The sequence below is a fragment of the Aquarana catesbeiana genome, linkage group LG04 (assembly GCF_042186555.1).
Source record: "Aquarana catesbeiana isolate 2022-GZ linkage group LG04, ASM4218655v1, whole genome shotgun sequence".
Lineage (NCBI taxonomy): Eukaryota > Metazoa > Chordata > Amphibia > Anura > Ranidae > Aquarana > Aquarana catesbeiana.
In genome coordinates, this window is record NC_133327.1 from 1,770,887 (window position 1) to 1,842,975 (window position 72,089).

At 47.7% G+C, this 72,089-nt stretch overlaps 3 protein-coding genes across 6 annotated transcripts in view; 2 read left to right on the forward strand and 1 right to left on the reverse strand.

Annotated features, from left to right (window-relative positions):
* The first annotated feature begins 3,016 nt into the window (after positions 1-3,016).
* On the forward strand, positions 3,017-26,845 carry PPM1G (protein phosphatase, Mg2+/Mn2+ dependent 1G). Its single transcript, XM_073624729.1, has 10 exons — positions 3,017-3,223; positions 8,818-8,887; positions 9,048-9,133; positions 11,289-11,421; positions 11,522-11,946; positions 13,632-13,793; positions 23,324-23,558; positions 23,798-23,927; positions 24,009-24,111; positions 26,236-26,845. Exons 1-10 carry the CDS (start codon positions 3,113-3,115, stop codon positions 26,407-26,409), a joined length of 1,629 nt encoding a protein of 542 aa, XP_073480830.1. The 5' UTR covers positions 3,017-3,112; the 3' UTR covers positions 26,410-26,845.
* Positions 26,846-35,012: 8,167 nt separating this feature from the next.
* Positions 35,013-49,739, forward strand: ZNF513 (zinc finger protein 513). Its single transcript, XM_073624730.1, has 4 exons — positions 35,013-35,239; positions 41,045-41,176; positions 46,916-47,527; positions 48,829-49,739. The coding sequence occupies exons 1-4, from the start codon at positions 35,200-35,202 to the stop codon at positions 49,542-49,544; spliced, it is 1,500 nt and encodes a 499-aa protein (XP_073480831.1). The 5' UTR covers positions 35,013-35,199; the 3' UTR covers positions 49,545-49,739.
* Positions 49,740-65,713: 15,974 nt separating this feature from the next.
* The window catches only part of SNX17 (sorting nexin 17), a 42,402-nt gene continuing 36,026 nt past the window's right edge, over positions 65,714-72,089 (reverse strand). For all 4 annotated transcript variants that reach the window (XM_073624731.1, XM_073624734.1, XM_073624733.1 and 1 more), the window contains one exon: positions 65,714-70,021. In XM_073624731.1, coding sequence (XP_073480832.1) covers positions 69,902-70,021 — 120 coding nt within the window. In that variant the 3' untranslated portion in view covers positions 65,714-69,901. The remainder of the gene's footprint in view (positions 70,022-72,089) is intronic.

A 72,089-nucleotide genomic window follows, 5' to 3' on the forward strand; every position in this document is an offset into this window, starting at 1 on the left:
GTGTTGGTCTATCACATAAAATCCCAATAAAATACATTTAGGTTTTTGGTTGTAACATGACAAAATGTGGAAAATTTCAAGGGGTATGAATACTTTTTCAAGGCACTGTATAGGTCACGGGAGTATAATCTGTTGGGTATTATGTATATTGGGGTAGGTTGGCAGACAGGGGTTATATGTTGGGGTACAGGGGGTATATTGTATATAGGAATATGCAAAGGCGGTATGTTATATATTGGGGTACACTATATATAGGTCACGGGAGTATATAATGTTAGGGTACAGTATGTCATGTATATTGGGGTACATTGGCATACAGGGGGTATAATATGTTGGGGTACAGGGTATATTGAGGTATGTTGTAGTACAGGGGGTATATTGTATATAGGGTATAAACAGGCGTTATATTGTATATTGGGGTACACTATATATAGGTCACAAGAGTATAATATGTTATTATGTATATTGGAGTACAGGGGTTATAATATGTTGGGGTACAGGGTATATTGGGGTACACTTAATATAGGTCAGAGGAGTATAATATTTTAGGGTACATATGTATATTGGGGTACGTTGGAATACAGGGGGTATATTGTATGCACAGGCCAGATGTATATTGGGGTACTATATATATAAAGAGGTAAAGAGGTATAGAGGTATATTATGTATATTGGGGTACGTAGGGTATAATGGCCTACTGGGGTATATATTATATATGACTAAGGCTCACACTGAAAGGAGTCAGCTGCTTTTTAATGCTCATATGTAGCCAATAAAATTTTGCATCAAGGACTTTGGAGTTGCCGGTTCTTCTCTCTTATATATTGTATATTATATATATATATATATATATATATATATATATATTTTTTTTTTAGGTATAAAATAGGGTACAGGGGGTGTATATTATATTTATTGGGGTGTAAAATGTCTGGGTACAGGGTGTATATGAGATATATTTATGGGGGTATAAAATAGGGTACAGGGGTGAATATTATATATATCGGGGTGTAATATGTTCGTTTTTAGGGTGTATATTTTATATATATATATATATATATATTATTGGGGTATAAAATAGGGTACATGGGGTGTATATTATATATATTGGGGTGTAAAATGTTGGGGTACAGGGTGTATATTATATATATGGGGGTATAATATGTTGGGGTACAGGGGGTGAATATTATATATATTGGGATATAATATGTTGGGGTACAGGGTGTATATTATATATATGGGGGTATAATATGTTGGGGTACAGGGGGTGAATATTATATATATTGGGGTATAATATGTTGGGGTACAGGGGGTGAATATTATATATATGGGGGTATAATATGTTGGGGTACAGGGGGTGTATATTATATATATATATATGGGGGTATAATATGTTGGGGTAGAGGGGGTGTATATTATATATATTGGGGTATAATATGTTAGTGTACAGGGGGTGTATATTATATATATATTGGGGTATAATATGTTGGGGTACAGGGGGTGTATAGTATATATATATATATGGGGGTATAATATGTTGGGGTACAGGGTGTATATTATATATATATTGGGGTATAATATGTTGGGGTACAGGGGGTGTATATTATATATATATTGGGGTATAATATGTTGGGGTACAGGGGGTGTATAGTATATATATATTGGGGTATAATATGTTGGGGTACAGGGGGTGAATATTATATATGGGGGTATAATATGTTGGGGTACAGGGGGTGAATATTATATATATTGGGGGTATAATATGTTGGGGTACAGGGGGTGAATATTATATATATTGGGGTATAATATGTTGGGGTACAGGGGGTGAATATTATATATATTGGAGTATAATATGTTGGGGTACAGGGGGTGAATATTATATATATTGGGGTATAATATGTTGGGGTACAGGGTGTATATTATATATATTGGGGTATAATATGTTGGGGTACAGGGTGTATATTATATATATTGGGGTATAATATGTTGGTGTACAGGGGGTGTATATTATATATATATTGGGGTATAATATGTTGGGGTACAGGGGGTGAATATTATATATGGGGGTATAATATGTTGGGGTACAGGGGGTGAATATTATATATATTGGGGTATAATATGTTGGGGTACAGGGTGTATATTATATATATTGGGGTATAATATGTTGGTGTACAGGGGGTGTATATTATATATATATTGGGGTATAATATGTTGGGGTACAGGGGGTGAATATTATATATGGGGGTATAATATGTTGGTGTACAGGGGGTGTATATTATATATATATTGGGGTATAATATGTTGGGGTACAGGGGGTGAATATTATATATGGGGGTATAATATGGTGGGGTACAGGGGGTGAATATTATATATATTGGGGTATAATATGTTGGTGTACAGGGGGTGTATATTATATATATATTGGGGTATAATATGTTGGTGTACAGGGGGTGTATATTATATATATATTGGGGTATAATATGTTGGGGTACAGGGGGTGTATATTATATATATATGGGGGTATAATATGTTGGGGTACAGGGTGAATATTATATATATTGGGGTATAATATGTTGGGGTACAGGGGGTGTATAGTATATATATATGGGGGTATAATATGTTGGGGTACAGGGTGAATATTATATATATTGGGGTATAATATGTTGGGGTACAGGGGGTGTATAGTATATATATATTGGGGTATAATATGTTGGGGTACAGGGGGTGTATATTATATATATTGGGGTATAATATGTTGGGGTACAGGGTACAGAGTATGATAACTAAAAAAGAACAGAGCTCTGGTCGCTATGGGAACGCAGTCCGCCGGGGATGAGCCACCACAGAGAGGTAAGACCTGTCTAAGGTAAAGGCGGGGTTGTCAGTGAGCTGTACGGAGGGGGGTGACCGCAGGGACTTCATTCCGCCATGTTTGTAGAGGGCAATGTCGTATGTGACAAACGGTTCTCCCCTGCCCACATCAGGCACGGCGGCTGCGCCCCGCCTCCCTCGGTCACGTGTCCCTCCGGCTTTTCTTTCCTCCCGCCACTTCCGCTTCCGGTCCGCTGTATTAGAGAGCCGGGAGCCGCACACAGCCCGCACGTGTCCAGAGATGGGAGCCTACCTGTCCCAACCCAACACCGCCAAGAGCTCCGGGGAGGGGGGCAGCGGGGGCGTCAGCTACGGCTACTCCGCCATGCAGGGCTGGAGGGTGTCCATGGAGGTGAGTGACCACCCATCCCCCCCATCTTCCCTCCCTCCCGCCTACCTACCTATATGTACCACCCGCCTACCTGTCTATACCATCCCCCTCCCCGCCTACCTGTCTATACCATCCCCCTCCCCGCCTACCTGTATATTCCACCCACCTACCTGTCTGTACCATCCCCCTCCCCGCCTACCTGTATATTCCACCCACCTACCTGTCTGTACCATCCCCCTCCCCGCCTACCTGTATATTCCACCCACCTACCTGTCTGCACCATCCCCCTCCCCGCCTACCTGTATATTCCACCCACCTACCTGTATATTCCACCCGCCTACCTGTCTGTACCATCCCCCTCCCCGCCTACCTGTCTGTGCCATCCCCCTCCCCGCCTACCTGTATATTCCACCCACCTACCTGTCTGTACCATCCCCCTCCCCGCCTACCTGTATATTCCACCCACCTACCTCTCTGTACCATCCCCTTCCCCGCCTACCTGTATATTCCACCCACCTACCTGTCTGTACCATCCCCCTCCCCGCCTACCTGTATATTCCACCCACCTACCTGTCTATACCATCCCCTTCCCCGCCTACCTGTATATTCCACCCACCTACCTGTCTGTACCATCCCCCTCCCCGCCTACCTGTATATTCCACCCACCTACCTCTCTGTACCATCCCCTTCCCCGCCTACCTGTATATTCCACCCACCTACCTGTCTGTACCATCCCCCTCCCCGCCTACCTGTATATTCCACCCACCTACCTGTCTATACCATCCCCTTCCCCGCCTACCTGTATATTCCACCCACCTACCTGTCTGTACCATCCCCCTCCCCGCCTACCTGTATATTCCACCCACCTACCTGTCTATACCATCCCCCTCCCCGCCTACCTGTATATTCCACCCACCTACCTGTCTATACCATCCCCTTCCCCGCCTACCTGTATATTCCACCCACCTACCTGTCTATACCATCCCCTTCCCCGCCTACCTGTATATTCCACCCACCTACCTGTCTGTACCATCCCCCTCCCCGCCTACCTGTATATTCCACCCACCTACCTGTCTGTACCATCCCCCTCCCCGCCTACCTGTATATTCCACCCACCTACCTGTCTATACCATCCCCCTCCCCGCCTACCTGTCTGTACCATCCCCCTCCCCGCCTACCTGTATATTCCACCCACCTACCTGTCTATACCATCCCCTTCCCCGCCTACCTGTATATTCCACCCACCTACCTGTCTGTACCATCCCCCTCCCCGCCTACCTGTATATTCCACCCACCTACCTGTCTGTACCATCCCCCTCCCCGCCTACCTGTATATTCCACCCACCTACCTGTCTGTACCATCCCCCTCCCCGCCTACCTGTATATTCCACCCACCTACCTGTCTGTACCATCCCCCTCCCCGCCTACCTGTATATTCCACCCACCTACCTGTCTGTACCATCCCCCTCCCCGCCTACCTGTATATTCCACCCACCTACCTGTCTGTACCATCCCCCTCCCCGCCTACCTGTATATTCCACCCACCTACCTGTCTGTACCATCCCCTTCCCCGCCTACCTGTATATTCCACCCACCTACCTGTCTGTACCATCCCCCTCCCCGCCTACCTGTATATTCCACCCACCTACCTGTATATTCCACCCACCTACCTGTCTGTACCATCCCCCTCCCCGCCTACCTGTATATTCCACCCACCTACCTGTCTGTACCATCCCCCTCCCCGCCTACCTGTATATTCCACCCACCTACCTGTCTGTACCATCCCCCTCCCCGCCTACCTGTATATTCCACCCACCTACCTGTCTGTACCATCCCCCTCCCCGCCTACCTGTATATTCCACCCACCTACCTGTCTGTTCCATCCCCCTCCCCGCCTACCTGTATATTCCACCCACCTACCTGTCTGTACCATCCCCCCCCATCTACCTACCTGTATGAACAACAACCCCCCACCCCATCTACGTGTGTGTATATACCACCTACCTGTCTACCATCCTCCTACCTGTATATTCCACCTACCTGTCTATACCATCCACATCCCATCTACCTACCTGTATAATCAACCACTCACCCCTCCCCCACCTATTTGTTTATACCATCCCCCCCCCATCTACTTCTGTATATACCACTTACCTGTCTATACCATCCCTCTCCCTGCCCGCATACCTACCCATATATTCCACTGACCTACCTACCTGTGTATACCACCCTCTCCCCCATCTACCTACCTGTCCATACCATCCCCCCCCCCAGCTACCTACCTGTATATACCACATATATCCCCCACTCACCCACCCTTATATACATGCATGCCACCTACCTGTGTGTATATACCACCCATTATCTACATACCTACTATATATATATATATATTCTCTATCACCACCCACCCCCTACCTGTGTGTGTGTGTGTGTGTGTGTGTGTGTGTGTGTGTGTGTGTATGTATGTATATATATACACACACACACACACTCACCCGCCACTTTATTAGGTCCCCCTTGCTAGTCCCGGGTTGGACCCCCTATTTTTCCTTCATTCTTGGTGGAATAGACACAACAAGTTGCTGGAAACGTTCCTCAGAGATTTTGCTCCATAGTGACATCACATCACGCAGTTGCTGCAGATTTGTCCTCTGCACATCCATGATGTGAATCTCCCGTTCCACCACATCCCAGAGGTGCTCTATTGGATGTGATGTGGTGAGTGTGGAGGACATTGGAGTACAGGGACCTCATTGTCCAGTGGTGAGATGATTGGAGCTTTGTGACATGGTGCATTATTCTGCTGGAAGGAGCCATCAGAAGATGGGGACACTGTAGTCATAAAGGGATGGACATGGTCAGCAACAATACTCAGGGAGGTCATGGTGTTTATACGATGATCAATTAGTACTAAGAGGCCCAAAGTGTGCCAAGAAAATATCCCCCCCACCATTACACCACCACCAGCCTGAACCATTGATACAAGGCAGGATGGATCCATGCTTTCATGCTGTTTACACCAAATTCTGACCCCACCATCTGAATGTTGCAGCTGAAATCAAGACTCATCAGACCAGGAAACATTTTTCCTTCTATTGTCCAATTTCAGTGATTCTGTGTGAATTGTAGCCTCAGTTTCCTGTTCTTAGCTGACAGGAGTGGTACCCGGTGTGGTCTTCCGCTGTAGCCCATCTGCTTCAAGTTTCAATGTGTGTGTTCCTCCTCGAACAAAGGAGCAGATACTGGCCCTACTGATGGGTTAAAGACCTTCACCGGCCCTGTCCAGATCTCAAGTAACTGCCTGTCTCCTGGAATCTCCTCTTAGCTCTTGAGACTGTGCTGGGAGACACAGCAAACCTTCTGCCAATGCCAAGTATTGATGATCCATCCTGGAGGAGTTGGACTGCCTGTACAACCTCTATAGGGTCCAGGTATCGCCTCATACTACCAGTAGTGACACTGACCCTAGCCTAATGCAAAACTAGTGAAAAACAGTCAGAAAAGATGAGTAGGGAAAAAAAATGTCACCTGTAAAACCATTCCTGTTTTGGAGGTTGTCTCGTTGCCCATCTACTGCACCTGTTAATCAGTTTCAGCTGCTTTAGAGCCCTTGCACACTGGGGCGGGGGGGCGGCGTCGGCGGTAAAACGCCGCTATTATTAGCGGCGTTTTACCGTCGGTATGCGGCCGCTAGCAGGGCGGTTTTACCCCCCGCTAGCGGCCGAGAAAGGGTTAAATACGACCGTAAAGCGCTTCTGCAGAGGCGCTTTGCCGGCGGTATAGCCGCGCCGTCCCATTGATTTCAATGGGCAGGAGCGGTAAAGGAGCGGTATACACACCGCTCCTTCACCACTCCGAAGATGCTGCTGGCAGGACTTTTTTTACCGTCCTGCCAGCGCATCGCTCCAGTGTGAAAGCCCTCGGGGCATTCACACTGGAATGAAAGCAGCAGCACTTTCGGGTCGGTTTGCAGGCGCTATTATTAGCGCAATAGCACCTGCAAACCGCCCCAGTGTGCAAGGGCTCTCAATGAATTTAACAACCCCTTCTGCTACTTAACTGACCAGATCAATATCCGAAGAGATTAATTGAATTGATTGATTAAAAAGTGTTCCTTTTAACCACTTCCCACCCGGCCCATAGCAGATGATGGCCGGGCGGTAGTTCAGTTATCCTGACTGGGCGTCATATGACGTCCAGCAGGATAACATGCCGCCGCAGGGGCGCGCATCGCGGCGATCAGTGGATCGGTGTGTCAGTCTGACACACCGATCTTGGTAAAGAGCCTCCGGCGGAGGCTCTTTACCACGTGATCAGCCGTGTCCAATCACGGCTCATCACGATGTCAATAGGAAGAGCCGTTGATCGGCTCTTCCTCACTCGTGTCTGACAGACGCAAGTAGAGGAGAGCCGATCGGCGGCTCTCCTGACAGGGGGGGGTCTGCGCTGATTGTTTATCAGCGCAGCCCCCCCCTCAGATCACCACACTGGACCACCAGGGATCGCCACTAGGACCACCAGGGAAGGGGCAACATGTGGATGGCCAGGTATGTACCCCATGGCCATCCACATGTGCGCAATCTGTGCCCACAAATGGGCACTGATTGGCACCATTATGTTGCAGTGATGCCCAGCAATGCCACCCTTAGGGGCATCAGTGCAAACAGCAGTGCCCATCGGTGCCGCATACCAGTGCCACCTATCAGTGCCGCCTATGAGTGCCCATCGGTGCCGCTTACCAGTGCCGCCTATGAGTGCCTGTCAGTGCCGCCATATCAGTGCCCGTCATTGAAGAAGAAAACGTACTTATTTACAAAAAATTTTAACAGAAACAAAGAAAGACTTGTTGTTTTTCAAAATTTTCGGTCTTTTTTTATTTGTTGCGCAAAAAATAACCGCAGAGGTGATCAAATACCACCAAAAGAAAGCTCTATTTGTGGGAACAAAATGATAAAAAAACTTGTTTGGGTACAGTGTGGCATGACTGCGCAATTGTCATTCAAATTGCGACAGCGCTGAAAGCTGAAAATTGGCCTGGGCAGGAAGGTGTATAAGTGCCCGGTATTGAAGTGGTTAATTTGTGTGTTTTTTTTTTTTTTGCGGTGTATATCACCCACCTATATCCCATCTCCCCCCCCCCCCCATCACCCACCTATATGCACTTAGCTCTTTCTCCTACTTGGTATACCCCCTTTCATTATTTATAGCCCCCTCACTTACTCCATCAAAGGGGACTGGGGGAGGGGTGGAACAGCGCACACTACTTGCCTACATCACTACTAAACCTCACCCCTCCCCCCTTTCCCCCACCAGGGTATGGACCCCGTATCTCCCCCTCCCCACATTCATACTCTCTTACTACTTTTGTCATGCAGAGATGAATGTTGGGGGGTACCCCTCCCTATAACCCCTCATTCACATTGTATACCCTCACCTGGACCCCCGTCACCAATACCCCACCGGCCTCGCAGGCTATGAACCCTTTACACAAATAAACACCCCAACCCCCCCCCCCCCCCCCCCGGCAGTACGTTATTTGTACCCCTCAATGGTACCCTCTTTATTCTGATTACAGGAAGGAATTGTTCAGCTTCTCTCTCTTCTCTCTGCAGGACGCCCACAACTGCATCCCAGAGCTGGACGGGGAGACGGCCATGTTTTCCGTTTATGATGGACACGGAGGTCAGTATTCTATTCTCCAAGGGTTAGTAATGGCAAACCTACCCTTCCTCTTCTGGTATGGGGTCAGCAGTCTGTTGTTCCCCCCCCCCCCCCCAACCAATGCTGACCCTTCTATGCTTCTGGCATGTATGTGCTGTATTCTCTGTTCTCTCTATTCCAGGGGAGGAGGTGGCTCTATACTGTGCCAAGTACCTACCTGACATCATCAAGGATCAGAAAGCCTACAAGGAGGGAAAATTACAGAAGGTCGGTCTCCACATTGGGAGGGGACATGTCCCTCAGATGTGTCAGGAGGGAGAGATGTCAAGACTGGCTGGTGTCCCATAGATGTCAGGGGGCAAAGGGGCCATGTCCCATAGATTTTGAGGGGGGAGAGAATGTCCTGTAGATGTTTGGGGAGGGGGGGCAGGGCCCCCTCAGTGGGAAAAGAGGGGCCCTGGAGATGTGGGGAAGGGGGACCAGTTGGGTTGTATCCTGGAGATGTTGTTTAGGAAAAGGGCCGCGTGCCAGAGATATGGGGGGGTTGTCATTGACGGGCCATATCTTAGAGTTTGAGGGAAGGCGAGAAGGGCTGTGTGTTGAGGTGGATCTCAGATATGTTGGATTGGAGGGGGGTTGAGGAGCGGTATTCTAGAGATATTGGGGGTTAGGGGGTATATCTCGGATATTATTCAGGATTTATATAGCCCCAACAGTTTGTGCAGCACTGTACAACATGAGGGCAGACAGTACACTTACAATACAAATCAATACAGGAGGGAGCTCTGCTCGTTAGAGAGGAGGGTAGTGTGTTGGAGTGTATCCCAAAGATGTTGGGTGGGGGGTCTAAGGGGCTGCATTCTAGAGATATTGGAGGCTGGTTGGTAGTGAAGGGCCATAGCATAGAGATGGGGGGGAGAGGGGCCATGTGTTTGGGTGTATCCCAGAGATGTGGGGGGTTTGAGGTGCCATATTCTGGAGATATTGGGAGAGGGTGAGTGAGGGACCATATCAAGGTGCTATTTAGGATGAGTAAGGGGCCGTAACCTGGAAATGGGTCTGGGAGAGAAGGGCTGCGTATTGGATTGTCTCAGATGTTGGGTGGAAGGTTTGAGGCAACTGCACCATAGAGATGTGGGTGGGGGTCGTGAATAATGGGGCATAACTTGAAGATGGGGGTTTGAATAGGGGGCGTAGAGAAGGGGTGTATCCCAGAGATGTTGGGGGAGCTGGGATTTTGCGGGGCAACATTCTAGAGTTATTGGAGAGTGGTTGGGAGTGAGGAGCTGTATCCTGGCGATGTTTGGGATGGTGGGGTAGTTGGGAGTGAGGGACTATATCATGGAAATGGGCGTGGGAGAAAAGGGCTATGTTGTGTTGTCTCAAAGATGTTGGTTTTGGGGGGGAAGGAATGAATAAATTCCAAGGGGCCATATTCTGGAGATATTAAGGGTTTGGAAATGAGGAATCATATCTTGGAAAGGGGGGCATGAAGGAGATGAGAAGGTCTGTGAAGCGATGTACTGGATAAAGGTTGGGGGTGAGGGCCCTTTCTTGGATATGACGGGAAGGTGAGAACTGCCCTGCGTTGGGGTATATCCCAGATATGTTGGGTGGGAGGTTTGAAGGGATGTATTCTGGAAATATTACAATGGGGTTGGGAGTAATGGACTGTATCCTCAAGGTGGGGGCATGGAGATGAGGGGAGAAGGATCCTGTGTTGGAGTGTATCCCTGAGATGTTGGGAGGGCTACATTCCAGAGATATTGGAGAGGCATTCGGGGCAAGAAGCCCTATTCTGGATTGGCAGAATTGCTGTAATGTTGTTTGAAGGACTGTATTCTGGATATGATGGGGAGGAGAGAGAGGCTGAGTGTTGGTGAGTCCTAGAGATGGTGGGTGGGGGGGGTAAGGGGGTTGAGATGTTGGAGGGCTGTGTATTAGGATGGTTCCCAGAGATGTTGGGTGAGGGGGTTTTGAGGAACCACATACTAGAGATAATGGGGGGGGGGGGGGTGCAAGTAATGGACCATATTTTCAAGACGGGGGCATGGAGATTGGGGGGCTGGGGAGGAGAAAAGGGCCATGTGTTGGGGTGTATCTCAGATGTTGGGTGGGGGTTTGAGGGTCCATATTCTGGAGATATTGGAAAAGGTTTATCCACAGAGATATATTAGGGAGGCTTTGGGGGTGAGGAGGCTGTATCCTGGACATGAGGACTGGGAGGAGGGAAAAGGACCATTTAGAGTAGTGTATCCCAGAGAGGGGTTTGAGGTCTGCACTCTGGAGATACTGGGAAGCATAAGGGGGTTGCCAGAAGTGAGAGGCCATATCCTGGATATATTGTGGTGGATCGGGGGGTACTTGCAAGTGATACCACATAGCCCTAAGCCTGGGGTAACACTTGTCGTCCTTTTGCTAGGCTCTAGAAGACGCCTTCCTCGCCATCGATGAGAAGCTGACGCAGGATGACGTGATCAAGGAACTGGCCCAGATGGCCGGACGGCCCATCCATGACCATGATGATAAGAATAAGGTGGCAGATGAGGATGACGGTAAGTGTCTGGATAGACTTAATGTGATTGGAAGCATTGGTGGGATTCTATTTAGGAGGCCTCTTTGTAACTCCCGTCTATCGTCGCTCTTCTATTTCAGTGGACAATGAGGAGGCAGTTCTGTTACACGAGGAAGCCACCATGACTATAGAGGAGCTGCTTACCCGTTATGGGCAGAATTGTGGGAAGGGGACTCGTAATAATAAGTGCGCCGATAAGAAAGATCCTGAGGAGCCGGCAAAGGAGGCCAGCATGAACGGAGAGCTGGACTCTGAGGAGCAGTGCAAGAACGGCAAGAAGGACACCTCCTCTGGGATCTCCTCATCCTCGGATGGAGCTGTAGGGGGCAGCAGTGCAGCCTCGGGGAGCTCCTCTAAGAAGGGAGAGGAGGCCGTGTCCTCCTCCACCGGAGAGGCTGGCCCATCCTGCTCCTCCGCCTCTGCCCAGCCCCAGAGCACCGACAAGTCCAAGTTCTTCGAGGACAGTGAAGAGTCTGGGGCAGAAGAGGACGAGGAGGAGAGTGAGGTAAGTGATGGCTGCCTGCTGTACTTCTCCATGGCACATGTTGGTAGACTTGTTTTGTACCTTTGGCATAACTGTGTACAGGTTCATTGAACTGCCTGCAGACATTGGCAAATATTTACACTGGCAAGCCTGTGAAGGTTCCTCCCTCCACCTAAAAATATTGAATAAAATAAAACCCTTTTTGTTTTTCATTACATACCTTTTATTTTAGACCCAGTGATGTCATCGTTGTTTCTCTGTGCTTCTCTATGCAATGCAGGCAGATCATGGCTGATGGGAGGGGCCAGCAGGGAGTTGTACATGGCTTTCTGAAACCATCTCAGTACTCCTTCAAAGAGCTCTCTCCTCTGATGCAAGCAGTGGGCGGGCTCTTGGGAGGAGTTATGCAAATGTCAGAATGCTTTGATGGGTGCCACCTAGTTCCTACAAAGGCTGTATGTGCATGTGGGTCCCTTTTGGCAGCCCACCACTGGTGGTGGGGCTCAGTTTGGCGGCTTGTCACTGGTTGGGGTCCCTTTTATGGCGGCTTGTCACTGGTTGGGGTCCCTTTTATGGTGGCTTGTCACTGGTTGGGGTCCTTTTTTGGGGGGCTTGTCACTGGCTGGGGGCGAGGTCTCTTTTGGTGGCTTGTCACTGGTTGTGGGGGTCCCTTTTTGGGGCCATGGCACTGGTTGTGGGGGTCCCTTTTTGGGGGCATGGCACTGGTTGTGGGGGTCCCTTTTTGGGGGCATGGCACTGGTTGTGGGGGTCCCTTTTTGGGGGCATGGCACTGGTTGTGGGGGTCCCTTTTTGGGGGCATGGCACTGGTTGTGGGGGTCCCTTTTTGGGGGCATGGCACTGGTTGTGGGGGTCCCTTTTTGGGGGCATGGCGCTGGTTGTGGGGGTCCCTTTTTGGGGGCATGGCGCTGGTTGTGGGGGTCCCTTTTTGGGGGCATGGCACTGGTTGTGGGGGTCCCTTTTTGGGGGCATGGCACTGGTTGTGGGGGTCCCTTTTTTAGGGGGCATGTCACTGGTTGTGGGGGTCCCTTTTTTAGGGGGCATGTCACTGGTTGTGGGGGTCCCTTTTTTAGGGGGCATGTCACTGGTTTGGGGTCCCTTTTTTAGGGGGCTTGTCACTGGTTGGGGACTTGGAGAGATCTGAAGCTCAGAATGTCATCTGGCAGAATTGACAACCCCAGTGCTATGGCATTAATCACCAAGCCTTGGTGGGGGGGGGGGTGGGGTGTTAAATTTAAGGATGTGTCCAAGCAAACACCATACAACCCCCCCCCCCACCACCACTTCCTGTCCTGATGACAACGTTGTCCCAAATGGGGAGGTAAAAAAAAAAAATTCTGGCGAAAAAAGCGCAGCTTTTGATTGGCACAAACGTTTAACTTCAGCATGGTGTTAGTGTTACAGGGGACTGCTTGCCTGTGTATGATTGGCTGCCTCCCCTCCCATAATGCAGGAGGTGACTGGCCCTCTTCACATATCAGGAGTCTGAATATTTACTGAAGTTGACCTTTACGTTTTCCATGTTCTCCGGTCCATGGCCAGCTGTATTGGCCTCCTGCAGACGTGGTCACCCTTTTTGTGTCATGGTGGGACTCTCTACCACGGGACGAGGGGACGTGTGAGGGGTGGGGGTTCGGTACCATCTGCTCATGTATGATATACAATACACTTGATGTCTTCTCTTCCAGGAGGGCAGCGAGGAGGATTACAGCAGTGAGGAGGCAGAGAACGAGGAAGAAGAGGATAGCGAGGAGGTGGAGGATGAAGATGAGGAGGAGGAGGAGGAGGAAGAAGAAGAGGAAGAGGAGGAGGAAGAGGGGATGCTCCCAGGAATGGATGGGAAGGAAGAGGTAGGTGCATGTTAAAGGGCGGAGGTTTGGTCAGTTTGAAGGTCCAGAGGCTTTTGGTAGCCGGTGTGATGGAGTTTTCGCCTTCTGCTGCAGTTTGTAGCACTCAAACAAGGGGGCTGGAGTTGAGATTGAGTGCTGAAGAGCAAATTTTCAACAAATGCAACACAGCTTGAACGCTCACCACAAGGCCTCAGGGTGTGGGCTGCACCTTCTGGTCACGTGACTCTCGCTGAACCGTACCACCACCATGGATGAGAAGACCTGGCTGGTATATTCGCCTGAATGGTGTTCCTTGGTAATAAAGATGTAAGGGGGCTCTGTATGGGCTGGTTATACTTCACTTTCAGCTTTCCTCCTTTTTACTCCACTCGTGAATACCCAAATGACAGCTGGCTGGTGTGTTCTGCTCCTGATTCTGCCAACAGCTGGACAGCAGGGATTGAAGGTGGGGGTGGCGGTATTATCACATTTACGTGGGCGCCCAAATTGGGTCATAGTTGGACATCCATAGTCCGCCTTGGTTTGGGTAATCGTTTTGGACATCTTTTAAAGGTCACCTCCAGGTAAGTATTGCGATCTGCACTAGTCATTGGGGGGGGGACAGGTGACATCGGGGGTCTTTTGGACCCATGAGGGTTGACTTACTAAACAATCAAACACCCTTGCGTGCAACCTACAGCGAATCGATGCTCTCTATCACCTGATATCAGCAGCAGGCACTTCTCACACTCCCATACTCTGTGCAAAGTAATTACAATATTGCAATTACAAATTGCAGTGGCAAATGGCCATTAACTTTTTAGTGTAAAATTTTTATTTTTTTTTTACCAAAATTTTGGATGTTCTAGAGCTTAGACCTTTGCACAAATATTCATGCATCATAAAAAATTGGGAACTACCACCGTTTTATTCTTTAGGGTAGTAATAGCAAACCTTTTTGAGCCCGAGTGCCCAAACTGCAGCACAAACCAAATTATTTCAAAGTATCAACATGCAGCCCATGGCCATCACACTGTAAACTTCTAGTACGTATTCTGTATCAGCCTACAGCTCACACCTCTGTTGTCCAACCACATCACATCAGTGAGCTATACATCACACATCGTCATGTAACTCATAGCACACCACCTCACTATGCATCACACCCTTCCATGGAGCTCATGCCACACTTTCCTCTCCATCATACCACCCACTCCCCCCGTCATGCTCCCTCTACCCACACACCCCTCTCCTTCTATCAACATAGCACAGAACAGAGTCACGTGGCACGGCTCATCACCAGCAGCTCTGACTTCTCTCTGGGCTCCCCCCCCTCCCCGGGCAAACAAAGGCCCACTTCTCCTCCCGCGCCATTCGATTGGCTGTTCATTCCCCGGCCGAGGGAGGTAATTGGCTGCCCTACCTGCCGATCTGAGTCGGCACACTGTGCGCTTTGTCCACCTAATGAAGAGGTGCTCAAAATAGTTCACATGCCCACAGAGAGAGGGTTTTGCTTGCCAGCTGTGGCATGCGTGCCATGGGTTCACCATCGCTGCTCTAGAGTGTCTGCTTTCAAAAAATGATATATTTGGGGGTTTTATGTAATCTTCAGGGCTAAAGTGATTATTTTATTTTTTTAAACATGTGCGAGAAATGCAAAAACAGCTCTGGCAGAGAAAAGGTCAATGCCTGGTATCGGGTTGGTGGTTTCATGCAGTGCCTGGTATTGGGTTGTTGCCTTGATAGTATGATTATCTTAGCATTCAGTGGCACATCCTTTATTATCTGTTATCTGGTCTAAGGCTCGGTTCACATTGCTGTGACATGGGATCCAGCTTGTGAGACCCCAAGTTGTATTGCATGTCAAATTCAGTGTTTCCCATGAGAGCCACCTTTTAACTAACACTTCACAAGTTGCTCCGACTTCAGAAATGGTTCCACCAGGGCTGTAGGATAGGAGTCTTTCCATATCTTGGCATAATTGGGGTGTCATTTTAACAGTACTGTTTTTATTTCCCGGTCTAGTAGAATGGGAGACTCTGGAAGTGTTCCTCTTAGTATCTGGACATTATTGGGGTCTCTTAATGTCTGGTAACTTGCCATAGCCTTGTCTGGTAGGTTTGGAGACCGTTTCTAGAGATGTTCCTCTCAGTATCTTGACTTTATTGGGGGTTTCCTTTAATGACTGGTGTCTGTTCTTTATCTTTTGGTAGAGTTTTAAGGGTATCTTGGCATTGGGGTTTTATTCGGCTGGTATTTTAGTGCTATTGTTTTGTGGTAGGGTTGTCAAGATACTGAGACTCGCATAGCCCCACCAGATGAGGAAAGTGCCCAATATCAGCTAAATGGCAACCCCATCAGGCGCCTCTAAGTATCTTGACATTGTTGGGGTTGTGTTATTGGGTGCTATAGGAGTCTCAGTATCTTGACAACCCTACCAATTAAGGATATGTTCTTTTAATACCTGGTTTGGGTTGTATCTTTGGTAGGGTTGGAAACTTATTCTGGAGATCTTCCTCTTAGTATCTTGACATTATGCTGTCCATTTAATGTCTAGTAAATGGTCACATCCTTGTCTAATAGGGTTGGAGTATCTCTGATGATGCTTGTTTTAGTAACCTTGACATTATTGGGGTGTCATTTAATGTCTGATATCTGGTCTTATCTTTGGCGTTTATGGTCTCAGTATCTTGGTATTAGGGATTTATTTAGGTGGTGGTAAAACTCTACCAAAGAATGATACCAGGCAATAAATGACACCCCGATAATGTCAAGATACTGAGGCTTTTACGTTGCCTGGGTGTCCTATTCCCTGGTATGGGTTGTATCTTTGGTATGGTTGGAAACTTTCCTCTCGGTATCTTGACATTATGGGAATTTAAATTTTTGGTCTGGTAACTGGTCAAGTCCTTGTCTAGTAGGGTTGGATACATTATTGAAGTGTCATTTAATTCCTGGTAGCTGGTTTTATCTTTGGTAAAGTTTTAGGGGTCTCTCAGTATCTTGGCATTTTTGGAGTTTTTTTTTTTTTAGGAGGTATTCGGTGCTATTGTCTTGTAGGGTTGACAGGATAGACTGCTATAACTCCACAAGACAAGGTTAGCAACCCCAACAATGTCAAGATGATGAGGCTTTTATGTTGCCTGGGTTTCCTTTTTATGATCTGGTTTGGATCATATCTTTTATCTAGTAGGGTTGGTCTGAAGATGTTCCTCTCAGTATTTTATCTTGACATTATTGGTGTCATTTTATGTCTGGTAACTGGTCATATCCTTGTCTGGTAAGGCTGAAGACTTTCTGAATGATGTTCCCCTCCAGTGTCTTTACATCATTTTGGTGTCATTTAATGCCTGGCCTTATCTTTGGTAGTTTTAGGGGTTTCTCAGTATTATTGGGGCTTTATTTAGCTGGTGTCAGGTGCACACACTCTGGAGATGTTGCTCTCAGTATCTTGACATTATTGGGGTGTCCATTTTAATGCCCGATATCTGGTCTAATCTTTTAGTAGTGTTTTAGGGATTTATTATTGGGGGTTTTATTTAGCTTGTATTATTGTGGGTGTAAACCCTCACATATACCCAGTGAAGTGAACAGCCTCAGATGATAGAGATTATTATTATTATTATTATTATTATTATTATACAGGATTTATATAGCGCCGACAGTTTACGCAGCGCTTTACAACAACATTAGGGCAGACAGTACAAGTACAATACAATTCAATACAGGAGGAATCAGAGGGCCCTGCTCGTTAGAGCTTACAATCTAGGAGGGAGGGTCAAGTTATACAAAAGGGTAATAGCTGTGGGGGATGAGCTAATGGAGAAAATAATGCAGTTGTTAGATGGAGGCAGGATAGGCTTCTCTGAAGAGGAAAGTCTTCAGGGATCGCCTAAAAGTGGATAAATTTGGAGACAGTCTGACAGATTGGGGTAGGGAATTCCAGAGGATGGGCGAGTCTCGGGAGAAGTCCTGGAGGCGGATATGGGAGGAGGTGATGAGGGAGCTAGAGAGCAGGAGATCTTGGGAGGAACGGAGATGGCGTTTAGGTTGGTATTTTGAGACTAGGTTAGTGATGTAGCTGGGGGCACAGTTGTGGATGGCTTTGTAACTTATTGTTAGTATTTTGAATTTAATTCGTTGGGCGAGTGGCAGCCAATGGAGGGATTGGCAGAGAGGGGTAGCAGACACTGATCGGTTTGTAAGGTGGATGAGTCTGGCAGCAGCATTCATGATGGACTGAAGGGGGGATAGTCTATTTAAAGGTAAGCCAATGAGGAGGGAGTTGCAGTAGTCGAGGCGAGAGATAACCAGGGAGTGAATCAGGAGCTTTGTAGTTTCACTGGTTAGAAAGGGACGTAGTTTAGAGATGTTGCGGAGGTTGAGGCGGCAAGCTTTGGAAAGTGATTGGATGTGGGGCTGAAAGGAGAGTTCAGAATCTAGGATAACACCTAGCACCCTGACATGTGGGGACGGGTGGATGGTTTTGCCATTGCTCTTCACAGAGAAGTCGGGGAAGAGGCACGTGGGGGAGGAAATATTATAAGCTCGGTTTTGGACAAGTTGAGTTTGAGGAAGTGGTGTGACATCCATACAGATATGTCTGTTAGTAAGTTAGTGATGCGTGAGGAGACTGATGGAGTGAGTTGAGGGGTGGAGAGATAGATTTGTGTGTCATCAGCATAGAAATGATATTGAAAGCCATGAGAGGCTATCAGCTGACCCAGGGAAGAGGTGTAGATTGAAAATAAAAGAGGTCCAAGAACAGAACCTTGGGGGACCCCGACAGAGAAGGGAAGAGGAGTGGAGGAAGTAGAATTGTAAGTGACACTGAAGGTGCGTTGGGATAGGTAGGATGAGAGCCACTGAAGAGCACAGTCACGGAGACCGATGGAGTGAAGTTTTTTGAGGAGGAGGGGGTGGTCAACCGTGTCAAAGGCAGCTGAAAGATCCAGAAGTAGGAGTACAGAATAGTGTCCGTTGGTTTTTGCAGTTAGTAGGTCATTTGTGAGTTTTAAAAGAGCAGTTTCTGTAGAGTGTTGAGGGCGAAATCCAGATTGAAGGGGATCAAGAAGGTTGTTTTTAATGAGGTGGTCACTCAGTTGGTTGTAAACCAGGCGTTCAAGGAGTTTAGAGGAAAAGGGGAGCAAGGAGATAGGGCGTAGGTTGTTAAGATTGGTAGGGTCCAAGGATGGTTTTTTGAGTATGGGAGTGACCAGTGCGTGTTTTAGAGCATCGGGGAAGACGCCAGAGGTGAGGGAGAGATTGAAGATGTGTGTTAGAGAATGTAGGATGGGGTCAGAGGGTGACCGTAGCATTTGAGAGGGAACAGGGTCCAGGGGACAGGTAGTTAGGTGGGCGATAGAAAGGAGTTTAGCAACTTCGTCTGGAGTAGTAGATTTGAATAGGGGGAGTGTCAGTTGTATCTGTTGACATGGGGTCTTAGCTGGGGGAGATACCTGTAGAGTGGAGATTTCATCACGGATTGTATCAATCTTGTTTTTGAAGTGATTAGCGATTTCCTGGGCAGTGAGTAAATCAGTGGGGGGAGGCGGTGGAGGACAAAGAGAGTTGAAGGTAGAGAAGAGTTTATGGGGATTGGATGAGAAGGTATTAATAAGAGTTGTAAAATAGGTTTGCTTGGCAGTGTGGAGGAAAGAATAGTATTTTTGGAGGGCAGATTTGTATTGGTTGAAGTCTTTGAGAGACTTAGTCTTGTGCCACAGACGCTCAAGAGCGCGACTACGTTTTTTGAGAATTTTAGTGTCATCTGTTTGCCAGGGTTGTAGGGGTCGAGGCCTGATTCTGCGTGTAGTGAGGGGAGCGAGCTTGTCCAGGGTGGAGGACAGAGATTTATTGTAGATGGATATGGCTTGGTTGGGGCAGGACAGGGGGGAGATTTTGTCATAGAGGTGGTCGGTAGCAGAGTAGAGGAGAGAGGAGTTGAAGTTGCGAAAGTTTCTACGGGTGACGGTTAGGCGATTGGAGGGAAAGGTGGTGGAAGACAGGGGGAGAGAGAAACTAATAAGGTGGTGGTCGGAGAGAGGAAAAGGATTGTTTGAGAAGTTGCATGGAGTGCATAGGTAGGAGAATACAAGGTCAAGGGTGTTGCCATCAGAGTGAGTAGAAGCCTGTACCCATTGCTTCAGGTCAAATGAAGAGGTTAGACTAAGAAGTTTAGAAGTAGCAGGAATGTTTGTATTAGCAGGGATGTTGAAATCACCGAGAAGGATTGTGGGAATTTCCGAAGAGAGAAAGTAGGGTAGCCAGGCAGAAAACTCATCAAGGAAAGTCGATAATGGTCCAGGGGGCCGGTAGATCACAGCAATTCTTAGGGAAGTGGGAGAGAATAGACGTATACAGTGGGCTTCGAATGATGAGAGTGAAAAAGAGGGAGGAGGGTGAATAACCTGGAAGGTGCTCTGGGGGGATAGGAGGAATCCCACTCCACCTCCCTTGCGTCCATTAGGCCTGGGGGAGTGAGTCCAGTGAAGGCCACCCTGGGAGAGGGAAGCAGGAGAAGGGGTGTCATATTCGTGGAGCCAGGTTTCTGTGAGAGCAAGTAGATTAAAGGAATTAGTGACAAAGAGGTCATGAACAGCAGTGAGTTTGTTGCAGACAGAGCGGGCGTTCCAGAGGGCGCAGGAGAGAGTGAGGCTGGTGTTGGCAAGAAGAGGAATGGAGACTAGATTGTGTAGATTGCGACTACTGCCAGAGGGTGTAGGGTGATGGGTGTGTTGAGCACAGTTAAATAAAGTGGGCCCAGGGTTTGGGGAAATATCTCCAGCGATTAGGAGAAGCAGAAGAGTGAGGGAGGTAATATGAGAATATGATTTGTATGAGGGGACATGCTTCTGGGAGGTATGTTATGGGCTTAGAGTTAGAAAGAGGTGATGAGTGCAGTAATAGGGGGAGGGGAGAAGTGAGGGTGATATGTACAGGTTGTGGGGTGGAGCAGAGGGATGTAGAAAAGAGAGTTTGAGGAGAGAGGCAGCAATTGTGAAAAGGAGGAGCGGTAAAGAGTGCATGTTTCAGAGAGGAAGATGATAAAATTAGGAAATTAGAGATGAGACCAATCTCCTTACATAAGTTTTTCATGTGTATCTGCTGTCTTCAGCTTGCTATATTCTTTAGACAGTGCACATCATGTGAATTATTTATTCTTTCTTCCTGTTCAGCAGTGGGAGGGGAGTCTTGGCATAGACTCTGACAGCTTATTGGTGGAAAGGCACTCACCACCTCTCCACATAGGCGAAAGAAGGAATGTGCTGTGAATAGGCCAGCTCTCTGCCAATATATTTTAAGCACCCACCCGACACACATTTCAGGCTGGATTTATCTCATGTGGTCAGAACTTGTCAGGAGTTATGCTGGTAATAGAACAGAGTAGCAGAAAGACGCGGGACTTGGGGCTTTGCAGAGAGAGAAGAAAACGCTACAGATATGTGCCTACGTCAAATTTCATGAATTGTGTTCACATCCATTTTAGGGGCTATTCTTGTCTTGTAGGGTTGACCAGATAGACTCCTATAACTCCACCAGACAAGGATAACGCTCAATATCTGCTAAATGGCCACCCCAACAATGTCACGATGCTAAGGCCTGTGTCCTCTTTTTATTCCACATTATGGGTTGTATCCTTGGTATGGTTAGAGACCTTCTCTGGAGATGTCCCTTTTCAGTATCTTGACATTTCTGGGGTGCTTTATCTGGTTGTCTTTGTCTGGAAGAGTTATAGGGTCTCTCAGTATCTTGGGGTATTGTTGGTGTCATTTGGCTGATATCGGGTGCTGTCCTTGTCTAGTAAGACTGTCAAGATAATGCCTAAAGATAATCCTTCAACCTTAGCAGACAAGGACAGTACCTGGTACCAGCCAAATGACACCCTAATTCTACTACCCAAAAATGCAGAGACCCCCCTACCAGACAAGGATAGCACTAGGGCTGCAACTAACAATAATTCTCATAATCGATTAGTTGACCGATCTATTGTTTCGATTAATCTGTTAATAACCTTAGTGTGGTGTATAATTTAGTTAATATGTAAAGTTTAAAAAAAAAAACAATTTATTCTTCAATATCTCTATGCAGTGGTAAATATAAATAACCAACGATATGGTTAGAGAGCAAAATATCTAATCCACTCTGAGCATAACAGACAGAAAAGATATACTATTAGAGGATAGATCTACTGAATCTGGTAAATATCAGACTCGGATCAAATTTTTTTTATTTAAAAAAACAAACCAATGTCTTCATTCAAAAAAAAAAATGTCATTTTAAGAACGTTCGTTCAATTTTCTAATCGTTAGTGGGGTCAAATTGACGTTCATTTTCAACCACAGTGACGGGAAAATTTGGAAATAATAAACTTCTTGGTCAAAGGAATTTTCAGACAGTGTATGTGGTTTTTGTTCAGAAATTCCATTCATTTTAAAAACGGAAATTGTCGACCATTCTTTCATTCGGCGAATGTACAAAGATTTTTGGTCTGAATATTCTCATCTGAAAATTGATCGGTGTGGCCAGCATAAGGCTCAGTACACACCTATGCAGTTTGCTATTGATGTGTTTCTGCAGTGCTTTTTGCTGTGCATTTTGATTCTTGCGCACGTGATTTTGCTGCGAGTTGCGTTTTTTTTTTTTTTTTTGCTTTTTTTCCTTTTTGCAGCCTCTCCATTGAAGTATATTGAATCAAAAAAAGCACCGTTTTGTATTTAACAAAAAAAAAAAGCAAAAAAAAAATCCCTGACCCTTTCCAAATATGCAGCGGCTGAAAAAAAGCATAGATGTGAACGTGTCCCATAGGAAACCATGTAATTGAACTGTAGTGCGTTTCTGCAAAAAGCACCAAAAAACACATAGATGTGAACCAGGTCTAAGACGTTTAGTAACATAATGGGGTTAAAACTAAAATTATCCCTTTTTATTATAGTGCAAAAAAAGCAGATAATCACTACTATAAGGGGTTAATTTTTTTTCTGTAGAACTGTGAAAGTAATATTTACAGTAGCGATTATTTGCTCTAATTTTTTTCTACTATAAAGGGCTCATTTTAGTGTTTGTTTTTTTTTTTTTTTTTTTTTTTTTTTTTTTTTTTTTTTTACCCCATTATGTTACTGGCCGATTAATCGATTATGAAAATGGTAATCGCTTAATTTCATAATCAGTTGTTTCAGCCATAGATGGCACCCAATACTAGCTAAGAGACACCCCAATGTCAAGATACTGAGTGACTTTTTCGTGTCCTTTTTAATGAGTTGTATACTTGTCTGGTAGGGTTGGAGAATCTGTATCTGGAGATGTTCTCTATTAGTCTCTATCTTGAGTGTAGTTTGTGGTTTGTTTTTTTTTTTTTTTTGTTTTTTTTTTTTTTTTTTTTTTTGTCATGGTAAGGTTTACTTTCCTTCTGTTATCTCTGAGCATTACTATCCCCGTCTGTCTGCAGGTCCCTCCTGTTGGGTTAGGTATGACTGTACCTGTTTGGCGAGTGATTTATGGTGGACATCAATTCTTAGCTCTGTGATAACCTGGTTTTCTTTACTCCCCAGCCTGGTTCGGACAGCGGGACCACAGCAGTCGTAGCTCTGATCAGAGGAAAACAGCTGATTGTTGCCAATGCTGGGGACTCGCGCTGCGTGGTATCGGAGGGTGGTAAAGCGGTGGACATGTCTTATGACCACAAACCAGAGGATGAGGTGGAGCTGGCCCGAATCAAGAACGCAGGGGGCAAAGTGACCATGGATGGCAGAGTGAATGGAGGACTCAATCTCTCCCGGGCCATTGGTAAGGACTGGCAGGAGTGCTGCTAATAGTACTGGTGTCTGAAAGTGCTCAGTGGGGCTGTATACAGGCATGGCTCATGGTGTTCCATGTTCATTCCTCTGCGCTTGGGCGGTGGTGCTCTCTGCTGATGTTTGTGTGGAGGGGTGTCCCCAGCTTACTGTTGTATGTGGGAGGGCCCGGAGGCTCCCTGCTGACTTCTGTATGCATTCTGATGTTTGATGTGGTTCTTTCTCCCCTAGGCGATCACTTCTACAAGAGGAACAAGAACCTTCCACCAGAGGAGCAGATGATCTCAGCTCTGCCTGACCTTAAAGTGCTGACACTGAACGAGGATAATGACTTCATGGTCATAGCCTGTGACGGCATCTGGTAAGGTGTCCATCCACTCCTCGCCCCACAATACACTGCAGTAGTGGCCGGCAGGGGTCTAATGTGTCTTTTCTCTTCCAGGAATGTGATGAGCAGCCAGGAAGTGGTGGATTTTGTTCATGACAAGCTTAAACAGCAGGAACAGTCTGGGGACCCTGTCTGCCTGTCATCCATAGTGGAGGAGGTGAGTGACAACATGACACAACACTTTGCTCCTACAATAACGGTACTAAACTGCACCAATTCCTTTTTCTGGAGGAGTGCAATCTTCTCCCCTCCTGAGACCAAATAGTGTCCGCAAGTTCTGTCTGCAGTCAGCTAACACTACTTTTTGGTTTGGTCTTTGTACTCAGACATTTTGTTACTTAGCTGCAATATATTTTGAGGGAGGTATGAGGTGCCCAGTGCCCCAGTTTTCACAGGCTGGTGGGGCGATATGAGGTATCTGGTGTCTGGCTGGTGTTGAGTGAGACTGTATTGGGCTTTGGGGGGACAGGAACATTATGTGAAGGAGATTTGAGACTGGAGACCTCTAGTTGGGGTGGCGGTATAAAAAGGTAGGGGGAAGGGCAGTATGGTGGAATAATAGAGTGGGGGGGGGATAGTGGTAAGGAAGAGATCTATGAAGGGGATGGGGGGTGTGTGTAATAGAATGGGTCACTTTAGAGGTATAGGGATGATGGAGGGGTCAGTATGTTGCTATAGGGATGGAGAAATATGCTAAACTAAAAAGGCATATGGGTGGGTGAGGGTTAGAATGAAGAGAGGAAGGGTCAGGATGGCGAGGGATGGTAGACTATGGAGGCAGAGGGGTTGATGGAAAGGGGTCGGTATGGAGACGGAGGGGCTGATGGAAGGGGGTCGGTATGGAGGCGCAGGGGCTGATGGAAGGGGGTCGGTGTGGAGGCGGAGGGGTTGATGGAAGGGGGTCGGTGTGGAGGCGCAGGGGCTGATGGAAGGGGGTCGGTGTGGAGGCGGAGGGGTTGATGGAAGGGGGTCGGTGTGGAGGCGGAGGGGCTGATGGAAGGGGGTCGGTGTGGAGACGGAGGGGCTGATGGAAGGGGGTCGGTGTGGAGGCGCAGGGGCTGATGGAAGGGGGTCGGTGTGGAGGCGGAGGGGCTGATGGAAGGGGGTCGGTGTGGAGGCGGAGGGGCTGATGGAAGGGGGTCGGTGTGGAGGCGGACGGGCGGCACAGTGGTGTAGTGGGTAGCACTCTCGCCTAGCAGTAAGAAGGGTCGCTGGTTCGAATCCCGACCACGACACTACCTGCCTGGAGTTTGCATGTTCTCCCTGTGTCTGCGTGGGTTTCCTCCGGGTACTCCGGTTTCCTCCCACACTCCAAAGACATGCTGGTAGGTTAATTGGATCCTGTCTAAATTGACCCTAGTATGTATGAATGTGAGTTAGGGACCTTAGATTGTAAGCTCCTTGAGGGTGTAGGGACTGATGTGAATGTATAATGTATATGTAAAGCGCTGCGTAAATTGACAGCGCTATATAAGTACCTGAAATAAATAAATAATAAATAAATGGAAGGGGGTCGGTGTGGAGGCGGAGGGGCTGATGGAAGGGGGTCGGTGTGGAGGCGGAGGGGCTGATGGAAGGGGGTCGGTGTGGAGGCGGAGGGGCTGATGGAAGGGGGTCGGTGTGGAGGCGGAGGGGCTGATGGAAGGGGGTCGGTGTGGAGGCGGAGGGGCTGATGGAAGGGGGTCGGTGTGGAGGCGGAGGGGCTGATGGAAGGGGGTCGGTGTGGAGGCGGAGGGGCTGATGGAATCGGGTCGGTGTGGAGGCGGAGGGGCTGATGGAAGGGGGTCGGTGTGGAGGCGGAGGGGCTGATGGAAGGGGGTCGGTGTGGAGGCGGAGGGGCTGATGGAAGGGGGTCGGTGTGGAGGCGGAGGGGCTGATGGAAGGGGGTCGGTGTGGAGGCGGAGGGGCTGATGGAAGGGGGTCGGTGTGGAGGCGGAGGGGCTGATGGAAGGGGGTCGGTGTGGAGGCGGAGGGGCTGATGGAAGGGGGTCGGTGTGGAGGCGGAGGGGCTGATGGAAGGGGGTCGGTATGGGAAACTATGGCGATGTGGGATGGGTTGTATAGAAGTATGCGGTTTGGGGGCAAGAGTGGTTAGGATGGAGGGGGATACATCAGTCTGCAGGCATAGCGGTAGAGGTTAGTATGAAGGTATTAAGGGGGAGGGAGAGTGGTTAGTCTTTTTTGCCACTTTGATGAGTGCCTTTGCGGCACTCTTCGCCGCTGTGAATAAGGGATGCCAATAGTGGACATGACTTCTTTTTTTTTTCCCCCCTCTTGACAGCTCTTGGACCAGTGCTTGGCTCCTGACACCTCCGGAGATGGTACAGGCTGCGACAACATGACCTGCATCATTGTGCGCTTCAAGCCCTTCTGCCCCAGCAAGAGGAAACTGGAGGACGGGGAGATGGGCAGCGCGGACTGCAGCGACAGTAATAAGAAGGCGAAGAGGGATTAGCAGGACGCTGCGGCGCCCTCATTGGACTTTGAACGCTCTACAGACTTTTACGAGTATTTGTCCCTTAATTTTTTTTTTTTTTTTTTAGAGTTGGTTCTGAAGGCCGCTGTACAAATGTGTTTCGATGTTGGGTCTGGGCCAAATGGTGCTCATGTTGGGGAGGGGGGGTTGGGAGTTGGATTGGGGAGGGAAATGGGGGGGCTCGCTATCAATTTGTGTATAATTTTGTAATCATTCCATGATCCCCCTCCCGCTGGCCCTGGAACCTGTGGATGAATTTTAACATGCCTTTTTATAAACCTGTGTCTCCTGAATCAATCTGGCGCCGGTTGGGCGATTAAGTCGGCCAGTATGAACCCGGATGGCTGTGGGTGGAACTCTTGAATGATGGCGGCGTAGCAAGTCCTGTGGCACTGGCATTAAATGGTTAATAAGGCTCCTGTGTAAATCACTGCCGATTCGCATTTACCAAGGTCATGTCATGGGGAAGAGGTGTGTGTGTATGTGCTGCTGGCTGAAGAGGGGAGTGGTGTTGGTAACCTCAGAGGTCAATTGGGGCCAATATCTCTATTAATGGCAGTGAATGTTGGCTTACCTGCCCAGTGCCATCATGTGTTGGGTGGAAACAGACGCCCTGAGGTAGGGTTTGCATAGTTTTGTCCAGCTGACAGAAGAAAAGGATCCTTCCTGTTTGACCGTGCGGTCACATCTGGGTCGGGCAGCCTGAGAGTCAACACTCCACTGTGATGGGACCAATGTCTTCCTGGTTGGGTTATCTGAGAAGGTGAATGGGCCTAGAGGTAGGTTCCTACTCATTATGTGAGTACTCCTAGTATCAGTACATATCGGAACACAAGATGACCAGGACTGAACCCCAGCTGAGTACAGGTAGAGGGGTGCTGTCATTGCACTTCAACATTCCCCATTAATGTCTATCATCATATGCCTCCAGCAGATGCTAGTGGCTTCTATGGGTGCAGGAGTTGGGGCGGGGCTGGCATTGGGCCGTGGTGCCTGCCAGGCTGGGGGGGGTTGGATGCCCGCCAGCTCTGAGTCTCTCCTTGTGAATGGGAACCAGGTAGCGTGCTTTCCTGTTCATGTGACCAGCAAATTACCAGATTGCACAATAAGATGGCGCTGTGTTTGAGTTTTATTATAAGCTGTCGGACAAAAATGTTTTAAAAAAACAAATTTTTTCCAATTGTCAGTTTTATAATTTAGGAAAATTTTAGGTTTCAAATGAATGCCTTCAAATAATTCATTTGGCACATTAGTCATTTGTCAAGGAAACGGAGTGTTGAACTTGGTCTGGTCATCAGTGACTTCTGGTCATGAAAGGGTTTAGATCAGGGGTCTCAAACTGGTGGCTCTCCAGCTGTTGCAAAACTACAAGTCCCATCATGCCTGTGGGAGTCATGCTTGTAACTGTCAGCCTTGCAGTGCCTCATGGGACTTGTAGTTTTGCACCAGCTGGAGGGCTGCCATTTTGAGGCCCCTGGTTTACATGTTGCCAGCAGTAGTATGTGTGCTTCTGTACAGAAGGGGAGAGGGGGGGGGGGGGGGGGAGGAGAGAGTGACAGGTATGTGGGGGTTGGGATAATGGGGGCAGGGACAGGTAGAGTTTTAAAAGTTACATTTCAACCAGTTTCCTAGTATAATAAAGTGCAAATCTTTATTCACTATATATTAAAAATGGGGAATTAATAGTAAATTTCAGCCAGCTACTTGGTATACTCTAATAAAGTGCAAATTGTTGGAGTGTGGAGAATCTTCACAAAGAGCACTGGACTAACCACAGGATATGCTGTGTTCTGCCGTTGAGTGAGGGTAACATATTCTTGTCTAAAGATGGGATGAAGGAAATGGGATTAGGGGTCAGGTATGAGGGGCAATGGGATTGGGAGAAGGTATGTGAGGGGGTGGAAAGGAGATCTGGAGCAGGTATGTGAGGGGTGGAGGCAATTGGATTGGGGACAGGTATGGGAGGGGGGTGTGCAGGCCTATTGGATCGGGGACAGGTGTTTTTTTTTTTTTTTTTTTTTTTTTTTTTTTTTTGGGGGGGGGGATGGAGGAAACAGGTGATGGGAAGGGGTGGGATATGTGAAAACAGGGGGGATGAGTAGAATAGGGTGATGGGACAAGGAATGGGATGGAGGGGGTGGTTGTTGGGATAAGGGTTGGTAATGAAGTGAGGTGTTACGGTATGAAGGTTGGTAAGGGGTGTGGGAGCTAAATGGTAGAAGAGTTTGGTACAGAGGTACACAGGGTTTGGGTCAATTAGGATGAGGGTCATAGATGGGGTGTGTTTGTAGGACAAATGCTGTGAAAATCAAGAAAAAAGGGGGGGGGGGTTTCTAAAAAGGGTTATTGGTTAGAGATGCTTCCCATGCTGACAGGTTTTGGCCCTTTTAACAATTGAGTTTTGGTCAGTTTTGCTCGGGCTGAAGTTTTGGGTGGAGCTGGCTTTCAGCTCTTCTGTCTATTGGCGTTTGTATTGGTGGAGGTGTAATGGGCCTGTACGTAGCTGTGGGCTCATTGAAGATGTCTCCTTGTGAGGTGTGCAGACCCATTTTCATGGTCATTCTGTTTGGACACCAAGCTGTACCTGGGCTCATTATAGTAGTTAGGACAGGAGTGCTTATTCACAGAGGAGGCCACAAAGGACCAAGATTCTTGGTGGGCTTTGATGTTAAAGTATAACTCCTTGCTTGGGAACAGTTCAAACTCAATCTGCAGACACTTGAAAACGCAGCAAAAAGTGAGAGGAAACCTTCCCAAAGGGAGGAAAATCTCACACAGGCCACCAGAACAAATGTCTCCTATTAAAAAAAAAAAAAAAATTCCCCTTACATTCTGCCTCAGTAAAAAGGAACACCTTGGATTTCCCATCACTTTCTGTCCCAGTACAATGGAATAGGTTAGGCGCAAAGGAAAAACGCAAATCAAAGCCAGCTTGGATTCCAGCGCGCAGCTCACTCTAACAGACAAAAAGAAAAGAGAAAAGCGCCACTAAGTGTAGTAGATTATATGCAGTTTAATAAAGCCCCCATAATGGGTTACTCACAGGATATAGGTAGTATACAGGCTCATCAATGTGGGTAGTATGTCCATCTGTATCTCATCGAGTGCTTGAGATACAGATGGACAGACCACCCCAAGTATACCCACATTGATGATCCTATATCCTGTGAGTAACCCATTATGGGGGATTTATTAACCACTTAAGGACTGAGCCTCTTTTTGAGATTTGGCGTTTACAAGTTAAAAACTGTTTTATTTTTTTGCTAGAAAATTACTTATATTACTATATAGATATATCCCTTTTAAGAGCTATGGGCGGAAGTGACGTTTTTGACGTTGCTTCCACCCTGCAATGATATGGAGACCATCTCCCCCCCACCCCCCCCCACACTCGTCTTAATGCCACACACTGGACAGGTTGCGATCCAGTCGGACGCGGCGGAGGGCAACCGGAGCGTGGTGGTGGTGGTGGGGGGGGGGGGGCTCCTGCCTCCAATGAAAGTGATCTCGTGGCGAATCTGCCGCAGAGACCACTTTTTATCTTGAAGCAGACCGCCTGCTGAAGAGGAGGATACCGGGGTTATGGCATATGCTGCCATAGCAACGGTATTCCTCTTGAAAGTAGCAACGTAAAATGATGGCAGGCGGTCGTAAGTGGTTAAACTGCATATAATCTGCTACACTTGGTTGCGCTTTTTGTTTTTTTTGTTTTTTTTTGTTTTTTTTTGTTTTTTTTGTTTTTTTTGTGTTTTTTTTGTTTTTTTTGTTTTTTTTTTTGTTTTTTTTGTTTTTTTTGTGTTTTTTTTGTTTTTTTTTGTTGTTTTTGTTTTTTTCTCCCATTTCTTTCTTTCCCAGTGACAACGGTCACCAGGACAAGCATAGAAGGTGAATTTCCCAAGTAGGTCCCTCCATACCGTGCTCACCCCTGAGGGAGTCGAAGGGATGGATCCGCATGGTGGTTTATTCTTATTCTACCGACGGGTAAGGGTGGGGCCTGACTGTTGGCAGCACTAGACCCCGGTGTAGGGTCATATTGTCCCTGTATCAACTGTGGTTGCTGGATGGGAAGGATTGATGAAGGGGGGAGAGCTACGGGGGGAGGTTTTAATCCCCTGCTGATTTTGTACGTTTGCCCACTGACAAACGATCAGTCTATAATTTTAAATAATCGTCTCTTTATTTTAACGGTGAAAGACAGAATAGCAATAAATATATCCAGAAAAAGGAATTTCAAAAACGTTAAAAATTTATTTGCATTTTAATGAGTGAAATAAGTATTTGATCCCTTTTACAAAACATGACTTGGTGGCAAAACCATTGCTGGCAATCGGAGGTCAGCCGTCTCTTGTAGTAGGCCACCAGGTTTGCACACATCTCAGGAGGGATTTTGTCCCACTCCTCTCTGCAAATCCTCTCCGAGTCATTAAGGTTTCGAGGCTGACATTTGGTAACTTGAACCTTTAGCTTCCTCCAAGAATTTTTTGTTTTATTGGATTATGGGCTGGAGACTGCCACTCAAGGACCTTAACGTGCTGCTTCTTGAGCCACTCCTTCGTTGCCTTGGCCATGTGTTTTGTGTCACTGTCATGCTGGAATACTCCTTTTCAATGCCCTGGCAGAGGGAAGGAGGTTCTCACCAAAGATTTGACGGTACGGCCCTGTCCATTGTCCCTTTTTGATGTGGTGACGTTGTCCTGCGAGTTGATGCCAAAGAACTTGATTTTGGTCTCATCTGACCACAACACTCACCCAGTTCTCCGAATCATTCAGATGTTCATTAACAAGCTTCAGACAGGCCTGTATATGTGCTTTCTTGGGCAGGGGGACCTTGCGGGCTCTGCAGTATTTTATTCCTACATGGCGTAGTGTTACCAATTGTTTTCTGCTTGGCGATGATCTTGTAGCCCATTCCAGCGTTGTGTAGATCTACAATCTTGTCCCTGACATCCTTGGACAGATCTTTGGTCTTGACCATGGTGGAGAGATTGGAATCTGATTGCTTCTGTGTACAGGTGTCTTGTACCTTTTTTAAGTGACTGCTCCTAATCTCAGCTTATTACCTGTATAGAAGACACCTGAGAGCCAGAAATCTTGCTGATTGGTGGAGGATCAAATCCTTATTTCACTCATTTAAAATGGAAATCAATTTATAACTTTTTTTTTTAAATGCGTTTTTCTGGATATTTTTCTTCTATCTCTCACTGTTAAAATAAACCTACCATTAAAATTAGACTGATCATTTCTTTGTCAGTGGGCAAATGTACAAGATCAGCAGGGGATCAAATACCCCCCCCGCTCCGTCGATCCCCCGCTGAGCAGGCAGATGACAGGTCGGTCTCTGCACACTGTGCAGGGGCCGACCTGTCCGAGTGCCACTCTTCTCTACGGGGGATTGGATGAAGATGGACCGTAGAGTCTGATTTCATCCGATCTACCAGACGGATGAAAAAATAGGGTTTCCATCAGTCACACTTTAGCGGGTTGGATGTCAGCGGACATGTCACCGCTGACATCCATCGCTCCCTAGACCTGTATAGAGTGTCTGTTCAGGTCCGCCTAAAAAAAAAAAACCTGGCTGGTGGACCTGAACGGTCCGCCCGTGTGAAAGTGGCCTCTAATGCCCCGTTTACACTGAGCGGTACGGTACGCTGTTTTGGGTGTTTCCATTATGAAAGCGGCCCATACAACCGAACCGTTCCATTCAGGGTCCTGCTTCAGATGTGGGGCCATAGAAAATGGAACGGTTTGGTTAGGGCGGAGCTACGACACATTCCACTGATTGGTGGACGTGTGACGCCATGCTAGGCATTTATTTTCTAAACCCACATATGGCCCCTGTCGGTCCGACTTGCAGTGGAAACGCTCACCTGAATAGGCCGGACCAGTCTAGGCCTTCCGAACCGATCGGTGGAAACGAGGCATATAATTCCCACAACTCTCCTCCTAATCCTTCCTATATCTCTCACTCTACCTCCATCATTCCTCCCCTTACGATATCTTTACCACCACCCTTCCCCTAGATCTCCTCTACTTTCAATCCCCTATTACGATATCTCTAGAATTCCTTCAACCTTCATCTTTTCCCTATTTCTGCCCCTATGCCTATAGCTCTATAATTCCCTTCATCTTCCTCCCCAACTTCATCCTGCCCCTTATCCTCTATAGGGCTCCATCATGCCCCTCCCTGTATCTGTAGAATTCCCCCTGCCCTCCATCCTGCCCCTAATACATATATCTCTACCTCCATCCTACCCTAGAGCTCTAGAAATGTTTTGATCTCCCTCCCCTATTTCTCCAGAACCCCCCCCCCCAAAAAACAATATTTTGAATTCCCTCCATCCATTTTATAGCTCTAGAAATCTCTTGGCCTCCATCCTACCCCCACCTCTGTTCTGCCCCACATGCCTATATCTCTGTAATTTTCTTCATCCTGTCATTGTCACCCCCCCCCCCCCCCCCCCCAAATATCCCATACCTATACTTCCCCCACCCTGTCCCTATAACTAGATCTCTAGAATTCCCTTGGCTTCCTTTTTGCTTGCCACCATCCCTCTAGCTCTACAATTCCCTTCATCCTCTCTAAAATTCTCCCAACTGCAATCCCCCCCCCCCCCCCATTCCTAATTTTCCTAAGCCCCCTCTCATTCCCTATGTTTCTGAACTTCCCTAGACCGCTGTCCTCTATTCCTGTATCTCTAGAATTTCCTCCATCTTTCCCTGCCCCCTTATTTGCCCTAGCCTCCTCTGTCTGCCATCCTTCCCCTTTATTTCTAGAATTCCTCCACCCTCATTACCATATTTCTAGACTCCTGCCCTCAAATTTCTGCTTCTCTAGAATTCCCTCAACCTTCGTCCTGGCTATAGCTCTAGACTGCCCCTGCCCTCTGTCCATCCCCTATATAGATATAGCAATTTTTTTTTTTTTTTTTGGGGGGGGGGGGGGGGAGTCCATCTCTAGACCCTTTATCTGGCCCCAACATTTCTAGAATTGCCACCAGACTGCTCCCCTTATTACTGTATATCTATCCTTTCCCAGACCACCATCCATCCCCTGTATCTCTAGAATTCTTCCATCCTCCCCACTACTATATCTCTAGACTGGATCCTGGCCTCCACCCTGTCCCCTATTTTTATATCTATAGAATTGCCACCATAATGCCCCCCTATTTTAATATATCTATAGACTTCCCCCCACTCCCTTTTATATCCAGACATCCCCTGATCTCCATCCTTCCCCTTCTTGCTAAAATGCCTCAGACCTCCATTCTGATACTTATTGCTAGAGCTCTAGAATTGCCGCCATCCTATCCCCTAAAATATATATTTATTTTCTAGCCCTTTCCTCCATCTATCCCCTATAGCTCTAGAATTCCCACCACATCCATTCCCTAGCTCTCTTGGGTGCCCTTTATTCTTTATACATCCCTTTTTATCTTTAGAATTCCTCCACCATTACATTTCTAAACTATTTCCCCACCCCCATCCTGTGCCCATTCCCTCTTTTTTCTAGAATTCCCCTGACCTCCAGTGCTACCTGGTACCCCTTCAGTTGTTAGCCCTCGCCAGGGCCATTCCCTGACCTAGCAGGTCATCTGGGTCCACCTTCAGCTGTCCCCCCCGGTTTTTTTTTTTTTTTATTTTTTTTTTTTGTTCTTGAAGGGATATGCACCTTCACGCCCACAGTTTGATGCATGGATCTGGCCTAGTGCCCTTTTCCAGACGTCCCTATCTCCTGTGAAGAGAGTAGTCATGGGTAGCCCTACTGGCTATCTACCTCCGAAATGTTTGATATCTAAGATCCAGTTAAACCCTGACTTCTTCAGGGTCCTCTGTCAGTTGTGGGTGGCATAAACCAGCATGGATGCTTGCAGGAAGTTTCCACAATGTGTTTGGCCCCTTGTTCTGAGATGGGGGAGTTGACCCCTTCTTCCCCCAGTCTAGTACAGGACCATTCTCTGTTCTTTGGGGGTTCAGTCGTGGAAAAACAAAAAACCGAGGTGACCATCTTTGAGGACCAGGTCCTTCCTAGGTGGCCCTCTCAGCCATCCCATGCAGTGGCTTCTATGAACTTATCTGTCCCTTTCCCGGGGTGGCATTGCCTCCCTCCCTCCATCCATTGGAGAAATATCATCGCTGTGCTTTCACCTAGAAGGAATGGGAGTATTTCCTACACCGGGAGCAAAGCCTTGGGGGGGGGTCGGGTCGTCTTAGGGCCGTCGTCAGTGCATTGGGATAGATTTACGGAAGGCAAGTGGACTCATCTCCAACCCACCCAGAGCTTAGTGAATATGGCGAAGCTTCACGTTGTAAAGAATACCCAATCAGGTGCAAGGAAAAAAAAATTGCATTCTATAAGATTGGATGATGGAGAGCAGCAGAGCTTCTCCACATTCACTATGTGGTCACTCTATCAGCATTTATTAAAGCCGCCGCTAGGGGTCGCAGCTTTACACACGCTGATGTGGCCACACCTCTACAATGCGGGGAGGCAGGGCCAGAACTAATAAAGGCCGAGAAGCTGGCTCCCCCTCTCCGGGTGGATTGGGGGGGGGCGGGGACGGGGACTGCGGGTTCTTTTGTGACAAAGAGACGCCGGATTGGCCGTTTCGATCGTAGGAGGGGAGAAGGGGGAGCCTGAGGTCATGTGACTCGTAGGAGGCGTGAGGGGCGCATCCGTCTTAGAACTACACCTCCCAGGAGGCAGCGCGCCACCGGAAGTACACCGGTAATCGCAGCTGTACGGACCGGAAGTGCCGGAGAGAAGATAGAATGCCGAGGAGGAAACAGTCCCACCCCCAGCCTGTGAAATGTGAGGCATCAGAGACCTCGTACCTCCCTCATATTACCATCCCCCAACATACTGCACCCCAGTACTGACCTCCCCCTACCTGTCCTCAGCCTGAGACACCTCATATTACCATCCCCCATTACATTTCATATTACCATCCCCCAATACACCTCATATTACCATCCCCCAATACACCTCATATTACCATCCCCCAATACACCTCATATTACCACCCCCCAATACACCTCAAATTACCACCCCCCAATACACCTCATATTACCATCCCCCAATACACCTCATATTACCATCCCCCAATACACCTCATATTACCACCCCCCAATACACCTCATATTACCATCCCCCCAACATACTGCTCTCCATTACTGACCCTCCCCCACCTGTCCTCAGCCTCATATTACCCCCCCCCCCCCCCCCCCCCCCCGCCACCACCACCATATATCCATTTTTCTCTCTATCCCACCACCCAAATATCTGTCCTTCTGTCTATGGCCCCACCCAAAAATGTGTCATTCTGCCTATCCCCCCCCCCCCTATCCCTATATATCTGTCCTTCATTCTATCCCCCCTAAAGACATATCTGCCCTTCTGTCTATCCCCCCCCCACCCACTTATCTGTACTCCTGTCTATAACACCCCCAACCACCAACATATCCATTCTTCTCTCTATCCTCCCCACCCAAATATCTGTCCCCCCCCCCCACACCAGTATATATCCATCCTTAATTCTATCCCCCCCCCCCCCCCCCCCAAGGCCTATCAGTCCTTCTGTCTATGGCCCCACCCAAATATGTGTCGTCCTGTCTATCCTCCCCATTATATATCTGTCCTTTTGTCTATCCATTCCCACCCACTTATCTGTCCTGTTTATTCCCCTCACCACATCTGTTCTTCTTTCTATCCCCCCCGACACCACATCTGTCCTTTCTATCCTTCTATCTTCTGTACATCCCCCCCACCATATCATTTCTCCTGTCTATCCTGTCCATCCCCCCCATCCACATATCTGTCCTTCTGTCTAGCCCCCTTACCATAGAGCTGACCCTCTTTTGTCTATCCTCACCATAGAGCTTTCCTTCGGCTATTCACCCCCCCAAACCTCATATCCGTCCTTCTGTCTATCCCCCCCACCACATATCTGTTCCTCTGTTTATCCCCCCCCCCCCCACCACCACCACATATCTGTTCTTCTGTCTATGTCCCACTCCCCCAAATATGTGTTCATATGTCTATCCCCCTTCCACCACATATCCATCCTCCTCTATATCCCCCACCACCACCACATATCTGTTCTTCTGTTTATCCCCCCCCCACCACCACCACCACATATCCGTCCTTCTGTCTATCCCCACCACCACATATCTGTTCTTCTGTTTATCCCCCCACCACCACCACATATCTGTTCTTCTGTCTATGTCCCACTCCCCCAAATATGTGTTCATATGTCTATCCCCCTTCCACCACATATCCATCCTCCTCTTTATCCCCCCCCACCACCACCACATATCTGTTCTTCTGTTTACCCCCCCCCCCCCCCCCCCCCACCACCACATATCCGTCCTTCTGTCTATCCCCCCCACCACATATCTGTTCCTCTGTTTATCCCCCCCCCCCACCACCACATATCCGTCCTTCTGTCTATCCCCCCCACCACATATCTGTTCCTCTGTTTATCCACCCCCCCACCACCACCACATATCTGTTCTTCTGTCTATGTCCCACTCCCCCAAATATGTGTTCATATGTCTATCCCCCTTCCACCACATATCCATCCTCCTCTTTATCTCCCCCCCCCCCCCCACGTATCCATCCTTTTCTCTATCACTCCCATCACATATACGTCCTTCTGTCTATCCCCTCCTACCCTCGTAGCTGTTCTGTCTATCCCCACCCTCATAACTTTCCTCCTCTCTATACATATCCCCCCCATCACATGTACGTCCTTCTGTTTATCCCCTCCCATCTACATGTCTGTCCTATCACCCCACCCAAAAATGTGTCCTTCGTTCTATCCCCCAAGACATATTTGTCCTTCTGTCTATCCCATCCCCCACCCCCACCCCACACATATCTGTTCTTCTGTCTGTCTATCTCCCAATCCCCCAAATATGTGTTCATATGTTTATCCCCCTTCCACCACATATCCATCCTCTTTATTCCCCCCCCCCCCACATATTCATCCTTTTCTCTTTCACTGCCATCACATATACGTCCTTCTGTCTATCACCCCCAACACATATCCGTCCTGTCTATCCCCTCCTACCCTCATAACTGTTCTGTCTATCCCCACCCTCATAACTTTCCTCCTCTCTATCCACCCCCCCCCCATCACATGTACGTCCTTCTGTCTATCCCCTCCCATCTACATGTCTGTCCTTTTGTCTATCCCCCCCCACTACATGTTTTGTTTATTCTTCCCCACCATATCTGTTCTTCTTTCTATCCCCACCCCGCCACATATCTGTCCTGACTATCTCCCCCACCACATATCTTTCTGTCCATCCCCTCCACCACATCCGTTCTTCTGTCTATCTCCCCTACCACCCAAACATCTGTCTATCCATCCCAACCCAATATGTGTCGTCCTGTCTACCCCCCCCCCTCTATATATCCATCCTTCATTCTATCCACCCCAAGACATATCTGTCCTACTGTCTATCCCCCCACCATATATCTGTCCTTCTGTCTATCCCCCCCATCACATATACGTCCTTCTGTCTATCCATTCCCATCCATGTATCTGTCCTTCTGTTTATTCCCCCCACCACATCTGTCCTGTCTATCCCTCTACCACATATCTTTCTGTACATCCACCCCACTATATCATTTCTTCTGTCTATCCCCTCCACCACTCAAACGTCTGTTCCCCCCCCGCCCCATCCACATATCTGTCCTTCTATCACCTCACCCAAAAATGTGTCCTTCGTTCTAACCCCCCAAGACATATCTGTCTTATCTATCCACCCCCCCCACCCCCCATATCTGTCCTTCTGTCTATCCCCCACCACATGTGCACCCTTCTGTCTACAACCCCACCACCACTTCCAATCTTCTGTCAATCCCCCCCCCCCCCCCCCCCACAGCACACTACATATCTGTCCTCCTATCTATACCAGGGTTTCTCAACCAGGGTTCCATGGATCCCTAGGGTTCCCCCAGAGGTTGCTAGGGGTTTCTTGAGCAATTTCTGCCTCTCAGATAAGTTACTACTGACACCATTGTTCTTTTTTGCTACCTGTAAGGGGGTAATTCTTCCCAATGACCCCCCAGTGTAAGGAGCATTCTTCCCACTGACCATCACACTAATGTATCATGAGTTATTTGTAGATATAGTCATTTTTAGAAGGGGTTCCCTGAGACCGGAAAGTCATTTCAAGGGTTCCTCGGTGTTGGAAAGGTTGAGAAAGGCTGCTCTATACCATTCCCCCCCCCCCACATATCTGTCCTGTCTATCCCCCAACCACATATCAACCCTTCTGTCTATACCCCCCTCCCCACAACTTCCAATCTTCTGTCTATAGACACCACATATCTGCTCTTCTGTCTATCCCCCCACCACATATCTGCTCTTCTGTCTATCCCCCCACCACATATCTGCTCTTCTGTCTGTACCCCCCACACATGCACTTACAGTTAGATCCATTTATATATTTGGGCACAGGCACAATTTTAGAATTTTTCAGGTATTTACCAAAACATATTGAAGCTATAGTTATATAATGGATATGGGCTGAAAGTGCACTGCACACTCTGTTTTAATTTGAGGGTATGTGCATCCAAATCGGAGGAAGGGTTTAGGAATTACAGCTCTTAAGAATAGCCAGCCCCCCTTTTTCAAGGGACCAAAAATAATTGGACAATTGAATCAAAAGCTGTTTCATGGCCAGGTGTGGGCTACTCCCTCCTTATTTATTCATCAATTAAGCAGGTAAAAGGTCTGGAGTTGATTCTAAGTGTGATATTTGCATTTGAAATCTATTGCTGTGAACCTACATCATGCGTTCAAAGGAGCTGTCCATGCAAGTGAAACAGGCCATTGTAAGGCTTCAAAAACTAAACAAATCCATCAGAGAGGTGGCAACAACATTAGGAGTGGCCAAATCAACAGTTTGGTACATTCTGAGGAAAGAAGAACGCACTGGTGAGCTCAGCAACATAAAAAGTCCTGAATGTCCACAGAAGACAACAGTGGTGGATGATCGCAGGATCCTCTCTACGGTAAAGAGAAACCCGTTCACAACATCCAGACAAGTGAAGGACGCTCTCCAGGAGGTGGGCGTGTCATTGTCAAAAGTCTACAATCAAGAGAAGAATTCACAAGAGCAAATACAGAGGGTTCATCACAAGGTGCAAATCATTGATAGGCCTGATGAATAGAAAAGCCAACTTAGACTTTGCCAAAAAACATCTAAAAAAGCCAGACTAGTTCTGGAAAAGCATTCTTGGGACGAATTAAACTAAGATTAATCTGTACCAGAATGACAGGAAGAAAAAAACGTGTGGAGAAGGCTTGGAACAGCTCATGATCCAAAGCATGCAACTTCTGTCTGTGGTCACATGGTGGAGCTTGCAGTGTGATGGCATGGGCATGCATGGCTTCCAGTGGCACTGGGTCATTGGTGTTTATTGTTGATGAGACAGAAGCAGGTGGATGAATTCTGCAGTATTTAGAGATATACTGTCAGCCCAGATTCAGCCAAATGCAGCAAAGTTGATTGGACGGAGCTTCACAGTACAGATGGACAGTGATCCAAAACACAGTGCAAAAGCAAGCCAGGAGCTTTGGAAGGAAAAGAAGTGGAATATTCTGCAATGGCCGAGTCAATCACCTGATCTCAACCCAATTCAGAATGCATTTCACTTGCGTAAGGCAAAACTAAAAAAACTAAAGGCAGACCCACAAACAAAGAACAACTGAAGACAGCTGCAGTTAGAGCCTGGCAAAGCATGAGAAAGGAGGACACCCAGTCTTTGATTATGTCCATGGGTTCCAGACTTCAGGCAGTCATTGCCAGTAAAGGATTCTCAACAAAATATTAAAAATAAACATTTTATTTATGATTGTATTCATTTGTCCAATTACATTTGAGCCCCTGAAAATGGGGGGACTGTGTATAAAAATGGTTGCAGTTCCTAAAATTTGTACTTGACATTTATGTTCGACCCCTTGAATTAAAGCTGAAAGTCTGCACTTCAAATTCATTTGGATTGTTTCGTTTTAATTTTATTCTGGTGGCATACAGAGCCAAAAGTATAAAAATTGTGCCTGTGTTCAAAAATATATGGACCTAACTGTACTCTTTACTCCTGTCTATAACACCCCCTGCCACTAACACCAAGATATCCATTCTACTGTCTATCCCCCCCAAATATCTGTCTCTTTGTTTATCCCACCTGACCCTCACAACTGTCCTTCTGACCATCCCCCCACCATATAGCCACCCTTCTTTCTATAGCCGTTCTTCTATCACACCCTCCCCCCCCTACATATCTGTCCTTCTGTCTATTCCCCCTTCACCACATATATGTCGTTCTGTCTATACCCTCCCCCCCCTACATATCTGTCCTTCTGTCTAATCCCCCTTCACCACATATATGTCGTTCTGTCTATACCCTCCCCCCCTACATATCTGTCCTTCTGTCTAATCCCCCTTCTCCACATATATGTCGTTCTGTCTATACCCCCCCCCCCTACATATCTGTCCTTCTGTCTAATCCCCCTTCTCCACATATATGTCGTTCTGTCTATACCCCCCCCCCCCCACCATCTATGTCTGCTCTAATTAATGTCTCTCTCTGACTTGACAGGCGGTGGAGGGGCGGAGCCTTTAGGTTCTGGCGCCAGCACTGTTGTCCTGGAGTCAGATCTTCTCCTGAGCGATGATTTAGAGCTGTGTGATGGCACTGAGCGTCTTCTCTCCTTCTCCCGGGACTCGGAGGGTGAGTCTCTTCCCTCCCTATAGGGTGCTGTATACCAGAAGAGGGTGATTGTCTCCACTCCATAGGGTGCTTTATACAGATGTGTGTGTGTGGAAGAAGTGCAGCACTGGTATGATATCAATGGAATGAACAACAAACTGATATAACTACATACTCAGTACAACTGACCTCACGTGCAAGTAAAACAAGTGCTAATGGCAGATCAGATCTATATTCTATAATGGAAGGGTCATACAGTCCCCATATAGTCTCATAGGCAGAAGTGAACAAACATTAACTTGCAGTAGTGAAGGAACAGTAATGTGAAGCAAAAAAATTGAATATATATGCATTCGTGAATAAATATCAAAGTCCATAAACAGGCATATATGACGACATGGTGACTTGAAATAAATGCTTGGTGCAGACACTTTGTCAGTAGATAATCCACCACCGATATATATATAAGGCTTACCAGAAAAGCTGAACCCAAATAGGCGTACGCCTGATGAGTCAGTAAAGCTTGTGGTGTAATACACCCAGGGGAATCTTTCGTCGACACGTACAGCATCCAGTTGGAGGTAAGACTCATATGGTCCTTGACAGCAATTTGGTGAAGATAAAAAGCGCTTTGTAATAAAAAAGTATGGAATGTGACGCAGTGGCATCAGCAGAGCCCGTCCCGACACGTTTCGTCTAATAAGACATCATTATTAGACGAAACGTGTCGGGACGGGCTCTGCTGATGCCACTGCGTCACATTCCATACTTTTAATACTCTAATGCCGCGTACACACGGTCGGACTTTTCAGCTACAAAAGTCCGACAGCCCGTTCGACGGACTTTCTAACGACCGGACTTGCCTAAATGCGATCACACCAAAGTCTGACGGATTCGTACGTGATGACGTACACCAGACTAAAATAAGGAATTTAATAGCCAGTAGCCAATAGCTGCCCTAGCGTCGGTTTTTGTCCGTCGGACTAGCATACAGACGAGCGGATTTCTGGGTCCGGCGGAGTTACGACGTAAAGATTTGAAGCATGTTCCAAATCTAAAGTCCGTCAGATTTGCGACTGGAAAAGTCCGGTGAAGCCCACACACGATCGGATTGTTCGCCGGATTTGGTCCGTCGGCGTCCGTCAGACAAGTCCGGTCGAAAAGTCCGACCGTCTGTACGCGGCATAATACTCCATACTCTAGAATATAGATCTGATCTGCCATTAGCACTTGTACTACTTGCACATGAGGTCATTGTACTGAGTATGTAGTTATATCAGTTTGTTGTTCATTCCATTGATATCACACTAGCGCTGCACTTCTTCCACACACACAGTTTTTCACATTTTGCAATTTGTCCTTTTGCTGTGTCAGCTGCTAATATATCATTTAAAGAGACAGCGCGGTCCACCTGCTCCATATATTTGCTTTATATAGATATAATGTATATAAAGGCCTCAGCTGCATAAACATAGGTCTGCATATGCAGTATCTCACAAAAGTGAGTACACCCCTCACGTTTTTGTAAATATTTTATTCTATCTTTCATGTGACAACACTGAAGAAATGACACTTTGCTACAATTTAAAGTAGTGAGTGTACAGCTTGCATAAGGCCTCTTCCACACGAGGCAGAGTCCGCCAGCTCAGCAGGAGATCACTCCGCTGAGCCGGCGGTCTACAGGTCTGTCTCTGCTCTGTGGCAGGGAGGGGCCAGTCAGAGCGCCGCCGATTCCCATGGAGAGATCGGATGAAAACGAACAACAAGTCCATTTTCATCAGATCTCATCTGATCCAATCCGCCAAGACGGATGGCGAACGTATCGCCATACGCCTGATTTTAGGCGGATCGGATGGCAGACGGGTGTCAGCGGACACATCTCCGCTGACTTCTGTCTCCCCATAGGAGTCAATGGCTGGCCCCACTCAGATCCGCCTGAGAAACAGAGCGGGCTTGCCGTGTGAAAGGGGCCTAACAGTGTAAATTTGCTGTCCCTTCAAAATAACTCAACACACAGCCATTAATGTCTAAACCGCTGGCAACAAAAGTGAATACACCCTTAATTGAAAATGTCCAAATGTCAATATTTTGTGTGGCCGCCATTATTTTCCAGTACTGCCTTAACCCTCTTAGGCATGTAGTTCACCAGAGCTTCACAGGTTGTCACTGGAGTCCTCTTCCCCTCCTCCATGACAACATCACAGAGCTGGTGGATGTTAGAGACCTTGCGCTCCTCCATCCACGTTTGAGGATGCCCCACAGATGCTCAATAGGGTTTAGGTCTGGAGACATGCTTGGCCAGTCCATCACCTTTACCCTCAGCTTCTTTAGCAAGGCAGTGGTCGTCTTTGAGGTGTGTTTGGGGTTGTTATCATGTTGGAGTACTGCCCTGCAGCCCAGTCTCTGAAAGGAGGAGATCATGCTCTGCTTCAGTAGGTCACAGTACATGTTGGCATTCAATGAACTGTAGCTCCCCAGTGCCCGCAGCACTCATGCAGCCCCAAACCATGACACTCCCACCACCATGCTTGACTGTAGGCAAGACACACTTGTATTTGTGATAATTATGGGGTATTCCTGCGCTATCGTGATCGGGGTTGGAGAGAGAGGAGAGAATGGACACCCAATCTCAATAAAAGCAAGGACAAGCAGCATACACCAAATGGGGTACAGCCTGTCCCCGGTTAAAACAAGAATGGAATAAAGTGTGGTGCTGCGCTAATCCTAATGAGATAGGCGCATAAAGGCTCTGTGCTCGTAAGCGTCTTAAAGTGCATCAAAATAGGCTTTGCAAATGTAACAGAGCAATAGAGAGATGACCCAATATGGCAATAGTGTCCTTATGTGCTAATAGTGTATATGGTCAAAAAAATCATAATAAAAATACACAATAAATAATAATCAATATAACGTGCAAAGTGATTGGTGCTTAAACATCACAGTAGCAAACATAAAAGTATGAGTGAATATAGCTTGGATAGAAATATAGCTTGGATAAAAATAACAGCTGGCTAAGACTATCATCAATCGCCAACTGGCTAAAAACAATATAAATCAACACATTCGTAGGTGCGTATATAACCAAAGTGCATCCAGTGCAAGTTAAAATGTGATTAAGTGCTTAAAAGTCCATAAACATGCATGCAGATCTGCGTGCAAAATATTCTCAGGTGCAGTGTTCCTTGCGGCGAAAAACAATCGCAAGTCCATAAAACATGTATTGACTTCCGTGCTAAACACAGGTGACAGTAGTGGTCAGTCTTCATGCAACAGTGTGCACATTGGTGGGCAGTGGCCCCTTACCTGAAGGTAATGGGGTAAACGCGTTTAGCCAATCAGAGGCATGGCAGCCTATGTAGAGATCCTGGGTCTAGTCTGCAGTGGAGGATGGTGGAAATATGGTCCTATCCTGATCGCTTCTATTGTAGGGGCGTCTGGTCCTTCCAAGTAGTGTCCCGGGGTCACCCAGATAGATTAAGAAAGGAGGCCCACAATAGTGTAGTATTGCATGGAAGCGTATCAGTTTTATTACAGCATAAACTACAGTACTTACATAAAACGTTAAAAACCGGATGGAGATCCGACGAGCGGCGAGCTCGTAATACCAATAACAGTCAGAGAGTGCCTGTCCCGTCCCTACGCGTGACGTCACGGTCACGTGACTTCTTCAGGGGACCGTGACGTCACGCGTAGGGACGGGACAGGCACTCTCTGACTGTTATTGGTATTACGAGCTCGCCGCTCGTCGGATCTCCATCCGGTTTTTAACGTTTTATGTAAGTACTGTAGTTTATGCTGTAATAAAACTGATACGCTTCCATGCAATACTACACTATTGTGGGCCTCCTTTCTTAATCTATCTGGGTGACCCCGGGACACTACTTGGAAGGACCAGACGCCCCTACAATAGAAGCGATCAGGATAGGACCATATTTCCACCATCCTCCACTGCAGACTAGACCCAGGATCTCTACATAGGCTGCCATGCCTCTGATTGGCTAAATGCGTTTACCCCATTACCTTCAGGTAAGGGGCCACTGCCCACCAATGTGCACACTGTTGCATGAAGACTGACCACTACTGTCACCTGTGTTTAGCACGGAAGTCAATACATGTTTTATGGACTTGCGATTGATTGTTTTTCGCCGCAAGGAACACTGCACCTGAGAATATTTTGCACGCAGATCTGCATGCATGTTTATGGCCTTTTAAGCACTTAATCACATTTTAACTTGCACTGGATGCACTTTGGTTATATACGCACCTACGAATGTGTTGATTTATATTGTTTTTAGCCAGTTGGTGATTGATGATAGTCTTAGCCAGCTGTTATTTTTATCCAAGCTATATTTCTATCCAAGCTATATTCACTCATACTTTTATGTTTGCTACTGTGATGTTTAAGCACCAATCACTTTGCACGTTATATTGATTATTATTTATTGTGTATTTTTATTATGATTTTTTTGACCATATACACTATTAGCACATAAGGACACTATTGCCATATTGGGTCATCTCTCTATTGCTCTGTTACATTTGCAAAGCCTATTTTGATGCACTTTAAGACGCTTACGAGCACAGAGCCTTTATGCGCCTATCTCATTAGGATTAGCGCAGCACCACACTTTATTCCACACTTGTCTTTGTACTCCTCACCTGGTTGCCACCACACACGCTTGGCATCATCTGAATCAAATACATTTATCTTGGTCTCATCAGACCACAGGACATGGTTCCAGTAATCCATGTCCTTAGTCTGCTTGTCTTCAGCAAACCATTTGCGGCTTTCTTGTGCATCATCTTTAGAAGAGGCTTCTTTCTGGGACGACAGCCATGCAGACCAATTTGATGCAGTGTGCGGCATATGGTCTGAGCACTGACAGACTGACCCCCCCCCTTCAACCACTGCAGCAATGCTGGCAATACTCATACATCTATTTCCCAAAGACAACCTCTGGATATGACGCTGAGCATGTGTTCTCAACATCTTTGGTCAACCATGGCGAGGCCTGTTCTGAGCGGAACCCGTCCTGTTAAACTGCTGTATGGCCTTGGCCACCGTGCTGCAGCTCCAGGGGTCTTTCAGGGTCTTGGCAATCTTCTTATAGCCTAGGCCAGTGATGGAGAACCTTTGCACCCCAGATGTTTTGGAACTACATTTCCCATGATGCTCCGCTACACTGCAGAGTGCCAGAGCATCATGGGAAATGTAGTTCCAAAACATCTGGGGTGCCAAGGTTTGCCATCACTGGCCTAGGCCATCTTTATGTAGAGCAACAATTCTTTTTTTCAGATCCTCAGAAAGTTCTTTGCCATGAGGTGCCATGTTGAACTTCCAGTGACCAGTATGAGAGAGTGAGAACGATAACACCAAATTTTACACACCTGCTCCCCATTCACACCTGAGATCTTGTAACACTAACAAGTCACATGACACCGGGAAGGGAAAATGGTTAATTGGGCCCAATTTGGACATTTTCACTTAGGGTTGTACTTACTTTTGTTGCCAGCAGTTTAGCCATTAATGGCTGTGTGTTGAGTTATTTTGAGGGGACAGCAAATTTACACTGTTATACAAGCTGTACACTCACTACTTTACATTGTAGCAAAGTGTAATTTCTTCAGTGTTGTCACATGAAAAGATAGAATAAAATATTTACAAAAATGTGAGGGGTGTAGATGTGGACAGTCTGTGTTCAGATTGTGGCTGCTTTTGTCTGCTCCTGGGTAACTATCTGTTCTATATTGTCCCCACAGATTCGGTAGAAAGTAAGTTGGAGATCCCGCGTTACCCGATGAGCGAGGATGAATATTCGGCATACCAGGCGCTCAGCACGGACAGTGATCCAGAAGAGGCGGGTGTGGGGGGTCTGCCGTCTCCCTGTGGGCCCTGCGAGACAACGGAGAGCAGCCGCTGTCAGTACCTGGAGCAACATGAGGCCTCCTCCCCCCAGGACGTGACCTCAGAGAAGGAGAGGCTACTCTTCTCCTGCCGCCTGTGTCCCTTCTCCACCCATTACTCCAGCCACCTCAAGAGGCACATGAAGACTCACAACGGGGAGAAGCCCTTCCGCTGCCCGCACTGCCTCTACGCTTCCTCTCAGCTTGTCAACCTCAAACGTCATCTTCTGACCCACACCGGGGAGAAGCCTTTCCACTGCGAGCTCTGCACCTTCTCCTGCAGCAGTCCGGGCAACCTGAAACGCCACCAGAAGGTTCACACCCAGGACAAACCCTTCACCTGCCACCTGTGCCCTTACCGCTGCAACCAGAGCCGCAATCTGAAACGCCACATCCTGGCGCACCGGAGGGGGCAACAGAAGGAAAGGCGTGAAGAGGACAAAGAGGCGAGGCGCAGTCCCCCTGATGGTCAGTTCCAGGACTCATCACATCTCATCTCTGTCCCACCCTCCATGATATGCCCATGTACCCTGACCAAAGGTGACTGTGATGCAGAGTCTGTCCCTCCCATTGCAGGGTGACATAAATGGAATATCCCATGACTACTTCAGGGGAACACAATGGGTTGTTTTAAGACATAATGCCGCCCCCTAGGATGACACACACAGAAGGGACCTGTGTGAAATAGTTTGCCCCACCCAAAGAAAGATAACAAACAAGCAGGATAGACATGGAGTATGCTCCTCCCATTACAGGGGGACTCAAACTAGACCTGTGGTCAGCTCCTCCCTCTGCAGGGTGACTAGAATGGGATCAACAAGACATGGAGTCAGCCTCTCCTCCCACTGCATGGTGACTGAAACAAGACCTCTGACACACCATGTACCTATAAGACCTTGTCTGCCCCTCCCACTGTAGGGTGACATGGAAGGGATCAGCATGGTGACAATGAATGGAGCTACAGGACATGGAGTCAGCCCCTTCTCCTACTGCATGGTGACACAACTGAGACCTGTGAGCCACTTCCTCCCACTACAGGGCGGCACTGCATGGATTCGTAAGACCTTGTCTGCCTTCTCACTGCAGGGTGACACAGCATGGCCCTCTAGGACCTTGTCTACCCCTCCCACTGCAGGGTGACAGAGCATGGACCTGTAAGACCTTATATGCCCCTCCCTCTGCAGGGTGACACAGCATGGACCTGTAGGACCTTGTCTGCCCCTTCCACTGCAGGGTAACAGAGAATGGACCTGTAGGACCTTGTCTGCTTCTCCTACTGCAGGGTGACACAGCATGGACCTATAGAACCTTTTCTGCTCCTCCCAATGCAGGGTGACACAGAAAAGATCAGCTAAGCATGGGATTCTTTCCCTCCCACTACAGGGTGACTATGAAGGGAGCTACAGGAGTCAGCCTCTTCCACTGCATGCTGACCTAAACAAGACCTGTGAGCCAGTCCCTCCTACTCCAGGGTGACATGGGATGGACTTTTGAAAACTATTCTGCCATCTCCCATTGCATGATGTCTCTGACCACTCCCACTACAGGGTGATACAGCTTGGACCCTGTAAGACCTTGTCTGCCCCTCCCACTGCAGGGTGACATGAAAATGGTCAGTTTTCTCCTCCCATATGGAGAGAGTTTCCATCCCTGGTGTCTCTCCCTGTTGGTAGGGCCATCCTCCCCATCCCAGGTGACATGTTGGGAGGTCCTCATCATTCCTCTGGTGTCCCCGGCCTCATCTAATGTTTCTCCTCCTCTCACTGCAGATGTGTCTGCGGCAGCCCTGGCCCTCCCGGTGACCTCCGATGACCTGGAAGCCTTTCTGCCAACTTGTGTCCACTTAAGCCGTGCTCCGTCCTCGCCCGTTCTGCAGCCTGCGGCAGATGACGGCCTCCCGGAGCTGCTTTTCCCTTTCACGTGCCGCTCTTGTGGCACAGTTCTGGATGAAGGCAGCCCTCAAGATGACGATGGTGAGATGGATGGACAGTTCTGCTCCCGTTGTAGCTCTTCGGGGAGCCCCGACAAATGCTTTTCCTGCGTCCTGTGCCCGTTTGTCACCCACTACCAGAACCATTTATCCCGCCACATGAAAACGCACAGCGGGGAGAAGCCCTACAAATGCCACCTGTGCTCCTATGCCTCGGCACACTATGACAACCTAAAGAGGCACCAGCGGGTTCACACTGGGGAAAAGCCCTACAAGTGCCAGCTGTGTGACTACGCCTGTGGCAACCTCGCCAACCTAAAGAGGCACGGGCGCATCCACTCCGGGGACAAGCCCTTCCGCTGCGGCCTCTGCAACTACAGCTGTAACCAAAGCATGAACCTCAAACGTCACATGCTGCGCCACACTGGCGAGAAGCCGCTCCGCTGCCCGCAGTGCCACTACACCACCGGCCACTGGGACAATTATAAGCGTCACCAGAAGACGCATGGACACTCTGGAGGACTCAATGAGCCCCCGAGGTCTGACGGATCCTAGAACCTTTAACTGCTCTGCACAAGTTGGTTTATAGCGCAGCCTAGTATTTTGCGGCAGAAGTGTAAGCTCCTTGGGCTAAGGCTGGCCGCACAGTACTGTCCCTCTCTGTTATGCTGTATGTCCTCATATTGTGAATATTATGGAGTATTGCATGGCTGGTTCATGTGCTCGTCCCATAAACATTCCAGGTTGTCAGATTGTGAGTGGAGCTAATTTTTTTTATGGTATTCCATGGTGGAGAGTTCTGTCCCCACACGTCCTATTCTGAATAATGCTGGGTGAGGCATCCTTCACTTGCACCTCTTATTCTATCTAGTACTGGGTGGAGCATCCTTCACCAACACCTATTCTATCCAGTACTGGGTGGAGCATCCTTCACCAACACCAATTCTATCCAGTACTGGGTGGAGCATCCTTCACCAACACCTATTCTATCCAGTACTGGGTGGAGCATCCTTCACCAACACCAATTCTATCCAGTACTGGGTGGAGCATCCTTCACCAACACCTATTCTATGTAGTATTGGGTGGAGCATCCTTCACCAACACCTATTCTATGTAGTACTGGGTGGAGCATCCTTCACCAACACCTATTCTATCCAGTACTGGGTGGAGCATCCTTCACCAACACCTATTCTATCCAGTACTGGGTGGAGCATCCTTCACCAACACCTATTCTATCCAGTACTGGGTGGAGCATCCTTCACCAACACCTATTCTATCCAGTACTGGGTGGAGCATCCTTCACCAACACCTATTCTATCCAGTACTGGGTTTGAGCAGCCTTCTCTGACACCATCTATCTAGTGCAGGATGCCTTCCCTTACACCTTGTATTCTATCTAGTGCTGGGAGGAGCCTTTGGGGGCCCACGCACAAGACAGTACACCATATATTTTGGCTAAACATTACCATATTTTTGATGACCAATGGACTTAAAATTGATCAATCGATAACACCGACATGTTCTTATCAGTGACCGATCAGTAATGCTGATGTTCTTAGTGACTAATAAATGATTCTGATACGTTCTTATCAGTCACTGTATCGGAGACCGATCGGTAACGCTAACGTGTTCTTAACGGGGACTGATCGATAATGGTAACATGCTATCGGCGATCGATCAATAACGCTAATGTGTTCTTATCAGAGACTGATAAATAACGCTAATATGCTCTTATCAGAGACAGATCAATAACGCTAAAGTGTTCTTATCGGAGACCGACCAATAACGCTAATGTGTTCTTATCAGAGACCGATCAATAACGCTAACGTGTTCTTATCAGGGATAGATTAATAACGCTAATGTGTTCTTATCAGAATCAGATAAATAACGCTAACGTGTTCTTATCAGAATCAGATCAATAACGCTAACGTGTTCTTATCAGGGATAGATCAATAACGCTAACGTGTTCTTATCAGAATCAGATCAATAACGCTAACGCGTTCTTATCAGAGACCGGTCAATAACGCTAACATATTGTTATCAGAGACTGAGCAATAATGCTAAAGTTGTTATCAGAGACAGATCAATAACACTAACATGTTCTTTTTGGAGACTGACCGCTAATGTCTCGTACACACGATCGGACTTTCCGACAACAAAACCGTAGAATTTTGTCCGAAGGGTGTTGGCTCCAATTTGTCTTGCATACACACCATCACACAAATGTTGGCCAACAATTACGAACGTAGTGATGTACAAGACGTACGGCGAGCCGATAAAAACGAAGTTCTTTTGTCATGCGATATCTCCATTACGAGCGCTAGTTTTACAAGACCGAGCGCTTCCGGCTCGTCCTTGATTCCGAGCATGCGTGTTTTGTACTTTGGACTTTTGTCTGATGGACTGATCAGAAAATCCGACAACACACTTTTGTTGGCGGAAAATTTGAGAGCATGCTAGCCAACATTTGTTGGCGGAAAGTGCAAAACAAATGTCCGATGGAGCGTACACACGGTCGGATTTTCCGCCAACAAGCTCACATCCAACATTTCCCGTCGGAAAATCCGATCGTGTGTACGCGGCATAATGCTAACGTTCTTATTGGAGACCGATTAATAACGCAAACGTGTTCTTATCAGAGACAGATGACTTAACGCTAAAATACTCTTAATTGGTAACATATCAATAACGTTATCAGTGACTGTCAATATTGCTGATGTCATTTTGCTCCCTAGAATGGTACAATTATCACCACCGTTAGCTAACTGATATGAAATATTGGCCTGTATATGGCACCCAGACCACAGACCCGCCACGAGTCTCACACATATCTCCCTCACATGCACGGCTCCTCCACACCGCGGTTCCCTCGCTCACCTCCCTTACCCGCGGCTCCCTTACACAAAACTCTCTCACACCCGGCTCCCTCCCACACATCTTCCCTCAGTGGTGGCTCCATCATACACATCTCCATCACAAGCTGCTCCGTCACACACACCCGACTCCCCCATGTCCTCCTCTCTCACGTGAAGTTCCATCACCTGTGTCTGCCTCACACCTTTCTCCCTCTCACACACCTCCTAAACACATCTTCCTCACATGCAGACCCTCACACACCTCTCTCACTTGCAGTTCCTTTAATGCGGCTCCATTACACTCAGCTTCCTCACATGTGGCTCCCTCCCACACATAACCCTCATATACAGCTTCCTCACACACACAGCTACTGTACACGCATCTCCCACACATGCATCTCCCTTACACACCGCTTTGTCGCATAAACTTGGATCCCTCACACGTTGCTCTCTCACACATGCAACTACTCCACATACCTTCCTAATATGCCGCTCCATTAAACACCTTGCACACACCACCCACACACGTGTCTCTGTCACACTCATCTGGATCCATCACACACACATTTCCCCTCACAAGCCACTCTCTCGCATGAAGCTCCATCACATGTGGCTTTGTCACACACATCTCCCTCACAGGTGACTCCCTTATATGCATGGTTCCCTCACAAACATCTTCCTCACACACCCCTTTCACATGCAGTTCCTTCAAAGTGGCTCCATCTCACACATCTCCCTCACAAACATCTCCCTTACGTGTTGCTCTTTTACAGTCTTCTCCCTCACCATCGACTCCTCAACACAGCTCCCTCATATATTTTCGTCCTTACCCGCCACTCCTCCACACGCACCTCTCTCACACACTGCTTTCTTACCACTCTTCTCCCTCACCCGCGACTCCTCCACATGTACCTTCTTCACACACAGCTCATACATGGCTCCCTCATGCACTTATCGCTCACATGTTGCTATCTTACACTCTTCTCCCTCACTCGCCAATCCTCCACATGCACCTCCCTCACATATACACACACACACACACACACCGCTCCCTCACACGTGGCTCCATCACACACATACATACATATCTACCTTACATGCAACTCGCTCACACACACACAATCACACACATTTATCTCCCTCACAAGCCACTCTCTCACATGAAGCTCCATCACATGTGGCTCTTTCACACACGACTCCCTTACATGCATGCCTCCATGACAAACATCTTCCTCACACACCCCTTTAACATGAGGTTCCTTCAAAGTGGCTCCAGCAAGCACAAGCCACTTTCTCACATGAAGCTCCCTCACTTGTTGCTCTCTTACACTCTTCTCCCTCACCCGTGACTCCTCCATATGTATCTTCCTCACATACACCTCTCCCTCACACACTTCTCTCTTACACTCTTCTTTCTCACCCGTGACTCCTCCACACATACCTTCCTCACACACACCTCTCCCTCACACACTGCTCTCGTACACTCTTCTCCCTCACCTGTTACTCCTCCACACGTACCTTCCTCACACACACCTCTCCCTCACACACTGCTCTCATACACTCTTCTCCCTCACCTGTGACTCCTCCACACATACCTTCCTCACACACTGCTCTCGTACACTCTTCTCCCTCACCTGTGACTCCTCCACACGTACCTTCCTCACACACACCTCTCCCTCACACACTGCTCTCATACACTCTTCTCCCTCACCTGTGACTCCTCCACACGTACCTTCCTCACACACTGCTCTCGTACACTCTTCTCCCTCACCTGTGACTCCTCCACACGTACCTTCCTCACACACACCTCTCCCTCACACACTGCTCTCGTACACTCTTCTCCCTCACCTGTGACTCCTCCACACATATCTTCCTCACACACTGCTCTCTCACACTCTTCTCCCTCACCTGTGACTCCTCCACACGTTTCTTCCTCTCACACACCTCTCCCTCACACACTGCTCTCGTACACTCTTCTCCCTCACCTGTGACTCCTCCACACGTACCTTCCTCACACACTGCTCTCTCACACTCTTCTCCCTCACCTGTGACTCCTCCACACGTTTCTTCCTCTCACACACCTCTCCCTCACACACTGCTCTCGTACACTCTTCTCCCTCACCTGTGACTCCTCCACACGTACCTTCCTCACACACTGCTCTCGTACACTCTTCTCCCTCACCTGTGACTCCTCCACACGTACCTTCCTCACACACTGCTCTCGTACACTCTTCTCCCTCACCTGTGACTCCTCCACACGTACCTTCCTCACACACACCTCTCCCTCACACACTGCTCTCTTACACTCTTCTCCCTCAACCGTGACTCCTCCATATGTATCTTCCTCACATACACCTCTCCCTCACACACTTCTCTCTTACACTCTTCTCTCTCACCCGTGACTCCTCCACACATACCTTCCTCACACACACCTCTCCCTCACACACTTCTCTCTTACACTCTTCTCTCTCACCCGTGACTCCTCCACACATACCTTCCTCACACACACCTCTCCCTCACACACTTCTTTCTTACACTCTTCTCTCTCACCCGTGACTCCTCCACACATACCTTCCTCACACACTGCTCTCTCACACTCTTCTCCCTCACCCATGACTCCTCCACACGTACCTTCCTCACACACACCTCTCCCTCACACACTGCTCTCGTACACTCTTCTCCCTCACCTGTGACTCCTCCACATGTACCTTCCTCACACACACTGCACTCTTCTCCCTCACCTGAGACTTTTCCCACACATATCTTCCTCATGTGCAGCTCAAGGCAGGTGTGGGAAAAATGCTGTAAATGAAAATTCCTTTAGAAATAGAAGTGTTAATGGTTTATTTTTTATCAATTAACAAAATGGAAAGTAAATGAACAGAAGAGAAATCCAAATCAAATCAATATTTGGTGTGAAAACCCTTTGCCTTCCAACCAGCATCGGTTCTTCTAGGTAGACTTGCAAACAGTTTATGAAGGAACTCGGCAGGTAGGTTGTTCAAAACATCTTGAAGAACTAACCACAGATCTTCTGTGGATGTCGGCTGCCTCAAATCCTTCTGTCTCTTCATGTCATCCCAGACAGACTCTATGATGTTGAGAGTCAGGGCTTTGTGGGGCCAACACCATCACTTTGTGGACTCCTTGTTCTTTACGTTGAAGAAAGTTCTTCATGACATTGGCTGTATATTTGGGGTGGTTGCCCTGCTGCAGAATAAATTAGGGGCCAATCACAAGCCTCCTTGATATTATTGCATGATGGATAAGTATCTGCATGTATCTCTCAGCATTAGCACAGTGCTGTACATCTCCCTCATGCGGCTTTCTCACACACATCTCTCCCACACTTTTTCCCCTCACACGTGGCTCCCCCCACACACCTTCCTCATACATGGCTCCCCCCACATGTAACTCTTTTACGCTTTTCTCCCTCACACATACACCTCTCACATGCAGTTCCTTGTGTGTGGCTCCATTACACACATCTCCCTCGCACGTATCTCTTACACTTTTCTCTTTCACACCTCTTTTTCACATGCAGCTCCCTCAATGTGGCTCCATTTCACTCATCTCCCTCACGTACGACTCCTACAGACAGACCTTCCACTTATGCAACTCCCTCACACATGGCCCCATCGCACACATCTCCCTCACATGTGACTCCATCACACACACCCAAATCCCTCACATGAGACCACCTTATATGCATGGTTTCCTTGCACACACACATCTCCCTCACATGTGACTCCATCACACACACCCAAATCCCTCACATGCGACTACCTTACATGCATGGTTCCCTTGCACGCACACATCTCCTTCACATGCGACTACCGCACATGCACTATTCCCTCACACGTGACTATCTTACATGCACGGTTCCCTCACACGCGTCTATCTTAGATGCACGGTTCCCTCACACTCGACTATCTTACATGCACGGTTCCCTCACACTCGACTATCTTACATGCACGGTTCCCTCACACTCGACTATCTTACATGCACGGTTCCCTCACACTCGACTATCTTACATGCACGGTTCCCTCACACTCGCCTATCTTACATGCACGGTTACCTCACACTCGCCTATCTTACATGCACGGTTACCTCACACTCGACTATCTTACATGCACGGTTACCTCACACTCGACTATCTTACATGCACGGTTACCTCACACGCGTCTATCTTACATGCACGGTTCCCTCACACTCGCCTATCTTACATGCACGGTTCCCTCACACTCGACTATCTTACATGCACGGTTCCCTCACACTCGACTATCTTACATGCACGGTTCCCTCACACTCGCCTATCTTACATGCACGGTTCCCTCACACTCGCCTATCTTACATGCACGGTTCCCTCACACTCGACTATCTTACATGCACGGTTCCCTCACACTCGACTATCTTACATGCACGGTTCCCTCACACTCGACTATCTTACATGCACGGTTCCCTCACACTCGACTATCTTACATGCACGGTTCCCTCACACTCGCCTATCTTACATGCACGGTTCCCTCACACTCGCCTATCTTACATGCACGGTTACCTCACACTCGCCTATCTTACATGCACGGTTCCCTCACACTCGCCTATCTTACATGCACGGTTCCCTCACACTCGACTATCTTACATGCACGGTTCCCTCACACTCGACTATCTTACATGCACGGTTCCCTCACACTCGACTATCTTACATGCACGGTTCCCTCACACTCGCCTATCTTACATGCACGGTTACCTCACACTCGCCTATCTTACATGCACGGTTACCTCACACTCGACTATCTTACATGCACGGTTCCCTCACACTCGACTATCTTACATGCACGGTTCCCTCACACTCGCCTATCTTACATGCACGGTTCCCTCACACTCGCCTATCTTACATGCACGGTTCCCTCACACTCGCCTATCTTACATGCACGGTTCCCTCACACTCGCCTATCTTACATGCACGGTTCCCTCACACTCGCCTATCTTACATACACGGTTCCCTCACACTCGCCTATCTTACATGCACGGTTCCCTCACACGCGTCTATCTTAGATGCACGGTTCCCTCACACTCGCCTATCTTACATGCACGGTTCCCTCACACTCGCCTATCTTACATGCACGGTTCCCTCACACTCGCCTATCTTACATGCACGGTTCCCTCACACTCAACTATCTTACATGCACGGTTCCCTCACACTCTCCTATCTTACATGCACGGTTCCCTCACACTCGCCTATCTTACATGCACGGTTACCTCACACTCGACTATCTTACATGCACGGTTCTCTCACACTCGACTATCTTACATGCACGGTTCCCTCACACTCACCTATCTTATATGCATGGTTTCCTCACACTCGACTACCTTACATGCACGGTTCCCTCACATGCGACTACCTTACATGCACGGTACCTTCACACGCGACTACCTTACATGCACGGTACCCTCGCGCACACACATCTCCCTCACATGCGACTACCACACATGCACTGTTCCCTCACACGTGACTACCTTACATGCACAATTCGCTCACACTTGACTATCTTACATGCACGGTTCCCTCACACTCGCCTATCTTACATGCACGGTTCCCTCTCACACATCTGCCTTACATGGATGGTTCCTTACCACATCTTCCTCACATTTCACTACCTTGCATGCATGATTCTCTCACACGCATCTTCCTCAAATGCAGCTTCCTCACATGGGGTGACTCCATCACATTCACCTCCCTCAAACATGGCTCCATCACACACATCTCTCTCACATACATCTCCCTAACATGTGGCTCCTTCACATACCCAGCTCCCTCCTATAGCCTCTCAATCGGCTGCAGTGCTGATCACTGTATTCTGACAACGGTGGAGTCCCGCTGTCGGAATACAATGAAATAACAGGATTCTCTCTTCCACCTCGAATGTGTGGAGGGGGGAATTTGGTAATTTTTTTTTTGATCAGCTGTCCGGCTGATGATCAAAAAAAGGAAAAAAGATCCATCTATAGCCGGCTTTACACACAGCTCCCCAATACTGAGAGGCTCCCTCACACCCATCGGCGGCTCTATCACACATCTCTCGCACACACACCTCTATCACACATGGCTCCCTCACACACGTTTCCCTCAAACGCATTCCCCCCCTCACACTCAAGAGGATCCTTCACACACGGATCTCCCACACCCCAAGTCTCCCTGTCACATGGATCCTTCAAACACATCCCTCTTCTCACACATATCTCCCTTAGGCAGGCCATACACGAAGCAAATTTATTTCCTGCAACCACAGTCAGTGTTGATGGGGGAATCCCTCCTGTCAAGCCATTGTGTTCTCCCAGCGGGGGAAGCCGTCCCTGCAGGGAGAAGACAGTGATGATTGCTAGCGACCAGCCGCTAGTGATAATCGTATGTAAAATCCGTCAGGCTGGTTTTACCCAAGTTGACTGATCAATCAACTACATTCAGCCTGCCCATACATGGTTCGCACTTCAGCCGGTTCCTGCTAAACCGGCTGGGATTCGAACCATCTATGGCCGGCCACACATCTCCCTTCATGCACTCTCACACATCACACAAATGCAGCTTCCTTCAAACATCTCCCTTGCATGTGGCTCCCTCACATACAGTTCCCTCACACCCCAAGGCTCTCTTAGGCTTAATACACACGATGAGAAAATTGGATGTAAAATACCGCTTTCGGAGCGATCATCTGATAATCTGATCGTTAGTACACAGCTTTCTAGAGCCGATCACAACCGTTATTGAGAAATTATCCAAAGGGACAACTCTAGTAACCTATTCATTTTTGATATGAGAATAGTATGCAAGAAAAAAAAAAAAAAAGGATAATCATTTGTCCGAAATTCTCATTCTGTGTACAAGTCCTTACACACGTAGCTCCCTCACACACATCTCCTTCACATGTGGTTTTCTCACACCTAGTGGCTCCCTCACACATAGCTCTCTCATATCCAGAGACTCTCTTTTACACAGCTCCCTTGCACGGTTCTCTCATGGCTTCCTTACATGTGGCTCCTTCACACCCAGGGGTTCCCTCAAACATGGCTCCCTTACATTCTGAGGGTCCCTCACCCATCTCTCTCACACACCCCTCCCTCATCACGTGGCTCTCTTGTACATGGTTTCCTTACACCCAGAGGTTCATTGACACATGGATCCCCCACACCCAGAGATTCACTAACACATGGATCCCCCACACCCAGAGGTTCACTAACACATGGATCCCCCACACCCAGAGGTTCACTAACACATGGATCCCTAACACCCAGAGGTTCACTAACACATGGATGCCTAACACATGGATCCCCCACACCCAGAGGTTCACTAACACATGGATCCCCCACACCCAGAGGCTCTCACACACATTGCTTCCTCACACATCTCTCAAGTACATGGCTTTCTATCATACGCCTCCCTTACACCCAGAACCTTGTTGGCACCTGCTCCCTCATACACCTCTCTCAAACTTGATTTCTTCACACACGGCTCCCTTACACGCATAGGTTCCCTTACACAGTGCTTCCTTATGCACATCACATGTAGACCCCTCACGCACAGCTTCCTCACACCCAAAGGCTCCTTCCCACATGGCTTTCTCACATGCATCTCTCTCTCTCTCTCACATGCATCCTTACATGAGGCTCTCTCACACATCTATCTTACACAACGGTGCTCTCTCCCACATTGGGGTTGATTTGCTAAAACTGGAGAGTGCAGAATCTGGTGGAGCTGTGCATGGTAGCCAATCCAAAAAAAAAATGGAAGCTGATTGGTTTCCATGCAGAGCTACACCAGATCTTGCACTCTCCAGTTTTAGTAAATCAACCCTTCTGTATTGACCGAAAACATTAAGAGAACCTGTGGTTTATGTATGCAAAACTGAAAAGCAGGCTCACGTTATTCCTCCCTCTGTAGAACAAACTCAAGTTGTAGCTTACACAGTCATTGGCCTTCCCCATGTGACATTGCCCATCCAGTCACCAGTTTTTAACACATGCTCCTGGCAGCTGAACAGGGGAGGGAGGTGGAGGGGAGTACGCACCTTTGTGGAGATTGGTATTAAAGGACCTGAAACCTTGCCCTGAGTGAGAAAAGCATAGGCAGGGGGAGGGACAGCTATGATGACCTTTAAAGGCTGAGCTACAATAGCCACCCAATTTAGGAAGAGCTGCATATGTCTTTTTAGGGGGTCATGAAATATCTGTGGAGTTGGTATGATAACCACCATTGAACAGATAGGGTACTCTGGCTCAACCTTGGAGGTAGAAACACTTGATTGCTATCCCCCCTACAAAGCCCGAGGTTTAGACTGGGTACACAGATCACAATTAATAGCTGGATCAGGAACCTTGGGGCTGGGGTCTGATAAATAGGTTGCTAAAAGGTAAAAACATGGAGGAGGAAAACCATGCAAAGCGAGACCTTAAGCGATGGTAACAATCAGGTAAAAGCAGAAAAAAATGGCAGAACCGTCTGCAAATAACTTGCCAGAGGTAAAATCATCCCTTTGTGCCACCCAGGACTCACATTTACAAACATCCTGTTAGTAAATAAGAATCCATGAAGTGAAAAAAGCATTAGTAATGGTGGTTAAAAATAAGCAATGCCTGCATTGTCAGGCAAGAGAGGCTGAAGTAAATAAAACCTTATAAAATGTGACGCTGGTATAGTATTATCCCTTGATCACTTCTTCTGGTAACATCCTGTATGGTATATCACAATGCTCCTCCTACTCTAGCCCTAGAGCCCAATATGGCCTGCTTCTAGCCTTTTATTGGCCCTTAGGTACCCATGGTGAGAAAGCTGTTCAGGCAAAATTAGTGAACAAGCACAAAGTATTCTCCTCTAAAAATGCTGATATGGTGTATGCACCACCTCTATTGTACTCGTAACCCCCTATGTCACCTGCATGCATCGCTTCAGGCAAAATGGCAGCAGAACACAGAGTTTGTACCTTTGTTGAGAGGAGTTGTCGCCTGCTTGATGGTGCACACATAGTTCCGGCCGTGACATCATCTGCTCAGCTGAGGATCAGCACAAGACATGGAATGTTTACAAAGGTAAGTGACCAGTGAACACCAATGCTTTCCTAATGCTTCTGATACAAATGATGGGGCAGTATTCTTCTCACTGATGATGTACACACTGTAACCACAGTATGGCCTCCATAACTCTCTGAAGGACAATAATCTGGCCCTTTGTTTAAAAAGATTAACACATGGTATACTTTGTATGAGTTAGTCATATTCAATTGCACTTGTTCTGTATGTGATGTTGCTTAGGTTTCACTGCACATTCAAGTGTCTTTCTCAGTTCCCAGGAGCTCAAATGCAATTTAGAGGGGTTCACAATGGAGGCCAGGAGCTCAGAGGGACCACAGACAGGCCTACTATGCAGGTCTAAACCTCAGAGGGACAAATGAGGATTCCTCAGTGGAGATCTAGTGCTCAGAGAGACCATTAACAGGCCCACCATTAAGACCTGCAGATAAGAACAATACACGGGTCTGCTGTGAAAGCCTGGAGCTCAGAGAGACCACAGACAGGCTCGCAATGCAGATCTAATTCTCCAAAGGACCACAGAAAATTCTCTATGGAGGTCTAGTGCTCAGAGAGACCATCAACAGGTCAACCATGGAGACCTGCAGATCAGGACAATAGATGGGTCCGCTTTGGAGGCCTGAAACTCAGGGGGACCACAGACAGGCCCACTATGCAGGTCTAAATCTCAGAGGGACAATAAAGGTCTCCTCTAGAAGATCTAGTGCTCAGAGAAACCATCAACAGGCCCACCATGGAGATCTGCAGATCAGGACAATACATGGGTCTGCTGTGGATGCCCGTTATGCAGATCTAAATCTCTAAAGCACCATAGAGAATTCTCCATGGAGGTCTAGTGCTCAGAGAGACCATCAACAGGCCCACCATGAAGACCTGCAGATTAGGACAATACATGGGTCTGCTATGGATGCCTGCAAATCAGAAGATTAATAGAGAGGTCTGTCATTGGGGGCTAGAGCTCAGATGGACCATAGAAGGGTCCACCACGGAGAACTGGATGCCACAAGGACCATAAACAGATCTGCCATAAAGGCCTAGAGCTCAGGGAGACCAGAGACAGGTCTGCCATGAACACTGGGAGCTCAAAGAGACAACAGAAGGGTTTGGTTCTAATGATTGTCAAATCTAGCTAAATGTGACCAGTCACTCCTAGCTTCACCATGAACTGGCCCTTTTCTGTAGTATTGTCCATGTACATCACCACATGGGATGCAGGTCAGTGTAAGGATGGCTCGGCATGGATTGATACACAGAGAATGAGAGGCCTCATGATAAGGACACTGGGCTTGTTCATCTGGAAATTAGATTCTCTAGAGCTGATCTAATTAAAGCTGAACTCTGGGCACAAACATTTTCATTGAACTATATTCCTCAATAGCAAGAGGGAATATACAGCCTGTCTGTGTGCACCAAATGTCTTGCAAAACTAGTTATTACTTTGTAAAATAAAAAGTAGTGACATCATCACTGTGCTGCACATAGCCTGTATAAAGAGCCAAGTTGTGTGAAGGGCCCAGCAGGCTCCACCCACTACAGGCTGCCCACATGGCGGGTTTCTCTCTTGTCTCCCTGATCTCTAGACCTTGATAGCAGCTGTTTAATGTCCCTATGACCACTAGTTCTCCATGGTGGACCTATCTATTGTCCCTCTGAACTCAAGGCCCCTCCAAGGCTGACCTATCTATTGTCCTTCTGCGCTACAGGTCTCCATGGTGGACCTGTGGATGGGAGGAAACATTTATACTATGTTATGAATAGCTTTGGCGTTCAGAGGGCAGACAATATTGGAATCTGTGTAGGAAAGCATTCTTTGTAGTAACAGCATTGAAACTGTAGTTCTAATGGAACAGGAGGGCCATGTGCTCTAAACTGAGTCTGAATTTCATTATATTTTTATGAGATCTCACTATGATCAGATGAGATCTGAAAACCTATTTCATTATGTGTGCCATTGGTGGATCTTCAGTTGACCATGTATCAGAGGATGGGGAGTCAACACACATTACAAGGAAATATTCTGTGCTGGGCTGTCTTGTGTTCCACTGGTGGATCTTCAGTTGACCGTGTATAATAGGACAGGGAGCCAACACATTGCGAGAGAGTATCTTGTGCTTGGCCCATTATGAGTGCCACTGGAGGATCTTCAGATAGCCAATTATTGGAGGACAGGGAGCTGACACACATCGCAGGTGAATATTCAGTGCTTGAGCCATCATGTGTGCCATTGGTGGATTTTCAGTTGCTAGTGTATTGAAAGACAGGAAGCCAACACACTGCCTGGGAAATATTCTGTTCTAGGCCGTCATGCCCAACTGAAGATCCACACTTTACTTCACACTTAAAGAGTATCAGTGACGAGAGGAATTTGGGAGCTGCTGTAGCCTTGCCTTTTACCAGATGCAGACTTCAGGCCTTTCATCCCCACCCTGACCCCACTGCCCAGAGAGCTACTGACCTGGAACTTTATGCAGGACAGGACCAAAGACTTGTCAACATGCTTCTTCCAGGTCATTGGCTCACTAAGTGGTTATGGCTGTTCCAGAGGTGGCACCTCTGAGTATTAAGTGAGCAATGGCATCTACCAGATTTTTGTCCTCATTTTGAGGTAAACCTGCTTTCCCCCCCCCTTCTCCAGAAAAGGCTCCTCGGTGCAGCAACTGAGACTGATTCCAACCAGTAAGGAGGGCCTTTTAAACCAGAGAGGCCCTCTTGATTGAAAAGGGTCTCACAGGCAGGGTTTAGGCTAGGACAAGGCCACTACCTTACCACTATCCAGTAGGGAAGGCCTTTTTTCCCAGAGGCCCTCTTGATTGGATAGGGGGATTGCAGGTAGGATTTAGGCTAGGACAAAGACACAACAATACCACTACCCAGTAAGGAAGGCCTTTTTGGTCAGAGAGGCCATCTTGCTTGAAAAGGGGGCTCATGGGCAGGGTTTAGGCTAGGCCACTACCATACCACTATCCAGTAAGGAAGGCATTTTTGGTCAGAGAGGCCCTCTTGATTGGATAGGCACTCAATACAGCCCAGTACAGAATATTCCCATGATGTGTTTTGACTTCCTGCCCTCCAAAACTTCTGACGAAAGATCCACCAGTGGCACACAAGACAGCCCAGCACAGATTATTTTCTTGCAATGTGTGTTGGCTCCTCATTTATTTTATTTATTTATTTCAGGTACTTATATAGGGCTGTCAATTTACGCAGCGCTTTACATATACATTGTACAATCACATCAGTCCCTACCCTCAAGGAGCTTACAATCTAAGGTCCCTAACTCACATTCATACATACCTGGGACAATTTAGACAGGATCCAATTAACCTACCAGCATGTCTTTGGAGTGTGGGAGGAAACCGGAGTACCCGGAGGAAACCCACGCAGGCACAGGGAGAACATGCAAACTCCAGGCAGGTAATGTCGTGGTTGGGATTCGAACCAGCAACCCTTCTTACTGCTAGGCAAAAGTGCTACCCACTACACCACTGAGCCGCCCATGACTCATCCTTCAATACACAAGCAGAAAATCCATTAATGGCACACATGATGGCCCCAGCATTGAATAAGTCCCTTCAATGTGTCAGCTTCCTGTCCTCCAATACTTGGCCAATCTGAAGATCCACCAATGGCATACATGATGGGTCCTCACAGGCAGGATTTAGGCTAGGACAACCCCACTACCATACCTCAATCCAGTAAGGAAGGCTTTTTTGGCCACAGAGTCCCTCTTGATTGGATAGGGGGCTCGCAGGCAGGGTTTAGGCTTGGAGGCGACTACCATACATCTATCCAGTAGGGAAGGCCTTTCCCTATCCTCTTATTGGATAGAGGGCTCACAGGCAGGGCTTAGGCTAGGGCGAGGCCACTACCATACCTTTATTCCGTAAGGAAGGCCTTTTTTAGCCAGAGATGCCCTCTCGTTGTACCCATTGAGAAGCACACAAGGTTTAGGCCTGTATGAAGCAGTCGTATCACCATAGCAGAGTGTAAGTAGGGTTCCTGAAAATGAGACAGAGTTGTAGACAAGTTCACTTTAAGGCACACTTAAGCTCCCATAAAAGATGCCAGTGCTATGGGTTAATGGGTATGTGACCTTTCCTAAAAAGAGCTCCTAACCCCTGAGTTCTTTATTTACTGACAGAGCCAAAGAGCCTACCCCTCACCCCCCACCACCATCACAGTGATAAATGGAGCTATCATCAGATATATTCATGATAAGTGTGGCTTGCTGAGTAATGTGTCAGTGTAACCCTTCCAGGTATTTATTTATAAATATTATTATTACCTCTAACAGAGATCACAGTACACCCCCTGATAATGCCTTCTTCTGCTTCTCTCTCTTTAAGAGTGGCACCATCTTTGTTCAGACATCACCTAGAGTCTCCATCTACTTTTTCTAGACCGAGATGCCAGCTCAGAGATGACACATCCATAAAAATCCTCATGCCCATGCAGTTCTTGGCCATGTTGACAAATGTCTGACACAGATCAGCCCGTTACAGCCTCTCACCTTGAGACTTGCTATAAAAAGTTACAACATTGCAATCTGATTACTGGGGGGGGGGGCTTAGGGATTGTTTCCTCCTGTCTGCAGCAGACTGATGACATCATCCCAGCCTAGGCAAAGTCACCAACTGGAGCTCAAGTATGGCTTCTTAAATGATAAAATGTGGAGCTTCTCTAAAAAAAAAAAAGGGATGCTGTGTATTGTGACACGTCATGCATTCATTACTGTAGTGACAGGTCCACTTTAATGCAGTATTCTGATAATAAAGAGACCAGGACTCGGCTGTGATTCCATTTAATGTAAACAGATTTCATATTACTGGAAGAGAGTCAATCAGCTTAATCTGTAAACACAGCAATTTCTAAGTAGAAGCGAGTGAAACGGTAGGACAGATCGGTGCACAGACGGGACGCTCCGTCTACTGATAGAAAATCATTTAGAGTATCTTATATATTTATATATATATATACACATCTTTTGCTAATACTTATTTGGCAATCAGAAGGAAAATGGGCATATTGGGAGATTATTGGAGGCAGTTGGATGGGGTCCGGGTCTTTCTTCCAATGAGACACAAGAGGAGGTAGGTCTGTCCTCTGACCCGCCCCCCCAGTGTTCCCCATTTGGAAGTTAAATGGAGACATCGCGGAAAGGTGGGTCTGTCTGCTGACCCTCTGCAGTGTTAATTCCCTATCTGGGAGATTGGAGACATGAGGAGAGGTGGGTCTCTCCTTTGAACAGACATGAGAGAAGTGGGTCTGACCTCAGCAGTATTCGTTCCCCATCTGGAAAATAACTAGAGACTTGAGGGATGGTGGGTTTCTCCTCTGACTCGGCAGTGTTAGTACCCCAACTGGGAGATAACTGGAAACACGAGGGGAGATGGGTCTTTCCTCCAAGTTCCACAGTGTTATTCAATTCCCTCTCTGGCAGATACCTGGAGACATACGGTGTGGGGCCTGTCCTCATCCCCCAGATGGAGTACTAACACTGCAGAGGGTCAAACTGGAGACACAAGGGAAAGTGGGTCTTTCCTTTGACCTCCACAATATTAGCTCTTGAAAGGCGGTGAGTGGACAAGGTTGGGGCAGAGCTGCTGGTCAAACATATTACAAATCGGATTGTAGAGCATACAAGGCAGGAAAAATTGGTACATTCAGGTCAAAGTGGCATGGGCTCTAAAGCCCAACCACCATATTATACTCACAGCACTCTCTCTCACTTCCTATTGGGTCTGGACAGGAATTGAGGGGAAATCTCACCACTGAAGACCTCTGCTCCATTGCCAACTTTCAATGGCGGGGGTCCTGCTCACTGAGAGAATTTTCTTACTTCCTGTTGTGTTCTGGACTGGAAGTCGGGGGGGGGGCATTCTCCCAAAACTTCTGCACCAGTGACAACTGTCAGTGGTGGGGTTCTGCTCACTTCCTGTTGTGTTCTGGACTGGAAGTCGTGGGGTAGGTCAATCTCCCAAAACTTCTGCACCAGTCACAACTGTCAGTGGTAGGGTTCTGCTCACTTCCTGTTGTGTCTCCTGAACAGAATCTGAGGAGAACAGTCCCACTGGGAACTATTACCCTGGTGGCAACTCTCAATTCTGGAATTTCCCCTTACTTGGAAGAGAATTTTGTTCACTTCCTGTTTGTTGTGGACAGGAAGTCAGAGGAAATCACCCAGTTTGGAACACAATGGGTTTAACCCTTCCCCACTCCATCTAAAATACATTTTGTTTGGAGTTGCAGTTTAAATGCAGGTGACACCAACTTTCTATATGGAGCTGTAGTGACTTCCATGGCCACTGATGCATTTTATTGAAAATTTATACATTTTGGGGTCAGGGAGAGGAGTACTTCCCGTCCTAGTGAGCATTTCCTACCACTGGACGTGACGGCTGCTCAAATGCTAAGCAGAATGCTATAAGATCTCTGCCATGCTTCTGCCCTTTATCAGTGTGTCCTCATCACTTTACATGTGCTTCACCCCCAACTCACAGTGCGCATTGACCAAGCCCTAGTGGCTGAGGCCATCCTATAGAGACTGGGTGAACGATCTGAACTTCTATGGCCACTGGGAACATTGCACAATCTGTCTCAGGCTGTGTATGGTAAGAAGAGGAGGGTTATGGGTACCAGGCAGGAAGCATAGGGAGGGCAACTTACTCAGGACCCAATTCCACCCTAAATTATCCTTTGGGTGGGGAAGAACAGGGAAGGTTTAAAGACCCTCAACCTACATTGCTGTGTCCCCATTTCAGGCATTATTTTGCACTTCCTGTCTCTTTGATGGGGGTTACATAGAACACAATGTAAATGACAGCCTTTCCTGTCTAGGTGTCCAGTTAGAGCAGGAACCAATGCCACCACTTCTTATACAGGATTCAAGACAGGAAGTAAAATCCCACCCCTTCCTGTCCTGATGTCAGAACAGGAAATTAGGAAAATCCCAGTGTTTTCTGTCCAGGAGTCAAACAAGGTCATAAATAAGCAAAAAAAAAAAAAAAACGCCCCTTCCTGTCCTGATGTCAGAACAGGAAATGGGGAAAATACCACTGCTTCCTGTCCAGGTGTCAGAACAGGAAATGAGGAAGATCCCAATATGCTTCCTGTCCAGGAGTCAAACAAGGTCATAAATAAGTAAAATTTCACCCCTTCCTGTCCAGGAGTCAGACAGAGCCGGAAACTAGGAAAATCCCACCTCTTTCTGCCCAGGTGTCAGCAGGACAGGAAATTAGGAAATTCCCACCTCTTCCGGTATGACAGAAGAGGAAATTAGGAAAATCCCACCGCTTCCTGCCGAGATGTCAGACTGGGAAATTTGAAAATCCTACCACTTCCTGCCCAGGAGTCAAACAAGATCGTAACTAAGTAAATTCCTACCCCTTCCTGTCCATGTATCAGATAGGAAATGAGGAGGTTCCCACCTCTTCCTGTCCAGGTGGCACAGACAGACCTACATAGGTGTCAGAACAGGAAATTAGGAAAATCCCACCGCTTCCTGTCCAGGTGCCAGAACAGAGAATTAAGAAAACCCCACACTTCCTTTCCAGAAATCAAACAAGATCGTAAATTTGTAAATTCCCACCCTTTCCTGTTCATGTATCAGACAGGACAGAATATGAGGAAGTTCCCACAGCTTCCTATCCAGGTGTCAGAACAGGAAATTAGGAAAACCCCACTGCTTCCTGTCCAGGTATAAGAGTAAATAAGTCAACTCCCACTCCTTCCTGTCCATGTACAATATAATAAAAAATAAAAAAAAAATGGCGCACATTCCCACTGCTCCCTATCCAGGTATCACAACCGAAAGTGAAAGGAAATGCCCCAATGGAGCCACAGGAAGCCCTACATTAAACCTTCTAATGGAAGGAGGAAGAATCAGTTTTACGGTCAGGATAATTAGAGATTTCCCCTCACCTCCTGTCCAGGTGAGGAGTGTCAGAATAACAGGAGGAAGTCACAAACATTTTTAACCCTCCCCCACTCCATACAAAATAAAAATAAAAGTTTTGGCAAGAGTCATGCTCTAGGGCAGTGGTCTTCAACTCCTGTCCTCAGGGCCCACTAACAGGCCAGGTTTGCAAGATAACTGAAATACATCACAGGTGATATCATTTGCTGCTCAGTGATTGCAGTATTCTAGTCTGCATCTCCCCAAGGTAATACATAAAACCTGGCCTGTTAGTGGGCCCTGAGGACAGGGTTGATGACCACTGCTCTAGGGTGCAGTGGGGAAGTTTGTCTGAAACATCAAACTTGGTTCCAAGAAACATCTCTGATATATGATTGGACATGTAAAAGCAAACTTCACTATAAGTACCTCCCCCTCGCGTATAATCATTGGTTTCTGTTCATTGGAAAGGGGCATGGCGAAACCAGCGGGAGCTCCATGTCATCCTACATCACCCGGTACAAGTGGTCTCACACTGCTACACAGTCCAGATAGCTGTCCTCATAAGACCAATCCTTTCCCATCAATCATACGGAGTCTGTTGAAGCTCTCGCTGTGTTCTGGAACTCCGTGAACATCTCACCCTCGATGGAGGAAACCAGCATCGTCCTTTCCCAGGGGGGCATAGAATGGGTTAATTTGGTCCTTGGGTGTCCCTGGAAAGTGCTGAGCGATGGAGGACAAGGGACACGAGAACCCCTTGAGAGCCTTCAAAAAAAACAGAACAATACAATCCACCAATCACTGATGAGCAGCAGATGCTCAGGGGTGGGATGGGGGGGGGGGGCAGGATGCCTAGCAGCCCCCCAATCTGTGCAAATCTTGGAATTATAAGTGCAAGCAGAGCGCTGTATGAGTAATAGTGTTGGCGGTGGGAGCCAGGAATAGCCATCTTCCCTTCTGCTGGTGCTGAGCAAAATACCATCTAGGTGGCCCCCCGAGCAAGGCATTGGCTGGAGAGTGGGATGAAGATGACACAAATCCCAGTAGGGAAGACAGCAAGAGGCCCCCTGGGCACCTCACAAGTCATCATCTCCGATGCCCTCGAAGGCGTAGTTCCCATGGAAGTCCTCTGCACTCATGTCGTTGGTAGAGCTGGAATTACTGATCCCTCGGAGGCTGACCGAGCTGAGCTTACTCTGGAGAGAGAGAGAGAAACACACACACACATTACAAATCTGCAGGGGAGGGGCTAGGAGAGTGAACATTCCCTGTCATACATCTAGTGACATAACTCAGCTTATTCTGGGTAAGGGAAGACAAACATAATAGACAGATCTGCAGGGGAGTTGCTAAGACTAAGTGTGAAAGAGGCCCTGTCATACCCGTACTGACAAAAAAACTGAGCTAATACTGGGAAGGGAAAGCAAACATAAAAAAGACAGATCTGCAGAGGAGGGGCTAACAGAGTGAAGCGCCCCTGTCATACCTCTACTGAAAGAACGGAGCTTATCCTGGGAAGGGAAGACAAAACATAAACGAGAGATCTGCAGGAGAGGGGCCCTTGAAGAGTAATGTGGCCATTTCAGGCAATGTGGTCCTGTAATACCTCTGACACAGCAGAGGCAATATTGAGGAAGGAAGGCAAACTTTACAGTTCAGATGGACATTAGACATATTTGCCATGGAAGCTAAAGCTTAGGGAGACCACAGACGGGTCACTGGTAAAACCTGGAGCTCAGCAGGACCACAGCGGAATTAGCAGTAGAAACCCGGAGTGCAGTGACACCATAGACTGGTCCACCATGGAAGCCTAAAGCTCAGGACCACAGATAGGTCCTTCATGAAGACCTGGAGGTCAGAGGGACCCTATATGGGTCCTCTATGGAGACCTGGAGTTTAGCAAAACCATAGATTGGTTCAACATTGACAGCTAACGCTTGGAGGGGCCACAGGTAGGTCCTCCATGAAGACCTAGAGTTCAGGAGGGACCTCATATGGGCCCTCTATACAGATCTGGATTCAGTGGGACCACAGAGGAATCTGCCGTGGAAACCTGAAGTTAAGGGAAACCATAGACTGGTCCACCATGGAAACCTGTACTTCAGGGAGACCATAGACTGGTCCCACCATGGAAACCTGTAGTTCAGGGAGACCATAGACTGGTCCCACCATGGAAACCTGTAGTTCAGGGAGACTATAGACTGGTCCACCATGGAAACCTAAAAGCTCAGGAAAACCACAGATTAGGTCTTCATGGAGGACCTAGCGTTAAGAGGGACCCCAAACAAGTCCTCAATACAGATCTTGAATTCAGCAAGACTCCAGATGGGTCCACTATAGAAACCTGAAACTCAAAAGGGACTCCTGACAGAATTTCCATAGGGGTCCTTGAGTTCAGAGGGTCCATATATGGGTTCTCCATTTGAGACCTGGAGCTCAGAGGGAACCACAGAGAGGTCCAGCAAAGAGCTATGAAAGTCAGACAGACTAGGAACTGATTGGCTGGCTTACTAAACTAAGTACTGCCACACTGGAGTGTTTTATGGGAAGAAGGGGAGCTGAGCAGAGGCATGGAGAGCCACCAGATGGAGGATAGTGTGGACAAAAGGGACACCTATTGTTCTCTGTTATCAGAGTCTGAGGTGGAGATTCAACTATATGCAACAATTAGGGTTGCATCAGTGCCATACTAAGCATTTGCACGAGTATCGGTACTCGTACAAATGCTCTGATACCCGGAACCGATACCTCCGGGCTCGGTTCTTTCAGCTGTCAGCGGGATTTCCTGCTAACAGGTGAAATGTAAGGAAAAGATTATTGGTTGTTAAGGAGCGGGGTTGGCCACGTCCTTAACCAATGACATTTCGGCTGTCCGAGTGTTAGTGAAAGATGGGGTTTGCAGCAGCAATGTCCTCCAACACGCCCCCAGGAGTCTACCGGCAGGAACTGGATAAGACCCTGTGGGAGGTGCCCAAGAGATAGCAGAACCTGAGTCCAGTGGGCTTCGGGGGTTACAGTTCGGTGTGGTGAGTGGAAAGTATATGCGGGCAGTGCACAGCCCTGCTGCAGAGGGAGCTGACTGCATGTGCGAGTTGGGTTCCCAGCGGTGGAGGTCATTGCTCTCCATGTATGTCCTTCTTATCCAACTGCCTGCAGCCTACGTGCTCTGAGCCAGCACTATATTACCATGGATTAGGACAGGACCATGCACTCCTCTCTGCCCTGCACTCTTCAGGAGAAGCTTCCATCGCTGCCTGTCATTGC

Excerpts from the sequence above, each read along its gene's own strand:
- PPM1G (XM_073624729.1), top strand. The coding sequence starts at position 3,113 with ATGGGAGCCTACCTGTCCCAACCCAACACCGCCAAGAGCTCCGGGGAG. Across the intron at positions 11,422-11,521 it reads GGTGGCAGATGAGGATGACG|TGGACAATGAGGAGGCAGTT; the intron begins GTAAGTGTCTGG and ends CTTCTATTTCAG. Across the intron at positions 24,112-26,235 it reads TGTCATCCATAGTGGAGGAG|CTCTTGGACCAGTGCTTGGC; the intron begins GTGAGTGACAAC and ends CCCTCTTGACAG.
- ZNF513 (XM_073624730.1), top strand. The coding sequence starts at position 35,200 with ATGCCGAGGAGGAAACAGTCCCACCCCCAGCCTGTGAAAT. Across the intron at positions 35,240-41,044 it reads CCACCCCCAGCCTGTGAAAT|GCGGTGGAGGGGCGGAGCCT; the intron begins GTGAGGCATCAG and ends CTGACTTGACAG. Across the intron at positions 47,528-48,828 it reads GAGGCGCAGTCCCCCTGATG|ATGTGTCTGCGGCAGCCCTG; the intron begins GTCAGTTCCAGG and ends CTCTCACTGCAG.